General features: G+C 39.6%; 3 protein-coding genes across 15 annotated transcripts in view; 1 reads left to right on the top strand and 2 right to left on the bottom strand.

The window, feature by feature from the left end:
- Ccdc18 (coiled-coil domain containing 18) overlaps nt 1–11,003 on the bottom strand; it is a 94,819-nt gene extending 83,816 nt beyond the window's left edge. For 5 of the 11 annotated variants that reach the window (XM_027425934.2, XM_027425939.2, XM_027425940.2 and 2 more), the window contains exons 1-6: nt 10,862–11,003; nt 9,704–9,876; nt 8,268–8,401; nt 7,488–7,659; nt 5,764–5,922; nt 2,597–2,703 (exon numbers count right to left, since the gene is read on the bottom strand). In XM_027425934.2, coding sequence (XP_027281735.1) covers nt 2,597–2,703; nt 5,764–5,922; nt 7,488–7,659; nt 8,268–8,398 — 569 coding nt within the window. In that variant the 5' untranslated portion in view covers nt 8,399–8,401; nt 9,704–9,876; nt 10,862–11,003. The other 6 variants (XM_027425935.2, XM_027425937.2, XM_035447241.1 and 3 more) reach the window with 6 other exon arrangements.
- A 356-nt stretch (nt 11,004–11,359) lies between these two features.
- Tmed5 (transmembrane p24 trafficking protein 5) lies at nt 11,360–25,582 on the top strand. The gene is made up of 4 exons (XM_027425948.2): nt 11,360–11,636; nt 15,593–15,690; nt 21,258–21,441; nt 22,444–25,582. The coding sequence occupies exons 1-4, from the start codon at nt 11,445–11,447 to the stop codon at nt 22,660–22,662; spliced, it is 693 nt and encodes a 230-aa protein (XP_027281749.1). The 5' UTR covers nt 11,360–11,444; the 3' UTR covers nt 22,663–25,582.
- A 9,173-nt stretch (nt 25,583–34,755) lies between these two features.
- Nucleotides 34,756–69,769, bottom strand: Mtf2 (metal response element binding transcription factor 2). Of its 3 annotated transcripts, XM_027425946.2 has the most exons (16): nt 69,509–69,769; nt 57,158–57,174; nt 56,976–57,077; nt 56,780–56,861; nt 53,852–53,947; nt 53,523–53,623; nt 53,008–53,156; nt 51,098–51,193; nt 50,134–50,202; nt 49,054–49,177; nt 44,514–44,581; nt 42,579–42,749; nt 38,971–39,076; nt 38,763–38,815; nt 38,549–38,653; nt 35,555–37,120 (listed from the first exon to the last, which is right to left on the bottom strand). In XM_027425946.2, exons 5-16 carry the CDS (start codon nt 53,925–53,927, stop codon nt 36,763–36,765), a joined length of 1,476 nt encoding a protein of 491 aa, XP_027281747.1. In that variant the 5' UTR covers nt 53,928–53,947; nt 56,780–56,861; nt 56,976–57,077; nt 57,158–57,174; nt 69,509–69,769; the 3' UTR covers nt 35,555–36,762. The 3 variants fall into 3 exon arrangements, with proteins under 3 accessions (XP_027281746.1, XP_027281747.1, XP_027281748.1); XM_027425945.2 differs by having other exon boundaries at nt 34,756–37,120; nt 56,976–57,174; XM_027425947.2 differs by lacking the exons at nt 56,976–57,077; nt 57,158–57,174; nt 69,509–69,769 and having other exon boundaries at nt 56,776–56,861.
- Nucleotides 69,770–72,089: the final 2,320 nt, after the last annotated feature.

Below are 72,089 nucleotides of genomic sequence, written 5' to 3'. Positions count from 1 at the left end.
AGGATTAAATGGTATGGGAGATGGGAAGGCAGGGTAAAGAAAATAGGGGGAGGGAGGAATACCTAAAACTAGAGGTCTTTTGAAAAAGCCATATGGAGACCTACTACTGTAGAAGCTCCCTAAAATATACACATATACAAAAGTTTAAATGGAGTTATCCTATAATGGGGGGGAGAGGAGCTCCCTAAGCAGACGCCACACTTTACCCAAAAGAAAAATAAAAGGTACCAGTTCCCCCATACCAGTAACAGGTTACCCTTTTTTGAGTTATTGGCCAATTGGCCCATGGAACCCCAAAAATTACAGTCTATTGCCATGGCTCTTAGTTACCCTTCAGAATTGGATGGTAAGATCCTACTGCTGAAGATGCTACATACTTGGGTCATAGAACATGGAGAAATTTAGCTAGTACTCAACTGGAAGTTTATCCCTACTGGATAGCTTTCATAGTGCTCAAGTGTTCTTGCTGAAGAAGAAAAAGCTATTGTGAATCTCATCAAGCTGAACACTTCCAACTACAATCATGACCTGCTTCTAACGATATGTCCACTGTTGCAACAGCAGCACAAATGCTATGGAAGTAACCAAGCACTTTGTCCATGGACTTAAGACACGCTCCATGAGATAGAACCCACACCTGGCACTGTCAACAAGGCTAAGAACTTGTGGCTAAAAGTGATCATAAGGCCTAGAGAAGAATCTACAAATATTATTCCTCTAAAGGGGCATTGCATGAAAACAAGTCCTAATGGGTTGTTATACTCAACAGTGCATGGATCAACCCCTATCAGAGAAGCTTTTTACAGTAGTGGCAATAAACACAGAGATCCACAACTGGTTAATATGGAGAGAATAAAAGGCTGTGGAGTGTTTAGCCTTAAATGGGACATCTAGTCTCAGATATCTTCATGGAAGAGAAAACGGAAAGATTTTAAGATTTTAAGAGTGTGTGACTTTAGGCAAGGCAGTGTACTCTGGAAATAACAGGGAAGATACATTTTTACAACAACTATGAGAGCATACACAAGACCTCTATAAGCTCAAACCAGATGAAATTCCAGAATGGAAAAGAAGGTAGCTACAAAATCCCACCCATCCTGAGGAGCTATTAGCATCTGACAGTGATGTAAACTCTGGTATATCAACCACATTTCAAGACAGGCCCAATGCCTAAGAGACTTGGCCAACACAAAAAGAGGGTGAGCAAGTGACTTAGCAAGCTCCTGCACACACACAAAGTTGCATGCACAGGGTTTTAAGGGTGAATCAGAGAAGAGCTGGGAGGGGGTTGAATATGAACAAAATACATTGTATGAAATTCTCAAAGAATTAATAAAAAAGCTGATCAGAAAAAAATCACAAAACCAAAAATACATTAAATTTAATGTATGTATTACAAAGAAAGTTCTAAAACTGATAAGACATTTTTAACATACATCAGAATTACCTATGATTCTTACTAAAATTTAGCGGGGCATGGTGGTCCATGCCTTTAATCTCAGAACTCTGGAGAAAGAGGTAAGAGGATCTTTGAGTTCAAGGTCAGCCTGGTTTACAGAGAAAGAGTTCCAGGACAGGCTCAAAAAAATAAAAAAAGGTTGGGCAGTGGTGCATGCCTTTAATCCCAGCACTCAGAGGCAGGTGTATCTCAGTGAGGCCAGTTTGGTCTACAGAGCGAGTTCCAGGACAACCAGGGCTACAGTGAAACCCTGTCTCAAAAAAAATAAAATAAAATAAAATAAAAAAAATAACAGCAAAATATATCAAACACACACACACACACACACACACACACACACACACACACACACACAAACACACACACACACACACACGGAAGAGGATCTCTGTGAGTTCTATGCCAGCCTGGTCTGCAGAGTGACCAGGACAGGCTCCAAAGCTGCACAGAGAAACCCTGTCTTAAAAAAGAAAGAAGGAAGGAAGGAAGGAAGGAAGGAAGGAAGGAAGGAAGTGCAAATAAGGACCTCAGCTTAAAATAATCCATCTTTAATTACTGTACCTGAATGTAAACTACAGCTATGAGAAGCTATAACTGACTGAAATGAATTTAATAATGTCTTAAGACCTTACTAGTTCACTAAAGTGATGGGGGAGGTCCTTCTGTGTATATGATTGTCTTATTGTTGATAAAGTACTGTTGGCCAATAGGAAAACAAGAGAGGTGGGACTAGGAGTCAAGGAGGATTCTGGGAAATGTAGGAGAAAGGGCAGAGTCACCATGCGAGCCCGGGGAAGACAGGACGCTTGCCACTGGCATCCGATAAATCTTATAAAATATATAGATTTATGATAATTAAGACTGAGCTAGCAGATGAGAAATCCTAGTCATTGGCCAAGCAGCATTTGTACCTAATGTAAGTCTCTGTGTGTTACTTGGGACCTTAACGTGGCAGCGGGGGCAGAACTTGGGCGGCCTGGTGGAAAGCGCCCACATGGCAGCAGGACTCAGGCGGCTTGGCAGAAAGACCATTGCTACACTAAAGATCTACTGGTACAGGAGTAAGAAATAATACTTAATAAGATACAACAAATAGAAATACAAAATAAAAACTTTCAAGCTACACAGTGTATTTACCTTAACACTTTATCTTGAGCTGAAACTTCTGCTTCCAAATTTATAATCTGTTCTTCTAAGATTGGGATGTTGGCTACCTGCTCTTGTGCAGACTGAAGCATAGACATCTAAAACATAAAAACAACTTTTTTGGGACTATGTTTCAGGAAGCAAATCAATCTATTTGGATTTTAGTCTTTCCTTGTCAGATGAGACAGTTCAGGACTTTTCAGTCCCTAACTGAACATAAAGCCAGGCTTAACTGTTCCTTTCATCACCTTTTGTAGGTACATACCATCATTGCAAGACAGACTCAGCATATGACCTACCACTGACCTCAAATATCTCAGTATACTTGAGAGAAACAAACAATACCTCCTGACACCGTGTAGGAAGGTTAATTTCACATTAGAAGACTCTGCGTATGTGTGTGTGTGTGTGTGTGTGTGTGTGTGTGTGTGTGTGTGTGTGTGTGTGATCAAAGTGAAAAATTAGTTAAGAAATATATATTGAATTTTTATGACTTAAAACTAATTTTAGGATCTGGGCAGTGGTGGCAAATGCCCTTAATCCTAGCACTGGGAAGGTGGGGGTAAACAGACTCTGAGGCAGGTAAACCTCTGTAAGTTTGAGGCCAGCCTGGTCTACAGAGTAAGTTCCAGGACAGCCAGGAGGACAGCTAGGACTACAGAGAGAAACCCTGTCTCGAAAAAAAACAAAACAAACAAACAAACAAACAAAAAACTAAACTACAACAACAAAAAAATGATTTTAGGAAGCATGCTTAATAGAGAAAACTTAGATAACTCAGAAAAGCACAGAAACACTACAGCCAGAAAGATATAGTGAAACCACTAAAACAGGCAAGGAATACAAAATATACATGGTGGACTATTGATAATTCTTGAATTAGTCAATAATCAAAATAAAAGAACACTGAGACCTTTATATATGTATAGATCCATAATCATTTTTGGTGGCAGTTTTGGGTCTTTGAAACTGGCCACAGCTGATCTCGAACTACCTGGAAACTAATGGTGGACCCTCATGTCTCAGTGCTGTGATCACAGATGTGAGCTTTTGCAACCAGATTCTCAGTGCTTTTCTACCACTAAAACTAGTAGATAACATATAGCATAGGCTGGCTTTGAGACTGACAGAATGATTTCGAATATCTGATTTTTTCCCTTCAACTCCCACATACTGTAAACATAATGTATAACCCCAGTCTTTCATGTAAATCAAGCAACTCTGCATCTTAGTCCTGATGTATTTACCTTCTTGGGGGAGGGCAATTTTTTTTATTCTTTGTTTTTATGAGACAGAGTTTCTCTGTGTAGCCCTGGCTGTCCTGGAACTCACTCTGTAGACCAGGGTGGCCTCAAACTCAAGAGATCTGCCTGCCTCTGCCCCAAGTACTGGGATCAAAGGAGTGCAGCACCACCTGGCTTACTTTTCTTCTTAAAAAGAAAATCTCATGTGTGTTCGTGTTTTGCTAAATCCAATGTCTGTGCACATGTGCTGAGTGCCCATGAAGGCAAGGAGGCGGCACCAGATTCTCTGAGAGTGGAATTACAGACTGTGTTAGAGCCCATGAAGATGCTGGGAATTAAACATAGGTTCTCTGTAAGAGTAACAAGTGTCCTTAACCACTAAGCAACCTTTCAGCCCAATACTTTATTCTTTAAAAAAGGAAAGGTTTTGTTGCAATCTATTTTATGGGCATACCAGTTTACATTACCATCTCTCTGTGACTGGACATCTTGAATTCTTCCATTTTAGGGTGTTTTATTAAAAGGAGAGATGACACCACAATCAGCTAATTAGTTCATATTTCATACTAATAATACAGTAAAAAATGCAATAAAATAATTTCGATAAGAAACTGAGTTATGGCATCATATTAAATAAACTGCTAACAAGAAATAAGTAAGTGGAAAAGCCATGTAAAAGAACCAAAAAAATGGGCCGGGCGCCTTTAATCCCAGCACTCGGGAGGCAGAGACAGGCAGATCTCTGTGAGTTTGAGATCAACCTGGTCTACAAGAGCTAGTTCCAGGACAGCCTCCAAAGCCACAGGGAAACCCTGTCTCGAAAAACAAAAACAAAAACAAAAAAACAAAACAAAAACCAAAAAATGAGGCCGGGAGCTGGTGGCGCACACCTTTAATCCCAGCACTCGGGGAGGCAGAGGCAGATGGATCTTTGTGAGTTCAAGGCCAGCCTAGTCTCCAGAGCAAGTGCCAGGATAGGCTCCAAAGTACACAGAGAAACCCTGTCTCAAAAAACAAACAAACAAAAAAAGAACCAAAAAATGCCTAAGAATATATGAAGTAAAAGCTAGCAGTGGGAGGCTGGCTCAGCAGCTAAGAGCACTGGCTACTCTTTCAGAGGAGCCAGTTCAAGCCCCGGCACCACACAGTGCCTAATCACCCCCACTCCAGACCCAGAAATCCAGCACCCTTTTCTGGCCTCCACGGGCACCAGCTGCACATGATACAGAGACATACATACATGCAGGCAACATACCCACACACAAAAGAAATTAAATTTAATTTAAATTAAAAGAAATAAACTATCCAAAATAGTATGAATACATCTACACAATAACACAATAAGGGGGTTTCTAAATGATACAAATTCAGAATGATTTTTCTTCTTTTAAGATTTATTTTATTTGCCTGTCTGTGGGTGATTTGCCTGTCTGTATACCTGTCCACCATGTATATGCCTGGTGTCCTCAGAAAAGAGAATTAGAACAAATTATCTTTAACCACTAAGCCATCTCTCAAGTCCCTTATTTTTCTATTTTCTAAGTTCCTAACAATTTTAAGAAGTTGATTTGACTTGACAGATGGCTCAGTGGCTAAGAGCACAGGCTGTTCTCCCTGAGTTCAATTTCCAGCAACCACATGGTGGCTCACAACCATCTGTAATGGGATCTAATGCCTGCTTCTGGCATGTAGAAATACATGAAGACAGCACTCATACCTTAAAAAAGTTGACTTATCTAAATGAAAAAATGAAAAATGAAAAATTATCTTCAGATATAATAATAACTTTATTCCTTCTCAATATTCAAGTAGCATATAGAATTTTTCTACCTACTATATAGGCAATATAATTATTTTCCAACTATAAAACCATAAAATATTACAAATATTCTCTTAACATGCCAACAGACATACTTTTGCTTTTGACTGTGTCAATTCAAAGTGGATAGATTCTATTTTAGTCATTAAAGAATGATTCTGTGTGACCAAACAAGCATTCTGTTGCCTAAGTTTATTAAGTTTATCTCGAAGCCTTTTAATCTCTTGATCCATAGAAGCAGATGAAAAAGACATCTGAAAATAAAGAAAAGAACAATGTACATTAAATTATTTGATGTTTATATATAATTATTGCCATTAAAATTATTGAACAGCTCAGGAAAATGAGCATTAGTGAGTATTAGTAAGTATTGATAAAAGTGAGACAACATTCTTTTCAACTTGTAGTAATACAAATTAAGTATAAACGGCAAAAGAGTGTTACACTTTATTAAACTGGTGTATTATTTGGTTAGTCAACAGTATCACTCTTGAGTATAAATATGATAGAAATCTTTGTATTTCTGCACCTCAAGAAATTTACAGCTAACCTGTGTATAAGAGGATGTGAAAGGAATACATACAACAATGAAACAAAATATTCTTTAACTTATGTTATTAAATATATCTTATAATACACTTTGTTATTTTCAAATTTTTGAGAAACGTATTATCTACAGACTACAAGGTCAAGCTACATAAAAGAAAAGGCATACAAAAACTCACTGTGCCATCTTTAGTAGCTGTTTTAAACATTCACTTTTTTGAGAAAGGTTCTCTAATGAAGGCTGACCTCAAACTCCTTACATAAGCAAGGATGACTGTGAACTTCTAATCCTCCTGCCTCTACCTCCCCAGTGTTAGGGTTATTGGACAAAGTCATCATGCCCAATATATGAGATGCTCAAAATCAAACCCAAGGCCCATGGTTACTAAGCACCTCTCTACCAACTGAGTTATATCCTAAGCCTTTTTGTTTTTGATACAAGGTTTCAGGCCTCACTGACCTGGAACTCACAGAATTCTCCTACCTCAGTCTTCCAAGTGCTAGGATTATAGACATGAGTCACGGCCATGCCAAGCTTTTTACTGTAACTTTATAATTTAGTTTTCTAGTGATTCCAGATGTATATAAATAATTACTCACGGGCTGGAGAGATGGCTCAGAAGTTAAGAGCACTGACTGCTCTTCCAGAGGTCCTGAGTTCAGTTTCCAGCAACCACATGGTGGCTCACAACCATCCATTATGAGATCTGGTGCCCTCTTCTGGTGTGCAGATATACATGGAAGCAGAATGTTGTATACATAATAAATAAATAAATAAATAAATAAATAAATAAACAAATTACTCACTTGTCTTTTATTTTTATACAAAAACTAACATATTTTATATTTTCCTATTTAAATAATATAAACTGGTAATTTCTCCATAATACATTGAAAAAATTCATAGTTTTCCCCTTAACTATGGAGTTTTCATTGCATGAAAAGTTAGGATATAAAAGGAACAATTATGGAGCAGGGGAGATGGCTGAGCAATTAAAAACACTGGTTGCTCTTCTCAAGGACCTGGGTTCAATTCCTAGAATCCACACAGAAGTTCACAACTAGAAGTTATCATCTATAATCTGGTTTCAAGGGATACAACACCCACTTCTTACTCCATGACATAATTGTTGGCAAAACACTCATATACATATAATATTTAAAAAGAACAATTATATTCCAATCTCAAACACTGTAGCAAAAGACTACAGAAAACATGAATAAGGCATGTAAAGAAAAACTATTTTAAATAGTCAGGTATAAAAATAATAACCTTATCTCTTGGCTTCTTTTGAAAATCAGTACTACCAGATGTTTTACAAACTTTCTTATAAGGTGGGTAATTTAAATGTCCCAGGCGGCTAGGTTGAATAAGCTCTTCCAAAATAAGCCTTTCAGACCTTGAAGGATTGCAGACAGAATCGGAATTTTCACTTGGACTAACACTACAGAGAAAAGAAAAACTCCATTTCAGTCTGACATAGTTTGTTGTTTTTTTTTTTTACTACAAATTTCCACATAAAATAATCAGAAATGAGATCTATAGCTATGAACATAACACTGTGTTTCCAGTATACTTTCCATAGATCATGATTAGTTTATATCAGCAATCTTGTATTTCCTGAATCTCTTTACTTAGGAGTAAAAAAAAAAAAAAAAAAAAAAGGCAGCTACAATAATGAAAGATTAATAAAGATTCCTGATATATTAAAGAGTTTTTTGTGAGGAAGGGGTTAGTTTCTCAAAACAGGATTTCTCTGTGTATCTCTGGCTATCCTGGAACTCACTCTGAAGACCAGGCTGGCCTCGAACTCAGAACACCTTCTGCCTCCCAAGTTCTGGAAGTAAAGGTGTTCACCACCAGTGCCCAGCAAGATGTCTTCTTACTATGTAAATGTTTGTTAATATTTCCATTTCACAATCTGAATTGTATTAAAAAGTATACAAAGTTATATCTTAGTCCAGAGGCATATTAAACATAACTTATAAGATCTAGTCATTTTATATTTATAAATTAATATTTAATTTATACATGTGATGTTTTTTTTCTTGCCTGGATAACTCTTCCCCCAAATTCTGCAAACTCCATTCTGTTATTTTCAGTTCATGTCTTAATGAAGCAACATTTTCAAGCAAACTTTCTTCATCATTGTCGTCTTTATTATAGTAGTGTGTATACTCCATTTCCTTAACAAAGAAACAAAGAAATTTCATGTATTATGCCTGAAGATTTTGTGATATCAGTCAAAATTTTGTGTATAAGTCACAGCAGTAAAATTTAAGAAGAGAAGAAACTGTGAAAGTGCTTGGTATACTTTTCTAATTAACTTAAATATGAGGAGTTACAATTTAATATTCACCTTACAAGCCCTGGGTATCTGATAAAATGTTACCACTACAATCTTCCATATTGTCTTAAAAGGTGGTATTACAGGGTATTTATCTCTTTCCATTCACAGTGGCAGTAAAATTTAAATATACTCATACTCACAAGTCAAAATCACAGATCAAAATGACATTTTGAGGCTGGATATAATTACCATTCCTCTAAACCTTGCAAGGCAGAGGCAAGTGAGTTCAAGGCCAGCCTGATCTACATATTAAGACATTCTCTCAAAAAAATAAAAAAAAATAAAAAATAAAAAGACATTTACAATTCAACTCATGGAACTATGGGTTGGGGGGGTGAACCTTAGCTTGCATCAACTGTGAGCCAGTCGCTCTAGGGTTAACTAACTAAAATAGAAAAATCATGATGCAGCTGTTTCGATAGCTCAGAATTTAAGGGTATTGATTGCTCTTTCCAGGGCTTTTTACTGCTATTGTCAGCACCCACATGGCAGCTCACACCAGTCTGTAACTCCAGTTTCAGAGGATCCCAAACACCCCCACACACAGAGTAAAACTAGTATTTTTAAAATCACAGCAAAGGATATTTTACTATTTTAATTATTAAAATGAAACTAACAGTGTTAGAATTTCTAGTCCTGCTATAGATCTTTCTGCAGAGTCTCCCAATTCTGCCTCTCCTTCATATTTCATTTCATCTTTTTCATTGTAGTGTCTCTTTCATTGCCCTTCTTAATATCTGGGCTACAAATGTAATTCCCATGTATTATGTACAAGAGAGTAATGTAGGGCTGGAGAGATGGCTCAGGGGTTAACAGCACTGTTTGCTCTTCAAGAGGACCCAGGTTCAATTCCCAGCACCCACATGGCAGCTCACAACTGTCTGTGACCCCTCTTCCAGGGGATGTGACTCCCCACACAGACACACTTGCAGGCAAAACACCAGTGTATATAAAATAAGCTATTTTTGAAGAGAGAGAGTAATGTAAAAAATAATAATGTATTTTGGAAAACTCATTATTTTGAATGGATAAATGAATAAGGTGTCTTCTCTCTCACCCATTCAGGTAAAATAGTTTAGTACATTGATTGCCTACACGACAGTTCGCAGGAGTGGGGTGGATTAATAAACCCTCTCACCTTATTGGAAAAAGCTGGACTGAAATTAAAGGAGATGTTTTGTAGATAAAATGTTTTCTACCCTCTTTCTCGTTTTGTCTTCACAAATGTGCTTCTGCTTAAGTTCGAACACTTTCCCAGTCAGTCAGTGACTCGGGTCTCCATTCTGCTGCGCATCTATTCAACATCTCGAGCTTCATATAGGATAATGATGGAAAAAAAGAAGAAGAAGAAGAAAATTTAGACTAAAAAAAAAAAAAAAACTGCTCAAAACCATATTGTTGGGAGCCAAATCTCAGGGCTGGGCATGAGATCCTAGGCCATGATTGGCAGGCCACATAGTTAACCTTTACATAGCAGCTCCTTAGAACCTCAGCTCAAGAAAAGAAACAACCTGACCTAGTCCTCCACCCACAGGCTCAGTCACCTAGGCAACCCTTCCTGGGCCTCTTACTCATGAACTCTTTACCCAGCCAAACATCCTCTTTGTGGCTTCCTAATATCCTGCCTACACTAACACCTGGTGGACAACCCATTCTGCCCCTCCCCATTTCCTGACTATATAAGCTAGCCTGAGAAAAAAGTAAAGTTTGCCACTTGATCAGAATCCTGTCTTGTGGTCGTTCTTTCTGCGTCTCTTGTCCCCATTCCCTATCCCTGACTCTCTTGCTCCAGGTTGCTCCAGGTTGACGTCCTGCAGGTCGGGACACCATGTTCAACAATTTCTGCATTTTCATGCAGGAATTTTCTAACCTTTCTGAAAGCAGCAATGAATTATACATCTAGTATTAAAACATCCCCATTTTCCTGAGGGCCATTCACTAGTCGTATGTACGTCGAAAGGCTCACCTTACCTAGGACCCTGACAACCAGATCTTCAAGCCTACTGAAAAATAAATAAATAAATAAAAATGCGTTCCAGCTGAACACCCAACCTCACACTCATCAAGAGACGGCCCCGAGTGGGACAGGTGGGAAAGAGTACATGCTTTTTACACCGTGTTTTATCTCAAGAACGCTCAACCTGCTATAAGAGGCGCTCCATCTGCCCGGAGGGAGTGGAGCCTTTGGCATCCTCCGCTCCCATTTTGCCTCAGAGCAGCATCCCGGGCCCGGTGAGCGTCGACTCTCCCAAGAGAAGGAAAAAAGCCCGTTTCCAATCAGCAGGCGTCTGCTCACCACCCAGGTCGCAGCTGGAGTCGGCGACCACAGACGGCGGCGCACCGTGCGGCTCCACTGCGCTCGGAAGCCTGGGACACTCGAGCAGGCCGCGACATGGAAGCCTCTAACACAGGAGGAGGAGAACCAGCGAACCTCAGCGGCAAGGAGTTCGAACCGCCGCGGGAGCCGTTGGGACGCGCCTCCGGTGCCACAAGCCCCGCCCCCACGCAGGCTCCGCAAACGACGCCGGAGCGCAGTGCGTGCCGGGAAATGAGGCTGGAGGTACGGATGGGCCTCACGCCGGGCTCGTATTGGACTACATTTCCCGTGACGACCGCAGCCAGGGCTCATTGGTGTGTGTCTGTGTGAGGGAAGAAGTCAAAACCTAGAAGTCCGGGTTCATATTGGACTACATTTCCCATGATGACCGCCGCCAAAGCTCATTGGTGTGTGTGTGTGAGGGAAGAAGCCAAAATCTCCAAGTCTGGTGTGAAGCGAGGGAGGATCCGAAACCCAGGGCGGGTGCATAAAGGGAACGACAGAAAGGCCCGCCCTCGCCCAGCCCCGTGGAGGACAGCACTTCCCCTTCGAAGGAGCAGGGATGGGGGGCCGGAGTGTCTGGCTGCCGTTCCCGGTGCTCTTCCTGGCCGCTCTGCCCCCGGCGCTGTTGCGGGGGGCGGCCGGCTTCAGACCCTCTTTGGACAGCGACTTCACCTTCACGCTCCCGGCCGGCCAGAAGGAATGCTTCTACCAGCCCATGCCCCTGAAGGCCTCGTTGGAGATCGAGTACCAAGTAAGTCCCGGAGCGAGCGGGCCTTCCTTGGGCTTCTCACGGCCTGGGAAGACTTCCGGACCCGGGGAGGGTCTCCTGGGAAGCTGGCCGGCTCAGCTTGCGTAGGCGCACGAAGCCAGGCTCACAAGTTTGGCCAGTCCTAAAATTGACACTGAGCCCGTCTCTCTTCCCTTTTCTCCGGTCGGAAAGAGGCCAGCACTGGTGACGTTGGTCTTTGTTTCTTAAGTCGCCCACAGCTGTCCTAGCTAGTGTACACTGAGATTTTGAGACTTCACAGTACGGGGCTGACACACGTTTATTGTTGTTGTTGTTGGACGAAATGATGACACTTGTTTGAATCACCCTTACCACTTTAACTAAATTCCAATATTATAAAATCGTCAAGATGTTTGCTTCTGTTAAGGAACTTTGAATTGTGACCATGTGAATACCTCTAAGTCACATTCTTGAAATGTGTTGTAAGGAGATGTTGTGGGAGTTAGTGGTCCATTTCCGTCCCGGTTGTGTATCCATTACTTTCAAACCCAATAGGATAATAGTATATTAAAACTTTGAACTTTGTCAGCATTCTTCCCATGTAGTTGTTTTCTTTTTTTTAATTATAATACTGTTGGCCATTCGCTTGGGCTTCTTATTGGCTATCTCTGTCTTACTTAACCCATTTCTGTTAATCTATATATTTCCACGTGGTCTCTTCTTACCAGAGAAAGAGTCCAGGACCTGTTACTCCTCTCGTGAAGACTGAGACTGATTCGGCCTACGTTTCCCAGAATCCTCCTCTTCTCCTAGTCTTATCGATCTCGTTGCCCTATTTTATTCACCAACCAATAAGATAAACACATGTAGAAGGACAACCCCATCATCTCCTCTTTGCTGTCTAAATAAAAAGAAAGGTTTTAACATAGTAAAATTATATATAACAAAAACAGTTATCAAGTAAGAACTATAGTTACAATATTTAGTTCATTAACATTTAGCAAGATTTAAAGAAAATATATCTTTGTGAGTCTAAAGTCTTATATGTAATTTATCTTTTATCATAACTAAGGAAAACTTAGTGTTTTCTTAATGTTATCTGTGTTCAACTCCATCAAAGACCACAGAAGGATATTATACAAACCCTAGAATTGACAGAGACATCTCACTACCTGGACAGTCACCTGAAGCTCCTCTGTAATGTTGGGGCATCCATCTTTGGCCCATAGGCCACAGCATGTCTGACAAACTTCTCATCAAAGCAGGAAATTTCAAACTGTCCACCTGGCAGTTTGTCAGTCATTTTTCTGTGTCCTGCAGAATGTCTGGCAGACTCTTCCATGATGCAGGAACTCTGCAGCACTGTCCCATCTTGTTTCAGCAATCACTCTCCTGCAGGTCCTTCATATCCAGTTCATAACAGCATACAGTCAAGCAATCCAGACAAGAGCAGTTTCTTGCCCAAATGGCTAATCTTGTCATATTGAAAGCAAACTCCCATAGTGAGTTTCTTTGATGCCCAATCTTCCTCTCTGAAGTAATTGGTGTGCCAGAAGCAGTTGTGTCTCACGGTCATGAAAACCCTAAACCATTTTAAATGCCATATTATGTAGGTCTTTGAAAGGTATGAAGAATGCCTATCCATTTTAAATATATCTCTATATATCTAGAAAACCTAACTAACCTAACTATAGGAAACTATAATATAGGTAACTATCTATAATCTGTACTTAATTATATATTACATTTTTAATGAGCTATACAAACAATACCTAAACAAGAGGAGAAATATACATATAACAAAATTGGCCTTAAATTTGTATCAATAAATGAAAATCCATTCCAATACAAAGTATTCACTTCTATATCATAATCTTTTTTTTCCTGTAGAAAGAGATTGGTTGTGATCCTTAACCATTTATAACCAGCCCCATTTAAATGAAAACAAACATTTACAAACAATATTTGGGATATTGGTCATCGTCATTCTCTCCAAACTACTTCCTGCTGTTAGGGATCGTTGAAATACCATGGGGATCCTTAGAAAACACAGAAACCTGGCCAAGTCCTTGTTGTAGTAGTCTGCAAGGTTGAATCATTTCATTTTAGATGCTGGATCACCTGGGACACTGCTTGGGGGTGGGGTTGGGGGGGGTCTTGCTTCATCAAACCATATTAGTCTGGAAGGAATCCACAGCTTTTCACTTACTGTGGAAACAAAAGAGAAACTCTTTTCCCAGGTAACCCATCCTTATACTTAAATTTAGAAGTCAAAGCATTTTCAAAATATGTTGGATTAACCCAGCAACATTTATAATCAAATATATTTTAGTAGCTATAGCTCTTTCCTCAGCAATCAAAAAATTTAAAGACACCACTATAACATACAGTATCCAGACTCTCTGTGTATTTTCCATCTTTAGGTAGCTTTTTTAAAAACTATTTCTTTTACTTTTCTTTTTTCATTTTTCTGAGACAGGGTTTCTCTGTATACTTTTGCCTGTCCTGGAATTTACTCTGCACAATAGGCTGGCCTTGAAATCACAGAGATCTGCTTGCCTCTGCCTCTCTAGAGCTCGTGGTCAGCATCCCCTGTGCCAGCCCCCATGCGGGTATGGTCAGCATTTCCCCCTATAGTCCTCCCCAGGATTCCCCAGTACTGGCATTGCAGCATGAGCCACCACACCCTACTTCAACAGGTAATTTCAATAAAGTAAGATTACATAGTCATTTCTTGGTTTTCAGAGAATAGGGCTGTTGAAGAAAATAAAATTAAATCTGAAAATGAGATGATAATGCAAGTAATGAGGACAATTTCCGAAAAGGGAAAAACTGATTTTAGGATGTATAGTTTGAGTGTTCAGAGGGGTACTGTAAGTATTAAGTCTTTATTTTGAACACTGCAAAGTCTGAGGGTAGAAATAGCAAAATAGGAAATAGACACACAGCTAGGCAACAGAGAAGGAGCCATAACGTGCTTCATAATAGCTTTTCCCTTTGCAATGACACATAAGGTTTTTTATTTCTTTTTGGTTTTGAGAGACCAGGTTTCACTGTGTAACACCCTTGGCTGTCCTTAACCTAGATCTGTAAACTAGCCTGGCCTCAAACTCACAGTAATCCACCTGCCTCTGCATCCCAAGTGCTAGAATTAAAGGCGTGAGTCATGATAGCCAGCTCACAAATAACACAGATTTACTAACTGTAAAACCATGGCCTTAGCATAGGCTTGTCCCACTGCTTATACCTTAAATTAGCCCATTTATACTAATCTACATCTACATCTGCCACATGGTGTTATCTCATCTCCATCCACCCATCGGCCTTTCTTCTTCCCAGGGGTCTTTCTCTGCCTGGAAGTCCCTCCTACCTCTCTTGCCTAGCTACTGGGCATTCAGCTTTTTTATTACACCAATCCCAACAATCCCACAACACACCACCACTGCCTGGCAGACACCTAAGATTTAAGCAGATTGCTGGATGGAGTGTGAAAAGCAGATTTAAAGGAAGCAAAATGAGATGCAGGGAAACCAATTATGGAGTTAGTGAAAGAAATCAGATGGGAAAATATTTTTTATTAGTAAGAAATGCCCTTGAATGCCAGGAATGGTGCCATACACCGGTAATTCTAAATGCTCAGGAGGCTAGGGAGAAGGGTGTCGAGTTCAAAGCCAGCCTGGGCTATGTAATGAGACCCTGTCTCAGAAAAAGTTGGAGCACAACTTACACATCTTTTAAAGGTAGGACATGGTGGTATAAGCCTTTAGTCCCAGAACTCCAAGGGAGGCAGAGGCAGGCCAAGCCTGATTTACATAGTGTTCCAAGACAGCCAAGGCAACATAAAGAGACCTTGTGCCAGATGGATGGATGGATGGATGGATGGATGGATGGAATCTTTTAAAAGCCTTTATGTCACATGGTTTACTTTATAGAAGTTTCTATTTTCAGAGTTTGTAATATGTATTTTTTTTCTTCTATAGGTTTTAGATGGAGCAGAATTAGATATTGATTTCCATCTTGCCTCACCAGAGGGCAGAACCTTAGTTTTTGAGCAAAGAAAAACAGATGGTGTTCACACGTAAGTTGATTATTTGTTTGAGACACAATATATTTACATGTATCCCTAGCTGGCTTGGAACCTTTTACCTTAGCCTCCTGAGTGCTGGAATTATAGATGTATGCCACCATGCCCAAGTAATGTCTATTGAGTTCTTTTGGCTGAATCTCATAAAAGGTGGAGAAAGTCAGTACATTGGTACACTTACTACTATTTATCAATATTATATAACTATATCATTTTTTTTAAAAAAAAACATACAGTTTTTGATAGTGGGCCATTCCAGTGGAAATGTCTTCTACTTACCCTACTCTTTCATTTTTAGCTGTTTCTTTTGAAACTAGGTTCTCTGTTACCCAGGCTGACCTCAATTTCAGGGAATCGGGATCCTATACCTCAGTCTCCCCAGTGGCTGTGATCATAGGCATCCATCACTAAGGGCACCACTCCTAGCTGACGTTTTCCTTTGCTTTGGTTAATCTACTGTAACATTTTATGTCTGCCTTTTTGGCTGAAAAATGTTCTTTTGTTTTTGTTTTTGTTTTGAGACAGGAGTTCAAGCATGTAACTAACTGGACTAGAACTCAGATCTGCTTGCTTTGCCTCTTATTTATTTATTTATTTTAGATAGCGTTTGTGGTTTTTACCCTTTTTTTTAAAGATTTATTTATTATGTATACAACATTCTGCTTCCATGTATTTCTGCACACCAGATCTCATAATGGATGGTTGTGAGCCACCATGTGGTTGCTGGGAATTGAACTCAGGACCTCTGGAAGAGCAGTCAGTGCTCTTAACCTCTGAGCCATCTCTCCAGCCCCCTGAATGCTAGGATTAAAGGTATTTAATCCTAACATCATGTTTTTCTTTTTTTCTTTATCTCTCTCTCTCTCTTTTTTTTTCTTAGTTTTGAGACAGGATTTCTCTGTGTAGCCTGGACTATCCTGGAATTCACTCTGTAGACCAGGCTGGCCTCAAACTCACAGAGATCATCCTGCCTCTGCCTCCCAAGGGCTGGGATTAAAGGCATTAGCTACCACTGCCCAGATATTTTTTTTTTTTAATTTTGTGTGTATGATTGTTTTGCTTGCATGCATGTATGTGGTCCACATATGTAACAGGTACCTGAGGAAGCCAGAACTCTATCAGATCCCCAGAAGTGGCTCCCAGCACCCAAATGGTGCCTCACAGCTCTCACAACTCCATTCCCAAGGGATTTAGGCATCCTCTTCTGACCTCCATAGACACCAAACACACACATGGTATACATATGTACACAAAGGCAAAACACTCATACACATAAAATATTAGCTACTTAGTTGTTCAGATATTAATGAATTTTTCAGCATTTAATATGATTAATGAAGGGTTGAATAACTTCTCAAATAATAAAATATAATCTAGTTTTATTTAATTCTTCAGAAAAATACGAAGGATTAAACATAAATATGTATAAAGCTTGCATACGAAGGATTAAACATAAATATGTATAAAGCTTGCCTTGGTGGCTGTGCCTTTAATCCCAGCACTCAGGAGACAGAGGCAAGCAGAGCTCTTTGAGTTTGAGACTGGCCTAGTCTACAGAGTGAGTTTCAGGACATCTAGGGCTACACAAACAAACCCTGTCTCAGCTCCCCTCCCCCAAGAAAAAGATCAGGCAATCAGCCAGGTCTCTAAAAAAAGCTATCTATTGGCCACTAATTTTAGTGTCATTCTTGCATACTACTTCTGTATTGCCTGTGAATTCCTGCTGCTTTTGAGATACTAGGAAAGCCTATTGACAATAATAAAACACTCAGGAAAGGTTTAACTTTGAAGGATATATGTGTATATATATATATACACATATACACACATAGATACACACATAGATACATACAGCCCTTTTTGGAGCATTATCATACCCCTTTGGAATAGGTCTATCCAACCTTTTGACTCTACAATAATGTCTCCAGATTTTACACTCAAGAACTACATAACCAAGTTACAAAAAGAAATTATAAAAGGAACCAATCTTGTTAGCAAGTTTACTGTTTTGCATTGAGCTGCATTCATAGCCATCCTCTGACACATTAGGACACGCAGCCTGTGAGCCATAGGTTAGACATGTGATGAATTGGTTTCACAATTGTTGTACATATGATGATATACATTGAGTATGATGGAAAGTTTTTCTTGGGAAATAATCCTTTGTCTCTTTTTAAAATTGTTCCTCATTCTGTTCTCCAATATTTGCTCTGGCTGTGACAAAATATCTGAGAAAGTCAACTTAAAAAAAAAGTTTTGTGTTGGAGTTTCTATTGTTGTGAAGCAACACCATGACCACAGCAGCTCTTATGAAGGAAAACATTTAATTGGGTGGCTGGCTTACAGTTCAGAGGTTTAGTGCACTGTCATCATGGCAGAGAGCATTGCAGTGTGCAGGCACACATGGTGCTGGAGGGGTTGAGAGTTCTACATCTAGATAGAATTGACAGACAGCAGAAGAGACACTGGGCCTGGCTTGAACATTTGAAACCGCAAAGCCCACCCCCAGTCACATACTTCTTCCAACAAGGCTATACCTACTCTAACAAGGGCACATTTGAGGACAGCTGTAGGAATTTAGCAGAGTCACTGTTCCCAGGGTAGATATTAGAAAGAACAGAAAGAACAGCTTTTTTTTTTTTCCTTGTGGAAAACAGTAATTGTTTCCCATTATTTGTAGAATTGTTTTACTGAAGGGGCATTGCCATCATCCCATGACTTTGACAGTTTCAATCCATGGAGTGGACAGTAGTTTCACTGCACCCTCACTCACAGTAATGACTAGAAAAAGGCACGACAGTGAAACCTGAACATTATACACGAATAGTGCTGGTCAAAGGTTCAGTCACGGAGCTGCATCCCCTCAGCAGCTGTAGGCTTTGTTTATTTGTTTGTTGGAGACAGGGTCTCTATGTGTCCTTGGCTGTCCTGGAGCTGTGTGTAGGCCATGCTGGTCAAAATTGCCCATCTCTGCCTTCCAGGTTTAAAGGTGGGCACCACCATACCCAACTGTTTTAGGCACTTTTAAATTGCAGTAAATTCTTAGCATCCTTTGATAAATGACTCTTGCCCCAAAATTAACAGGTGCCAAGTAGATCTGAGTTTCACTGAAGATCATGCCTCTGCCAAGCATAATTATATAATATTGAATGTCAATCAAAAGAAATACAGTCAAGATATGCTGAGATATAAGGAAGTACAAGTTAATGTCCTCTAGTTCAATAAAGATTCATTAAAGATATCAGAGGGGGACTGGAGAGATGGCTCAAAGGTTAAGAGCAGTGACTGCTCTTCCTTCCAGAGGCCCTGCGTTCAATTCCCAGCAACCACATGGTGGCTTACAACCATCTATAATGAGATCTAGTGCCCTCTTCTGGCTAGCATGCAGGCAGAACACTGTATACATAATACCTTTTTTTTTTTCATTAATTTATCTTTACATCTCCCAGATATCTTTTTTTTTTTTAATCTAATGCTGTTTAACAAAAAGAGCAACTCTGACTCCCATCCCCACTTAGACCCTCCAATACCAACCGAAGCCTCTCTTGGGAAATTGAAAATTGAGTGGCAGGCAGTGTAAATGCATCCAGAAAGATTCATCTAAGTGAAAATCTTTCTTACACATCTAAGCCCTTATTAGAATTTTCACTAAAGAAAATTACCTTTTGTATGGAGCAGGATCCATTCAGGTAATACACATACTAGGTTCATTGCTATTTATAATTTCTCTCTGGCTCAATAAAAAGAACTATAAAGAAAAATTTTACCTGAATTTAGAATTCTCACAGAATATATTTATTTAACCCAGTAGATCTACCAGTGTCTCGTGTTGATTTTAGATGAGTGTTTGAAAGTGTTATTCCAGTCTCTTGTGGGATAATTAAACAAAGATTAGTTACTCTATGAATCGACTATAAAAATGTAGTTTTGCCATTCTTAAAAAGAAAATGGTGTTTGTTTTGTTAAGGGGCAACTGTAGAGATGGCTCAGCCCTTAAAGGCTAGGCTCACAACCAAAAATATAAGGAGCAACTGTAATAAATATCATTACCATGTAGAGTGGTTTTCTTTGTAGGGCTTCTTTCCACTAAACAGCAGGGGGCACAGAAATGGTTAGATAATGACTCCACAGCCCCAAGACTTTAATCCCTGCACAAGGGAGGTAGAGGCAGGCAGAGCTCTGTGAGTTTGAGCCTGGTATACAAAGAGAGTTCCAGGACAGGCTCCAAAGCTACACAGAGAAACTCTGTCTGGAATAACAAAACAAAAAGAAAGGCGGGAGGGAGGGAAGCAAACAAGCAAGCAAGCAAGCAACCACTCCACTAAATAAACTCTGGCCAAATCAAGAATTGTGAAGGTAGTAAGAATTTTTTTTGGGGGGGGGTAGGGCATACACTTTAATCTCAGTACTGAGGAGGCAGAAGCAGGAGGATCTCTGTAAGTTCAAGGCCAGCCTGGTCTACATAGCCAAGTTCTAAGCCTGCCAAGGCTACATAGTAATACTGTCTCAAAGCATTTAATTTTTTGAGACAGAGTCTCACATTGTATCATAGACTGGCCTCAAAGTCACAGCGACCCTCCTGCCTCAGTCTCCTGAATTCTGGGGTTATAGACAAGAACCACAGTGGCCAGCAAGACCAAGAACTTAAAAGTTCAGTTTAGATGTGAATGGCATTTATTCAATACAGGTCATCTCACAGAGAGTAGAGTTCCAGTTATTGGCTACAGACCTCATCTCTTATCCTTGTAAACTATATTTTAAGAATACATTTAATATGTCAGAAACCTGACAGAAAACCCTTTCTACAATTACTGATTAAAAAAAAAAAAATGTTGCTCCAGGAGTTGGTGGGGCACAACTTTAATCCCAGCACTCAAGAGGCAGAGGCAGGCGGATCTCTGTAAGTTTGAGACCAGCCTGGTCTACAAAGTGAGTTCCAGGACAGCCTCCAAAGCCATACAGGGAAATCCTGTCTCGAAAACACAAACAAAATATTGTGTATATGTGACCTGTCAAGATCAGAAAAAGATGTCAGATCCCTTGAAACTTAAGGGTTGGGTGTAAGCCACAGGTGTGGTTCTGAGCCACCTATCTCTCCAGCTCCAACGATCACTGCTTTTGAAAACTAATTTTGATTAATCTCTATTGAAGGGGAGCTTGTTTGTTATATTGACATATGAATAGAATTCAGTATAAAATTGCTTTAAATTGTAAATATTAAAGCTTATTATGATTTACCATGTATTTCAACTTTGAATCCCATTCTTTTCCTCCACGAAAAAGAACTTTAGATCAAGCAAGCAGGGAATTGGTGGCACACACCTTTATTCCCAGGACTAGGGAGGCAGAGGCACAGGGATCTCTGAGTTCAGGCTAGCCTGGTCTATAAAGGGTATGCCAGGACTGTCTCCAAAAAAAAAAAAAAAAAAAAAAAAAAAAGTAATTTAACATAATTGACCAAGTAAATTTCAAGTATGTATAATTTGCAAGTATTTGAATATATGGTTCATTGTCCAGGTTGGAAGTACAGAATACTAAAGTGTGCCCTTGTTTTAATGTAGTATAGAAACTGAAGTTGGAGACTACATGTTCTGCTTTGATAATACATTCAGCACAATTTCTGAGAAGGTAATTTTTTTTGAATTGATCCTGGATAACATGGGAGAAGAGGCTCAAGAACAAGAAGACTGGAAAAAATATATTACTGGCACAGATGTGCTAGAGATGAAACTGGAGGACATCTTGGTGAGTATGACCTTTTCATAAATATTGACAGTTCAGCAGCCAGAGATTTTTATTGTATGACAGGGAGTGAACTAAGCATTCATAACTGTATTTGCCAAGAACTGTTTCTGCCATATTTTTTACATCATTTCGATCTCAATTTTAGCATATGTTTATCGTTTTATTAGTTTTATAAATCACTTACCTCAAATGAATGCTTCTACAACAATACTTTTGTAGAAACTGTGCAATTTAAAAATGAAAAACAAACTTATTTTCTCATAGTTTCAGAGGTCACAAATCTGAAGTGAATTTCACATGTCTAAAGTCTTACAAGTGCTTTTGAAAGCTCTGGGACTCTTTTCAGTGCAAGGTTTGCTGGCATTTCATAGCTTATGCCTCTTATATCACTCCAGACATCTGTTAAAATGTGTGTTGGACCTCCCTAGAAGACATAACAAACATTCAACCAGTAAAATATTATAGACACACAATGCATTAGGTAAAAATTGACTAATAACTAAAAATATAATCAGTTGATCTCTTAAAAACTTCAATTTAAAATATGTCTTGGTGTGGCCCACGCCTTTAATCCCAGCACTCAGGAGGCAGAGGTGGGCGGATCTCTGAGTTCGAGGCCAGCCTGGTCTCCAGAGCGAGTGCCAGGATAGGCTCTAAAGCTACACAGAGAAACCCTGTTTCGAAAAAACCAAAAAAAAAAAAAAAAAAAAAAAAAAAAAAAAAAAAGCTTATGGTTGTCAGAACCATGTGAGAGATAATACATATAAAAGTAAGTCCTAGTGCATACTACTCAAATACTTTGATCTTGTCATGGTATCTTTATTCCTGTTAAATTTATCATTACTATTTTAAAGCCTCATGGAGGATCTCCAAGTGATGTCATACCTGCCCTTTAATTGAATTGTATTCTTATATATTTTGATTTTAAAAACTAGCATGAATCATATTACTAAAGGAACTTGTTCTTAGTATTTTTAATAGTAAAATTATATTTATCTCCAGGAATCCATCAACAGCATCAAGTCCAGACTAAGCAAAAGTGGCCACATACAAACGCTGCTTAGAGCATTTGAAGCTCGTGATCGAAACATACAAGAAAGCAACTTTGACAGAGTCAACTTCTGGTCCGTGGTTAATTTGATGGTCATGGTGGTTGTGTCAGCTATTCAGGTCTATATGCTGAAAAGTTTATTTGAAGATAAGAGGAAAAGTAGAACTTAAAACTCCAACAAGATTACTTAACATTGAAATAAACAAGAAGCAGCACATTCTAATACACTGTTACAATCAAGGTCATTAACAGTCTTTTCCATAACATTTTCAGAAAATAAGTGTAAGATATGTAAAATTTAATATAAAAGGAAAATCCTCATTTTATGTCCAGATAACTTTATTGACCCAGTTATAAACTTAAGTGTATAACTAAATATCATATAAAATTTAGACTTAGTTGAATGAAGCCATATTAGCTATTTTTCTATGCTCAAAAATATTTCCCAAATATCATATGAATTACATGAATGAACGTATTCATAAACACACCACCACTTTGCTTTCACCCAGAGCTTTCTCTGTAAATGTGGCAGGTACAAACTTAGGTTACAAGTCATTTGAGAATTATGTAATTGTGAACGAAATAGATCAGTTTTTTCTATTAGAACTAAATAGATCATCTCTCCAAAAAAGTAACTAGAGGTAAGTATACCACTGAAATTATATTTTTTAAGATCTTTTTTTTTAAAAAAACAAAAAAACAGGGTTTCTCTATGTAGCCCTGGCTATCCTCTGTAGACCAGGCCTGTTTCAAACTCACAGATCCTCTTCTGCCTCTGCCTCCCAAGTGCTGAGAATAAAGACATGTACCCCCACTGCCCAGCTATTTTTAAGATTTTTATAACCAAATCCAAAAGTACTAGTTTTTATATACTTAGTCTACATTTCCAAAAGCTGACATTTTTAATAATTAAAACTGGAAAGGCATTCTTTCCTCATAAAAATTAGGCAATGTCTTTTTCTTTGAAATACCATTACAAAGGTTTTCTTATGTGAAGATAGATAAAGGGTAGTTAATGTTTATGAATAGGATGCATTCTGTCTAGACATTAGCTAAGATTAACTTTGAGATAAGATGAATGTATTTTTATATTACCCATCAAAATCTATTGGGTTTTCTTTTTTGTTGTTTCCAACAGGGTTTTTCTGTGTAGCCTTGGCTGTCCTGGAAGTCACTTTATAGACCAGGCCGGCCTCAAACTCAGAGATCCACCTACCTCTGCCTCCCCCATGCTGGGATTAAAGGCCTGTGCTATCACCACCCGGCCAATAGCAATTGGTTTTGATATTTGTTACCATCAGAGCCATGAGAAAAAAACCAAAATAAACTTGAGAACACCAGATACCAAAAGTTCACCAAAATAAAACCATGATATCTGGAATCCAATTCTAATTGGAAAACAGAATAATCTGAAGTGCACTGGAAGAAATTGTATTTCTCATAGTTTTTATTTTTCTAGTTACTGTTTTGAATTATAAATGTTTGGGTAGATTTTTACAAAATGTACATCCTACCATAAGATTGAGCACTGGGTATACATATTTATTATAGTTTTTATTATAACTTTCACAAAATTACCTATGATCACTTACTGACTTTGAAGGATTAAAACAATCCCAGATTATAAACACCCAAGATGGATATAAAAGCCAATACACAAAAAAATGCTGTCTTTCTAATTTATTATTCAAGTATTAGTAATTTTAACCTCATGAAACAGAACTTAAGTTAGGCCCATCTATAGTTATGATAAATGTATTGTCAATTAGAAATAATCCAGTCAAATCTGGGTATTGAACCCATATATATATATATATATATATATATATATATATATATATGTATATGTATATGTATATGTATATGTATATGTATATGTATATAATTATATATAGCCCATATATGTATATTGCCATAATTCTTACTGAGCAATAATGATCTTGCACTACCATCCTGCAAATGCATGCACACACACAAAACAAATATGGCACCCAAAGAAATACTTCATTTACAATTTATACTTAGAATAGTAACAGAGATAGGGCCCTTGGGGGAAGACAGAAATTTATTTTTCCCTAATCAGAGGCTTTTCAAAACATAAGGTAAATGCCATATATGACCACTAACTGGCCAAGAAAATGCTCCAGTATTCTAAGCAAAGCTCATCCAGCACATAGAGAACAAAAGGTCAATGAGACCATTACTAGCAACGCCCCCTTTCCCACTTTACATACAAGAGAAGCCAGCTGTAGACTCCATAACTGATAAGCAGAGTACACTGAGTCTCCTGCATCTTTTCTGCAAGACTGTGATTAAGAATTCTACCTCTTAGAGACAGCCCGTACTGTACTCTTCTCTTAAATCCTTACCTAACACTGTATTTGTTACGTCATCTTGTATGTAATTTGTGCCACTGACTTTAAAATCAGTTACTTCCTGCCATTTAAAATGGTTAATAATATCTTTATTGGAAAAAGTAATTTAGGACTGTTAAAGATTTTATTTTTATAGACAGAAGTAAAAAAAAAAAGGTATTAAGAACCATGTTGCCTGTATTAATCGTAAAAAAGTAAAATTGTAAGCAAAAAAAACAAAATGTTTATTTTTAAATGTGTATTATCTGCTTCATGAGCCTTTTGATGTTATTTTCTCAATTACGCTAAAATCAAGTAAGCCATCACTTGATCTGACTTTTATCTTGTTGTTAATGGTGTAGACATCACCATTATGAATTGCATTTGGATTATGGGCTCTTTCACAAGGTCAATAAATAAAGTTACATAAGTGTTTGAAAACATTGTTGAAATAAACTATAAATCATGGTGTACTTAGGTATATTTACCATTAAACATTACATCTTAAAATTAACAAAAACCAAGTCCCTGTAATTTTGTACCTGCAGTGAAAATTCTGAAAAATCAGGAATTATAAAACATTAATTTAGCATGTAATATTTTTTCTTATGGAGTATAATAATGCAGCGTTCCTCAAATTGTGCTATATTTGTGAAATCATCTTAAATGAGCAAGAGACTATGTATACTGGGATCTTTACAGCTAATAAAAATTAACTGTGAGAGAAATTTTACCAACCTATCATAATTGTTTTCCTTTTTTGATGTTATGAGTGCTGTAGCTGCACATACATGTAACAGAAGAGGGCAGGAGATCCCACTATGGGTGGTCGTGAGCTACCACGTAGATGCTGGGAATTGAACTCAGGACCTCTGGAAGAGCTGCCAGTGCTCTTAACCTCTAAGCCATCTCTCCAGCTCAAATTCTTAAATGTAAAAGGACCATGATTTTTTAAAAAAATTTTGTGTTCAAACTCACCAGGCCTGTTTGAAAGCACCTCTCCCTACTACTACTGTCTTGCTGACCCAGGACAGTTTTATAAAATGTTTTGGCAAATATTCCTTGGCCAAACAACAAGGGAGGGAGAAAACAGTAGTTTACAGTGTTGGACATTCTACCTTAGACATTGTCATCTACAAATTTTACACATGAAAAGTGTTCAATAGAGTTTATACCCACCTCCACCCCAAAACTCATGTTTAGGTAACAATTATTTTGTGCTGGGTCACATTCATAGCTATCCTCAGCCACAGACTGGACGTAGCTGGTAGACAAGGAATCAGAAAAGCCTACAAAATATGCAGACAGCCCATTTATTATCAAATGCAATGATTTCCAAACAGAAGATGTGTGAAATGGGCACCCTTAACAGACCTTACATTGCCAGCATAACTGAAGCAGTGCTAATAACAAAAGTTTGCAAGGTGCTTAGTATTTTAGAAAACATAAAAGCAAAGAATTAGGGAGAAAAACATGAAGTATTTACTAATTTTTCAAGTACCAGCTTGCCAGCTCTGTTTGCTATGGAGCCTCAGGCAAACTTATCTTGTAGCACACTCATCATGCCATCTCAGACTGATGTATGCAAACCCTCTACTCAGTGAAAGGAGAGAACTTGTCTATTTAACACACAACACAATACCAAGGACGTTTGTTATATAGGATTCTCCTGTCTTCAGCAACCCGAGTAATGCTCACTCTTCTCCTGCCAACTTCAAATAATAAAAGATCCAAATCTGGAGCTTTCTCTTCTTAAATTTTTTAATTTATTGTGTGCATGTGTGAACATGCATTCTTGGGAGCAGGGGACCAGTATCAGGGAACAAGTTTAGGAATCAGTTTCTTCTTTATTTAGGTCCCAGGGATTGAACTCAGGTTGTCAGGCTTGGTGGTAAACATCTTTATATGCTGAGCCATCTTATTGGCCCAAGATTTGTATCTTTATAAAAAGGGTCTTAGTGTTTAGTATGCAAGGTTCTTTTTAACTAGACTGCAACAAATTCCTGTCATTTTCTAAAGTATTTCCAAATACCAAAGACAAAAGTAAATAGGCTGACCTGAAAGGCACTTCTGGGAGCTACTGTAAATTATTTTAGCCTTTGCTGACTTTTCCAGTGTTGCCCCTCCCCACATAAAATGAAATGTTTACTCAGCATTTGCCTTAAATAATTTATAGGTACATTATCCTTCATTTTTTCTAATATTCTTTTCTTCACTTATCTTTAAGTAAACTTGGTAACTAAGTTACTAATCTGTACAGAACACACTTGGCACACGTGAGGACCCAGAACAAACAAAAACAGTATTTGCAGGCTGGTGAAATGGCTCAGGAATAAAATGCTTGCAATGTAAACCTAACTGCCTAAACACAATCCCTGGAACCCACGTGACAGTGCAAAGTACAGAACTGACTCCTCAAAGTTGTCCTGATTTCCACAGGTGCACGGCAGCAGGCATACACATACATACACACATACATGCCATGTAAACTCAGAAATCCACCCATCTCTCTCTTACCAGTTCGGGGAATAAAGGCACGTGCAGCCACGCCCAGCAAAATAAAATCTTTGGGGGGGGGGAACTACTTGTGAATTTTCCTCAGTATTTCACTGTGTAGTCCTGGAATTGAAATACACCCACCTCTGCTTGCCTGATCTCCACAAGTCAGAAAAATCAGAACCCCTGAACTGGAGTTAAGGTGCTTGCAAGCCACCATGTAGGGGTGTTGGGAAACCAACCTGGTCCTGTGCTAGAGTAACAAGTATTCTACTGAGCCATCCCTCCAGCACCAAAGCTGTTGACTTCTAAGATGGGATCTCACATAGCCCAGGTTGTTCTTGAGTTGTACAGCTGATGGCCCTAAACTATTCCTCTTCCTGCTTCCATCTCCCCAGGGTTAGAATCAGAAGCACCAACCACCACTTTCCCTTTTATTCAGTACTGAGGATCAAATCCTGGGCCCAATACAAGAAAAACAAGGACTCCCTTATCCCAGAATAGGCCTTTAAATTAAACATGAAAATGAAATCCTTTACAATTACATTGGTATTACTTTTTTAAAATTTTCTACAAAATTTTTATTGTACCCTGAATGATTGGTCTGTTTTTATATGCTGTGATAACTAAGAAACACATCTAGGGCTGGAAAGAGGGCTTGGTGGTTGCGCTTTTGCAAGGACCCAGGTTCAATTCCCAGCACCCACACCATGGCTCCTGTTCCAGGAAACCTGAAACATTCTTGACTTCCACAGGCACCAAGTACATATGTGGTACTCACTTTTTAAAAAAATTTTCTACATACCTGCCATGTATCCATCACAAAGAAACCAGTGTGCTGCTTCTGTTTTCTTAAGCAGTTAAGAGCATGCCTTTAAAATAAGGGGTATTCGGGGCTGGAGAGATGGGTCAGGGGTTAAGAGCACTGACTGTTCTTCCAGAGGTCCTGAGTTCAATTCCCAGCAACCACATGGTGGCTCACAACCATCCGTTGTAGGATCTGGTGCCCTCTTCTGGTGTGCAGATAAACATGGAGGCAGAATGTTGTATACATAATAAATAAAATCTTCAAAAAAAAAAGGGGGGGGTATGCAGCTTAGTCTGTTGCATTGTTCTCTAACAAACTTGAAGCCCTGAGTTTGAACTCAACGGGCATGGCAGTTGCATGCCCGTGATCCTAGCACTCAGAAGACAAGGCCAGAGCACAGGACCCTCCCTAATAGCAGGCTCCAGAGTAACCTGGGATACATGGAGCTGTCTCAAAAATAGTAATAAAATAAAAAAGCTCAGTCTTTAAGAGCTTGCTACTCTTTGGAGGACCTGAGCTCAGTCCCCAGCACCCATACCAGGGGCTGTTCACAGCTGCCTGCTAAGCTCCAGGGGACCGATGCCCTCTTCTGGCCTCCACAACACACAAAAATATATACATATCATTAAAACTAAAAATAAAATATTTGAAGTTTAAAAAATTATTTCAACTGAACATGACGGCACACAACACCTCTAATCCCAGTACTAGGCAGGCAATTCTGAGTTCTACAGAGCAAGTTTTCCAGGATAGCCAGGGCTACAAAGAGAAACCCTGTTTTTAAAATAAAAAAAAAAAACAAACCTCAAAACTAACTACTAAGAAAGTCAAGAGTTTGGCCCAAGCAAGTCAAATTAAGTAATTTAAATCTTACTGATTTAGTCAAACTCATGAAACAGAAATTACTTGATAAACATTACAAGACTTTTGTAAAACTACTATCTTAAATTACAATCCTCTAAAATGTAATGTTTGATGTTGAAATTCAAATAGCATTTAAATTTAAAAATTGTAAATTATGTTCATGTACATGATGGTACATTAATCTCAGCATTAGGGAGTTTTAACTGTAAAGTAGTAAAAATTAATACTAAATTACTTCAACATTATTATTGCCGCTGGGCTAGAAAGTCAACTGCCTTTAACTCCAGATTAGGCAGAAGCAACTCTAGCAACGGTCTTCTACCTGCCAGTTAACAGAAAATCATGCTGCCGTAATCTGTTCACCAGGCAATTTTTCCTAGGTAAAAGTCAAGAAAGATTAGAGTTACAAAGCAAATCAAGTTGCTCTCCCCTACATTAGTCATGCAGCAATTATCTGTCAGACTTCCAAAAACCTCTACTTCATGAAGAATCAAGAAAAACAAAATGAAATGAAAAACAGAATCTTTAGTGAACAAGCAAGAGAAAGCCATTTCTTAAGTCTTGGGAGTCTAACTCAGAACTGTTGTTAAAATAAGGCTCAAAGTGTTATTTACATAAATTTCCCAGAAAACCTTGCTTAAAACCTTTTATTATATAATAGAGTTTATAACTTAGGTAGAGAAAAGGAGAAAACCACTTAATGCACTATAAGTAAGCATCGATTAACATGACTTCCACTGACAACATGAAAAGACCGGCACAGGTAACAGCAATTGTGCTAGCCCACACCTTTGATCCCAGCCTGGTCTAGAGCAAATTCTAGGACAGCCAGGACTACACAGAGAAACCTTGTCTGGAACAAAAACAAAAATAAGTAATTTTTTAAAAGCAGCAACCAGGCTGGAGAGATGGCTAGAAGTTAAGAGCACTAGCTGCTCTTCCAGAGGTCTTGAGTTCAGTTCCCAGCAACCACACGTTATGAGATCTGGTGCCCTCTTCTGGTGTGCAGATATACATGGAAGCAGAATGTTGTATACATAATAAATAAAAATCTTAAAGAGCAGCAACCACCTAGACTGGGTTGTAAGTACACGAGTCCCTCCCCACACCCAGATCTCCATAAGGATTATTACACACAGCACTACAGAAAGGTGCAGAATTTCACAACAGATGGGGAAAGCTTCAAATGCCAAAAATGGGGTGTGGCATGGTGCTCACCCATAGGTGAACATGTGGAGGTCAGAGGTCAACACAGGTGCCTTCCTTTATTGATCTTCACTCACTGACCCTGCAGCTCATTATCTTCGAGAGACTGGTAGCAAGCCCCCAGAATACACCTGTCTCCACCCCTCAGAACTGGGGTTATTGGTGTGTACTGCCCTTCCAAGCCCTGTGCAGGTAGCAGAGATCCAAACTTGGCTCCAAAAGCTTATACACTTGTACACAAAGCATTGTGCCCACTGAGTCATCTCTATAGCTTTCAAATAGTCTTTTTATTTTTAATTTTATTATTACTTATTTATCAAGACAAGTGTCTCACTGTGTAGGCCTGAATAGTCTGGAACTCACCAGACTGACCTCAAACTCAAGAGAGACCTTGCCTGCTTCTGCCTCGTAAACTGGGATTAAAGACATGTGGCACGTAGGGGAGGACGGGAGGGAGAGGGAACTGGGACTGTCATGTAAAACAATCTTGTTTCTAATTCAAATTAAAAAAATCTGCAAAAATAAAGACACGTGCCATTGGTGTTGGTGGCGCATGCCTTTAATCCCAGCACTCGGAAGGCAGAGGCAGGCAGATCCAGCCTGGTCTACAAGAGTGAGTTCCAGGACAGCCTCCAAAAGCCACAGAGAAACCCAGTCTCAAAAAACCAAAAAGACATGTGCCACCAAGCACAGTAAAAATGTTTTCATAAGAAGCATGAAATGCCTAATACATTCTAGAAAACCCTCAAATAAGAAGGCATTCTTAATTTATTTTTAGCTGGTTCAGAAGTTGCTTAAGAACCAACCATGAGCTAGGCATGGTAGTGCATGCATAGAATACCAGCACTTAAAAAAGCAGAAGAAGGAGGGTCAGGATTTCAGACCGGCATGACAAGAAATCCTGACTCAAACATCAAAAATTATGATTTACAAGAGGTTTTAAAAGAAAAAAAATGACTACAGTGGGATGAAAGAATGGCTCAGAGGTTAAGAGCATGGGCTGCTCTGTTTCCCAACACCCATGTCAGGCCTCGACCTTCCACAGCACACGGGCTTAAGGGCACCTGAGCTCATAGGTATACACCCCATACCGCTACCCACACACTTACATAATTGAAAGTAAAAACTAATATTTAAGAAAATGAGACTAGTGTGATCCTAGCCATCAGGAGGTAGATGCAAGAGGATCAGGAGTTCTCAACCATCTTCAACTACAAACTGACAACTACAACATCAGAGCTGACACAGTTTACATTAAGACACTAATGAAAGAAGGCGGGGAAGGGCCGGGACAGGAAGTTACAAATCAGACATGTTTCCACTGTAGAGTTAGTGCATGATCTTGAAATCTGGAAGTAACCAAGGAGAAGGAAATCTAGGAATCAAAACTGGGTCTTAATGACCCAAACGGCTCCTCAAAGAACTAATCTTCAGTGATATCTTTAGGTTTGGGGCTGGAGGGATGGCTCAGCAGTAAAGAGCACTTGCTACTCTCCTGGAGGATCTAGGTTCAATTCTCACCACCACAGACATCTCATGGCTGCATGTAACCAATTTCAGGGAATCAGAACACCTCTTCAGACCCAAGTGGTGCACACACATGCATGCAGGCACTCATACATACACATAAATTTGAAGAAAAAACATAGTAGTTTCAAATTTTCAAACTAGAACTTAAAAAACTTTCAGTTAGCTGTGTTATTTCAAATTGTGTTTAGGAAAAATTTCTTTGCATTCTACTAACAGTATAAAAATAACATCTTTTTTTTTTTTTAGTTTTTCAAGACAGGGTTTCTCTGTAGCTTTGGCACTTGCTCTGGAGACCAGGCTGGCCTTGAACTCACAGAGATCTGGGATTAAAGGTGTGTGCCACCAACACCTGGCTAAATAACATCTTTTAAAAGCTTGTTATTTTTTTAAACCCAGTTGGGAGGCACCAGCACTCGAGAGGCAGACAAGAGGATCTCTGTGAGTTTGAGGCCAGCCTGGTCTACTGAGTGAGTTCCAAGACAGCAAGGGCTGTTACACAGATAAATCCTGTCTCACAAAACAAAAGTATATTCAGCTGGGTATCAACTCAGACCCCAGACAAGGGTTCTCTGAGTAGCCCTAGTGTGCCGTCACCACCACCTAGATGGTCACCAACTTTTAACTTTAAATTGTTAATTAATTTGGACAAATTCTCACTATGTATGTAGCCCAGGATGGCCTCCAAGTTTTTGTTTTGGTTTTTGTTTTTAAGAGACAAGGTTTCTCTGTGTAGCACTGGCTGTCCTGGAACTCACTCTGTAGACTAGGTTGACTTTGAACTCAGAGATCCACCTGCCTCTATCTCCTAAATGCTGGGATTAAAGATGTACCAAATCTTAATTCAACTTTCTCACCCTCCCAAATAGTGATAGATACTAGCATTCACCAGCACATTGAGTTTATTCTAACTTTAAATATAAAGAAAATTAACATTTCATGGAGCTATTACTCTGAGTCACTGGTATTATAATAACGTACAAACATTTTTATGTACTCCCATAGATTTTTTGTTTTATTTTTCACACACAGAGATTCAACTCGTTTGCTTACAAAGTTCCCCTCATGTCAGAATTTATCAGAGACATCTAGACTCCCTAATTAACACCAACTAGAAAAACACCCATGAGGGCTGGAATGTTAGCTCAGCGGTTAACAGCACTGATTATTCTCCCAGAGGACACGGGTTCAATTCCCAACACCACATGGCAGCTCACAACTGTCTGTAACTACAAGTCTAACACGCTCACACAGACACACATGCAAAAAAATAAAAATAAAATTATATAAAAAAAGAAAAATACCCATGAGTAGATAAAGTTCTTAATATAATTAACTGTCAAGTTTTCATTTTCCTGAGCAAAGACTATGATACATCAAGTGCCTTAAGGGAGAATGAACGGGACTTATGGAGTTCTCTATTCAAATATAATTAAGAAAGAAAATCCCTCCATAGAGAAGGGCTATGTGTGTGTGGGGGGGGAGGGGTACCTGACACTAGTGCATGGGTATCTCCCTTAGTCATAAAGCAACTTCTTTCAAACTCTAGTAACTTTTTAAGCCCAAACATACCAAAATTTAATATTACCTACCAGAAAAACAATAAAAGTAACCCAAAAGACAATTTTATCCCCAACACTGACATACAGGAATTTAAATATATCCATGACAGAAACCAAATACAAACACTTGTACATTAACCTGTCAACAAAAAATGAAGATGGGACAACTTCAACTCACACACACACTTCCAGGAACGTTCCTCCTGGCAAGGTCTGACTTCCACTAGATATGAGAATTTACAGACTGACTTGGCATTACACAAACTTGTAACCTTAGCTCTTCAGAGGACAGGAAGACTGCCTGAGCTCAGGAGTTTGAGACAAGCATTGAGAATTTATAGTTCTTCTTGTAAGAACTGGTTTGTCATGTGTAACAGGGTCATTAAAAAATGTTTTAAATTACAGGCGGGCATTGGTGGCACACGCCTTTAATCCCAGCACTCAGGAGGCAGAGGCAGGCAGATCTCTGTGAGTTTAAGGCCAGCCTGGTCTCCAGAGCAAGTGCCAGGACAGGCTCCAAAGCTACATAGAGAAGCCCCGTATCGAAAAAACCAAAAAAAAAAAAAAAAAAAAAAAAAAAAGTTTTAAAATACAAAGGAGAGAGGTTAAAATAAGGGCTACTACTGTCTCTTCTGGACCTTTACCAAGTTTCTTGAGTTAGCCTCTTCGTTTTCTACCTTGTTCCAAAACTTGGCACACCTCCATGATGCTTTTTCTAAAAACTCCACTTCTGCCTTGTGACTGCTTGCTGAACGCGCTGGAGCCTAACTCAAAAGGTGTGGCTTGTCCTCTTCCATGGCTGCCTATTCCAGCAGACACCAAGATTTACAGCTTGCTTGCTCTTTTGTTATTCTCTTAAATGCTTAAAAAAGAAAGGAAGGTATATTATTTTTACAACTTTTCATCCTATAGTTTAAGGACAAAACATTTTAGCAACACTGGGAAATTTTTTACGTGTGCCCCAATACCTATGTAGAAGAAACAGTTTCAAAATCTGAAATTCTAGCTGGGTGTTGGTGGCGCACGCCTTTAATCCCAGCACTCAGGAGGCAGAGGCAGACAGATCTCTGTAAGTTCAAGACCAGCCTGGTCAACAAGAGCTAGTTCCAGGACAGCCTCCAAAGCCACAGAGAAACCCTGTCTCAAACCCCCCCCCCCAAAAAAAATCTGAAATTCTATGATATTTGGAACAGGTAGGACAGAGACATACTGTCTTTCAGATACAAAGCTTAATGCAAGCTGCCTAAATAACTTTTTTAAAAATATCATTTAAGATGAATACACAGTATGTATTAATGTTATTCTGTGGGAAAAAGGTAATGAGATAAGCTCAAGCCAATAAAAGTAGACTCAGAAAGTCTTTCCCTTCCAACATAAATAAAGGCAGTTTACTTCTGCACCAGTGTGTATTTTCAAGCAGATACAGAAGAAAAACTCATTAGCTCTTTAAAAAATACACACATTTAATGTTGGTCTGTTTTAATTCTAAGTAAAGCAATTTCAAAAATACAAACTGAACATCAGAGCCATGTGAGCCACCATGATAAAAGAAAACAGACATTCACAATGATCACGCCTAAAGACGGTTCAGCTTGATAATTGTCTTCTGGGCATCTTAGAGGGTTACTAGAAACACTGCTGGTGTTCAGTTAGAAGTAAAAGGTTTGGGGTAAATGAAATATGATACAGCTAGAGTAAGGGAGGTCACACGGGAATTACATTTTCCATTACCCCTAGATATAAACAAACATTCAAAAATCAATACAATCTCTGTGTGTTATTCAAAATATTGCAGCTGCAGGAAAGGCAACTTTAAATTAATAGCTAGGGGAAATCAAGTTTTGGTGGAGGTGAACAGAAGCGACAGTTTGTAATTTGCACTTTGTAAAGCTCATTTATACCTGGTCAACCAGGAACCAAATGCAGGACAATGAAGTTCTCTGCTTCTTTTGGCTATTACGTGACATCTTTTGAAGATGCTAAAGAAATAAAACATGTTTCTTTAAAAACAGTCAAATAATCAATTAATGGAATAAATAAGTACTAACCCACAGTTTTACCGTTCTGTCATCAATACACTTCACAGACTTTTCATTTTGGCAGAAATTTCCCCAATTTTTAGTCTAAAATCTACCAATCGTTTAAAAAATAAAAGAGCTACCTAAACAATATTTTTCCATTTACTCTTTGGCTAAGAAAGAAAACAAAACAAAACAAAACAAAAAGAAACAGAAGACAACTCTAACGTGATAAAAGGAACTTTTTTAACATGTAAAATAAAAATATCAATTTAAATCTTGGTACATTTTATAAAAACAAGAGGTAATGTTGTAATAAAACAGCAGTTAGCTTCAGCTAGCAACATACTGTTTGTTAACCCTGTGCAATAAAATACTTTGTTCATACTACGCTTATTCAAACATAACTAACAATTACTACAGACATTTCAGGAGTCTTCACCGGGCTCCTACAGACTTACTGTTAAAACTGAGACATTTACAATCATAATGTGCCACGAGAAATTGAAAATGTCACTTCTAATAGGAAATGTAGGTATCACTTGAATTTGTTTTAGGTACTGAACAGCTGAGTTACAAGGACTGAAAAGCATTCTAAAAGCCCATGAACACTGTTGTTCACACCCTTCTCCAGTACACACTAAACCTGTTTGACACATTTCTCTTCATACATAGCAAGCAACAGCACCCAATAAAAGCCTGAGAAGAAATGCTGCTGTGTAAATACTGCAACTATTCCTGAAATAAGAATTATGGGATATATACTCCAAAGCTGCCCATTCCCATAATTTGTATTGCATAGGTCACATAATCACACACACATATATACACATATGTGTATATACATGTACATGCAAAGAATATATTAAGACGACAATGAAGTCTAGTCACAGAGCAATTTACAGGCTCAATATATTTTTTACATTTTGCTTGAAAGGAATTTCAATATTTTACAGTCTTTCAGTAGACATTATATACACTGCACTTTATGAAATCTAAAGGGTATCGAAATAAATTTTTCCAACATTTTGGTAACAAAACACACAATATTTCTCCAAATACTTGTGCTATCTACATGATCTGTTTGCTCTGGTAACCACTAATCACAAAAATGGACTCAATGGAATAATTAGAAAAAGTATCTAACACCATGCATGGGTTTGAATCATGTTTAATATCCTATCCTAGAAACATTCTACAAATCTTAAGATTTAAAAAATTAAGTCTCTCCTCTGATTTTTAAAAGATATCTTTTTATGACAACATCCATAACATTGACAAGTACATGTTAAGGCTAGTATCATCTCCTTCTGTGAATTTTTTTGAGTTTTCTGCTTGTTTGTTTTTTTAAGAAAGATAGTAAAGCCCACACTCTTTTAGGGCTTTGAACCACAGAATGTGAGTGCAGTGAACATTATGTTCAGTCCTGCGGTCAGGATGCAGTGGCTCCTTCCCATTCCACGAGGTACTGCACCTTTCCATCAAGGGTCACCCGACGAGCCAAAACTCGGTACTTCTCACCACATGCTATTCTACCTGCAGCACCAAAGTAACTAGTGATAGAGTTTTTCAGGTGATTGAGTTGCAGCTCCTGATCGGCTAAGTTATTCAGGATTTCTGTGTTAATTTCTTCAAACTGATAATCTTCTTTGCCTTCATCATCTTTTACAACTTCTGAGTTCTGAGTCTGGAGTGTTCTTCTTGGAAGGCGACCTCTTCTTCTCCGCAAATGTGGTATTGCAGCAGGCCAAGATCTTCCTGTGCGAGTTCTTTTCCTAGAGTCAGATAATCTAGGGTGGGGAAAAAAAAAACATGTCTCTAAGATGTTTTCTTAATCAGAGTTTAGAATCTTTGTACCTGAAAAGGGCTGTGTGTGTTGATTCAAATGTTTAAAATATAAAACCATCCTAAAGCAAGGTACACTTGTATAATGCAAACACCAAAGTTCTTAACAGGAGCCAGGTGTGGCAATACACTTTCAGTCCCAGAACTGTGGAGACAGAGGCAGGCAAATCTCTGGGAGGCCAGCCTGCTTTACATAGTGAGTTCCAAAACAGCCAGAGCTACATGGAAATCTGCCCCCGTCCTCGTTCCCCATCCCCCCCCACACACACAAAAGGTGGTTGGGGGCAACAGAAAGGTGTACAGCTTACTATATACAATGGCCAGAGCACATATCTCTATACACAAATCTGGTTGGACTGGGTTGCAAATCAAAGCATGGCTCAGTGAATAAAGACACCTGAGAACCTGAATTCAACCCCGAGAACCAATAAGATGAAAGGAGAGCATCGACTACTTCATGACCTCTATGCACACATGCTTGTGCATACCCACATCCAAAATAAATCAATGGGGGGGGTTTTTTGCGAGATCTCGAGAACGTGCGTGCGCACACACACTCGCACGTCTGTATTTGGATGGGGAGGGGGACATCAACACAGGTTTCTCTGTGTAGCCTTGTCTGTACTAGAACTCACCCTGTAGACCAGGTCGGCCTCAAACTCACAGATCTGCCTGCCTCTGCCTCTTGAGTGCTGGGATTAAAGGCGCTCAAGTATTAAAGGTGCGCCTCTACCATCTGGGGCATCTCTATTTTTATTTTGAAATAACAAGCAAACTTTTTTAAAGGGTTAGTAAGCTAAGGAAACCAAATTAGGAAACTCATAAGACTCAGAAAGCATAGAAAGTTCCAAGACTCCCCCTTCAGTTATAAGAACAGGGGGAATGCACTGGGGAGGAACTCTTTTTGGAACTATCTACAAGTTATGCAGGGACTTCCAGGGACAGAGCTTTTATGAGTTGTCAACTCACGGCTTCTCAGTGACACAGCTGCCTTTTTTTATTTTTTATTTTTTTAAGGCTCACATAGAAGGTTTAGAAGAGGAGAGAGAAGGGGCAGAGGGAGGTGTCGGGGTGTCAGGCGGAGGAAGAGAGTGACACAGCTGCAAGTCACCCCCAAATAATACATCACTGTCTCACAAAGCTTTTAGAAAAAAAATTAATTTAATTAAAAAACAAAACACAAAACCTACCCCAGGCAATGGTGGTACAAAATTTTAATTCCAGCACTCAAGGCAGAGGCAAGGAGTTCCAATGTTTGAGTTTCAAGGCCAGCCTGGTCTACAGAAAGAATCACAAACCCTGTCTCTAAATAAACGGATAGATGGATGGGTGGGTGGATTTTAAGGGCCAGAATAAGAACATAAAACACCTACCCATAATGCCTGGAAATGCTAGATGAGGTAGTTTCTTTTGCACTGGAAGCACCCGTGAGGTCCACATCTGAGGTATTGGATGAATGTGCAATTCCCTCAGTTCTCCTGAGACAAAAGAATTTAAATGGTATAACAACTATATTACATAACAATATAAAAATACTAATTCCCTCATAAAGAAAATTCCTAAGAGAGAAAAAAATTAACTATTTACCCTATAGAACAAGGTAAATCCAACGCAGGATTCTCTGACACTGATTCCTTACCCTGGAAAATTACAAAAAAAAAATAAAAAAAAAAAATAAAAATTAAAAAAAGAATGGAAAAGAACATACTTAAAGAAAAACCCTGCTGTAACTGGAATCAAACACTCACTTAAAAATGACATGGATGTTTACTAAAACATTTACAAATATACTTACCAAAGGTGGCTCAGCAGTTTTTTGAATCATTTTTCTTGTATATGGGCCAGGAGGACGACCTACAGATTTTTTCTTTCCTTTTTTTTCTATCCCATTGCTTACTTCCCTGAAACAGAAAGCCAGTTTGTATTTAATCGTTGCATAAAGCAAGAATGACAGTGGCTTTACATAGCTAATTAAATAACTTTAATTACATTTTTGAAAGTTTTAAGGAAAAAAGTGTTCTCTAACTCTAATATATGCTTACCACTTCAAGATTTTAAAAATAAGGAAATCACCTAAATTTAAAACTTTAGCTTTTTCTTACAACTTGGAGGGGAAGGTTTCAAGAGTTTACTATAACTGACTACAAATGTAGTTAATCCTGAAGATACCTAAATTACAATTTCAGTATCTATCAATAGTTTCTGTTTAAATACATGTACATAATAGCTCACATTTGTATATGTATAGGAACTCTTGAGTGACACCATGAGAAAGAGGATTAAGCGCAAGGTAGGAGAACATAAAGAAGAAATAGGAATCTTCCATACTGGGACAGAGCCACTGGTAACTCAAAAGGCAAAGCTAAGTACCAAGCAAGACCAAGGGTATCCCTAACACAAGAGAAGAACAAACAGAACAAACAGCAACATGCAGAATACAGACTCCATGAACAACAGCTGCTACAGAAAGGGTATAAAACAGATATAAAGATGCTTCCCATGTCCTGAAGGGCTCATGACAGACATTCACAAATAACGAAAGCTAATGCAGTGTCATGACGATGTTATCAGGAAAATACAATGAAAGAAATAGAAAAGCAACACTACTCTAGTAGACTAGAAAGAAGATAAAACCAGGAAAAACTCAAAGAGGAAAGAAGTAGAAAAATGACATAGGACTTAGAAAAGTAAGCCTAGAAGTCAAAAATCTTAAGGATGAATGGAATATACATTTTTATAAGGTAATCTAACATGTAAAGAGGACCACTGAACTAAAGTAATACACTCATCCTTGGAAGGAAGCTGAGCCCTTCTTAGAAGCATGAAATAATCTGAGAGCTGCCACAGACAAAGCATCCTACTATCATCATCATAGCAATGTGGGAGTCTTTTTTTCTAATTTATAATGGCAACTGATAGTAAAGGATTAGATCAAATTGGATAATGGTAAGTATAAGCATTTCCTCTTAAATCAAAACCTTACAGTACTATGTATGCTATTAAAACCTTCAAATGGCTGTAAAGTATGGGCAATGTTTTGTAAATACATTTTCTTACTCTTCAGTGTAGCTATTCCACACATCTTCTCTTTAAATTTCCCTCTGCATATAGCCCTTTCAAGCAACCTTATACCTCACACTTCCTTGAGAAAATACTCTCAGCCAATAACTTTAGCCTCTAATTTCTAAAATCATATCTATACCCATATTTTGAGGTTTTTTACTTTTTTTTAAGCCATTTTATCAGAAAAGTATTTCCTCTGCTATATTCTCAGACTGAAGCAACAGAACCCTTCCCTTTCATTTCTCAAAGATGTTAGTTAGGGTTCGGGATGGAGTTAGTTAAGAGTACTGGTTGTTCTTCCAGAGGTCCTGAGTTCAATTCGCATCAACTACATGGTGGCTCACTACCACCATAATGAGATCTGGTGCTGTTTTCTGCTGTGCAGACATTCATGCAGGCAGAACAATGTGTTCATAATAAATTGAGACAGGCTTTCTCTATGTAGCCCTGGCTGTCCTGAACTCACTCTGTAGAGTAGGCCTGGAACTCACAGAGATCCACCTGCCTCTGCCTCCCAAGTGCTGGGATTAAAGGCGTGCACCACCAACGCCCAAATAAATCTTAGAAGAGAGGGAGGAGGGGTTAAGTTCACTCTCTCCTACACTCATCTTTTCTTATCCACTGGGTCGTTCTTGGTACACAAAAAATCGCATCCAATTATTTCCTAACTACTAAAATGGCCATCATGTTCTATTATCACTCCCATCTTCAGCTGCTAGTCCATTTGTCTACTTCGCTTTACAGTAAAACTTCTCAGCTTTGATAATATGTTTTCTGTCTAATTCAGGATTCTGAAAGATAGTTCCCTTTCATTCCCTTTTACGCCCTCTTCATTATTATCTTCATCATTATTCTGAATGTTAGTATCCCTGACATACAGGAGAAACCTATTTTTATACATGAGTCAGGAAATGCAGATACAGTTACTTCATTCAACTCATTCCAATCTTTACTACTCTAACTACTTTTGTCAAGGTCAGTAATAACAAAATATTAAAGTATTAGGTAAACGGTAAGCATTTTCCTCTCTCCCATTTTACTAGCTCTCAATATCATTTAATTTGTCCAATGTTAATGAAACAATTAGCTTCTTTTGATTTTCCTAACATCAAATACTTCTGGGTTTCTTTCTACTATGCTGGTCATGATATTCTTGTTCTTTACTTCCACTTGAAGTCCCATTCTCTTCTCTACTTGTTCCCTGGATCATTTTATTCATTCTCCTAACTTTAAAAATCAGTTTGTACCATCTGTCCTGACCTATCTATGTGCTCCTAAACTATAGTCACTTACACTATTTAGATATGTGACATAAGAATCTCAACTCAGCCGGGTGGTGGTGGCGCACGCCTTTGATCCCACCACACGGGAGGCGAAACTCTGAGTTCAAGACCAGCCTGGTCTACAAGAGCTAGTTCCAGGACAGGCTCCAAAGTCACAGAGAAACCCTGTCTCGAAAAATCAAAAATCTCAATCAACAGAAACAGGAAAGTTCCAGCTAGCTCACCTCATGTTCATCCATGAGTTGCCCAAGCTGGAAATTTGGAATTTGTTAACTTATGCTTCCTCCTTTTCTCTCATAAATTCAGTAGCAAATCTAATCAATTCTTCTCCCAAAAGAGATCTCAAACCTACCCCACGCCACTTGACTGTCCCTACCCACAAAGAAAGCATCTCATCCAGACAAAACCAAGTTTTAACTTTTCCTACTTCTATTCTAACCTCTGAACTATCTTCCAAATGATTTTTATAAATATAATTAAATCTTCTTGCATCATTTAAATGGTTACTATTGTTTGGAGGGGACAGGAGATCCCTATTGAAAAGTTGCTGTGTATGTGATCAAGACCCACCCAATCAGTTGGTGGCGCAGCCTTTAATCCCAGCACTCAGGAGACAGAGGCAGGTGGATCTCTGTGAGTTTGAGGCCAGCCTGGTCTCCAGAGCGAGTGCCATGATAGGCTCCAAAGCAATACAGAGAAACCCTGGAGAGAGAGAGAGAGAGAGAGAGAGAGAGAGAGAGAGAGAGAGAGAGAGAGAGAGAGGCATCTAATGAAAGTGCTGAATGAATAAAAAGAAAATCAATGAACAGAAAAATGAAAATATAAATATTTTAAGTTATTTCTTTAAATCCACTGTCTATTCCATGAAGGCCAAAGGCCTAAAATAAACATCTAGCATCACATTTTCTTACCTTGTGTAAGAAGGAAATTATAGACGGGTTTGGAGTTGGGAAATTAGTTCAGTTCACTGTGCCACTTTCATATATTCTAATGGGACCATACAACACACATACTCAATTACAAATAAAGAAAAATTACACCACAGATCAACTTTTACCTTGAGTCAGATAGAGGTTTGGATGCCTTTCTGCCTTTAATTTTAAATTCATGGGATGTTCCTTCAGGTTCTTTCTCTGCTTTGAAAGCCACATTTGGTGGCACAGGAGGAACACGAATTCGCAACCCAAACAAATGCTTCTTCTTCTTTATTTCTTTCCCAGACATAAACCTAAATTTTTAAAAGACTTAACTAAAATTTTAAAAATTGCACAAATACATGGAAGACCCTGACTTACAACTTTCAGATATAGGTCCTTATACATGAAAATCTACCCATACTACAAAAATTATTTTCCCCTTAATTCCCTTGATTCTTATCTACCCAGCAGGCTACAGATTCTTATCGACAGGCCACAGGCCACAGGCTATCGTGGGTGGAAGGGTTAGGACAAGAATAGATAAAACTTCCATGTTCACTTTCTTCCAAACATGGCTTCTGGATTAGGTGTGACGACAGACACCTACAGTCCCAGTACAAGGGCAGCCAAGCTGGGAGGATTACTTGAACTTAGGTTTTTGTGATTACTACTGTTATGAGACAGGGTCCCATTATGAAGGTGAACTGGCCTTAAATTCATGATTTTCCTGCCTCAACCTCCCCAGTGCTTGACATTATACTTCATAAAGCAAGGAGTATTTAGTTCCAATAAATTCTATTTCAGAGTGTGTTTATAGTACACAAAATCTGACCAGGCCATCTCTAAAGACCCAAAAAACAAAATGAGGATATAGGGAGCCAGGCATGGAGTTGAAATCAATTTAGACCCATAAAATATTAGTTTAGACCTAGGCCTCTGAAAAACACATTCCTCCCTGGCCTACCTTTAGTCTTTAAGATTTTGAAAGCAAGCATTTCCATACACTGTAACTCTACCAGAGTGTCAGCTGTTGGAAATGCTCTTCCGTTTTCATGTACCTCTAACAGTGTGCAGTGCTCATTTCAACCGACAACATAACACGTTATTTCTCATACTTGGAGGTAGAATTAAGAATTTATTCAAACAGTATTTTGTCAGTACAATTAACTACTTAATTACCTTATACATTTTTCAAGCTCATTTAAAGATCTAGTTACAAGTAACTGAAACATTATCTAAAAAGAAAATACTGTCAAGTTGAAAACAGCAACTTGGCAAACCAAAAACTTTATAATACAATATAATAGTCTGTCTGGAGAGTTGCATACAACCATTTACAAGAATTCCTTTGGGGGGCTGGAGAGATGGCTCAGAGGTTAAGAGCACCGACTGCTCTTCCAGAGGTCCTGAGTTCAATTCCCAGCAACCACATGGTGGCTCACAACCATCCATTATGAGATCTGGTGCCCTCTTCTGGTGTGCAGATATACATGGAAGCAGAATGTTGTGTACATAATAAATAAAATCTTAAAAAAAAAAAAAAAAAAAGAATTCCTTTGGCAATCTGGAAATATTTTCAAGAAATGCAGACATGCTGGTTTTAAAGGAAGAGGGAGGGTAGTCTACACAAAAACATAAAATCTTATCAGTGAACCATCACTCATATCAACACTGTAGTGTTCTCCTCATTGACTGACTTGTAGTAATAACTGATCCTAAAGAGACCCTCCATTTTTTTTTTTGCATACTCCCACCAGCTAACAGGATTTCACTTTATCTTCACTATTTGCATTAGTAAGTTATTACGGAAAATGCTTCTTCAGGAGAACACACTAAGCCCTCCTGATGCAGAATATTGCTATTGCTATGCCTTCCACCCACCCCTTCTCAGTTTGTTTTTCTTTCCTTCCCAGCCTCCTAGAATCTCTGCTTTACTTTGACCAAAAGAGACTAGGACTTTAAAACAGTTAAAATGGTATGTGCTTTATCCATACACCAACCCCAAAATTCTTAATGCCCTTACTCTTCACACTCACTATCTCCCTCATAGGGATATGTAAGATAAACCCACTTACATGGTCTTGTAATCATTTAATGCCTCCAAAACATGCTCATATCTTTCAGATTTGGGTGTGTCTGCCAGCTGTGAAGTATCAAGAAACAATTTAACGTATTATAATTTTTATTAATTAATAATACACAGGTACTAGACAGAGCTCTAGAATGCAAAGAAAAGTGTACTAACTTATATTTAGAAGACCTAAAGTCCATTCTGGGTCCTCACTGACACGATGTGACCTACCAAGCGCCATTTAACCTCTTAAGACTTACTTTCTAAGTTACAAGAGAAAAGTGAAATAAAATGTATTTGTAAAGCAACTGCACATTTTAAACACTACAAAACTGATAAATTAGTAATTACATTCAATTTCTTATAACTCTATGACCTAGGGAAATAATACCACTAATGTTACACATAATCTCTAAATAAACTCTACAACAATAACAAAATTATTGTGAAACTGGGTTATTTTCACAACTGTATATTTTAGTTGGTCCCAAATAGTTCAGCACTTTTCCAACTTCACAAATCACTTTTAAAAACCTACATATTTTTGTTTTAGTACACCTCCCCCATCTTTGCACCTCTCTTCAAAATTTAAAGGTTGTCCCTACTAATAAAGTGTGTGTAAGAGAGAGAGAGCGAGAGAGAGAGAGAGAGAGAGAGAGAGAGAGGGAGAGAGAGAGAGAGAGAGAGAGAGCGCCAATTTAAATTAAAGCCACAAACATTTAAAATACCATAGTTGGCTTTCAAGTTTACAGTAATATGTTCTTTACCAGTTGAAGTTCCCAAGCCCAAGGACACATGGAGTAAAAGAGAACTCAATCTGCCAAAAAGAATGTTGGAGCTGGAAGAGACTCACAAGCCATTATTCCAACTGTTTTATAGATGAGTTAACATAAAAGTTGTTAGGAACACAAGGAAAACCATTTTGTGTGACTCTCAATAATGCAATGCCTGCCATTAGGCAGCTCAGATTGGAGCTAGCCACCCCACCCCTAATTTATTATGATTTATTATGAACCAACCACAAGACAATTCAAAAGGGAGTCGAGCCCAAGACATGCCTTGATATACTAACAAGCTAACCTTAAGGTGGCATTGATATGTTAGTGAACCAAGCCAAGTTATGAGCACTGAAAGCACAAAGCTAAAGTCCAATGAACAATAAAAACATCCCAGCACATGGTAGGCAGAGGCAGGTGATCTGATTTCAAGGCCAGCCTGGTCCAGCCAGAACTGTTTCACGGAGAAAAGCTTCGGGGAGCGGGGAGACAGAAGACAGGACACTTTTGAAAATTGGCCACTAGGATTACGTAACTACAGTGCTCTTGAGGTGAAACTTCTCAAGCCTCTGCACTGATACCCTTTGGCAAGAGGACTCACTCAACTACCTGCACTGTTGTTGTGCTCACCCATGCCCACCTGTCAGCAATAGATGCTGGGTGATGCTCTCAAGGACCATCTGGACCTCCACAGCACCATCCTCCCAATCTGCCACACCTGAAAGACTTCACAGTGAACGTGGTTCAAGCCGGCAAAGCTTCCTCACTGGAGAAGGCTCCCCAGTGGAAATCTGCACAACATTTTCTGCCTGCCTGACTATTCCCCACTGGGTGAGATGTCTGTTTAACTTTTTTTTTTTTTTTTTTTTTTTGGTTTTCCGAGACAGGGTTTATCTGTTGCTTTGGAGGCTGTCCTGGAACTAGCTCTTGTAGACCAGGCTGGTCTCGAACTCACAGAGATCTGCCTGCCTCTGCCTCCCTCATGGTGGGATCAAAGGCGTGCGCCACCACCGCCCGGCTCTGTTCAACTTTTATATTAATGTGGTACTATAAGGAATGTTTGGGTGAATATACCAGCCAAATTCACAAGACAAATCCTGTGTGAACATCCTAAGTGCTGAGCACCTCACAAGCCACAGGTCAAACCAAGGTGAAAGGAGCTGCTGAAATTCTCCTGGCTAAAAAAAGCACCAGATCTTGAACTCAAATGTTTATTCTTTCTACACTTTTGGTGTCAATGCTGATTGTCCTAGGTAAATTACATGGTACCCACTGTCAGGCTGTCCTCCCAATCTGATATACCCACAACAGTTTGGGGGAAAGTTTTGAGGGTTGAACATAGGGCCTCACATATCAAAAACACATGATCACAGGGTTTGGTGGTACATACATTCAATCCCAACAATCAGCAGGTAAAGGCTGTCAGATGTCAGTGAATTGGAGACCAGCTTGGTCTACATAGAGACCTTGTTTCAAAATAACAAAAAAACCCCAAAAAAACAAAAAACACATGCTCGACCCTCTGAAGTACACCCTCACACACAGAATTTTCTATTTAAGGAAGAATGGAAATAAGCAGACTTTGAAGTCTGCAAAAAAGTAAGTAAGCCCCAGATATAATTCAACCTTTCATCAAGACCACGATATCTTCACACGAGACCCAGCTATCTACTTTGTATTACTATGGTAAAAGCTAAATCACTTACTAAACCCCATTTCATAAGCATTATAGTCAGGCCAAAGCTCTCTGAGAGTCTTCTGTCCCATTTTACAAGACAGTTCTGGAAATATCTGAAAGCAGCTTTCATTTATAACTGAGATCAGGTTCAAGTTTCTAATAGTCTCATCATGTAAGTATGTCAAATAAACCACCTGGCTAATTCCATCTACTCCCTGTTTCCTGTTACTATCCAAATCTGAAATGGTATCAGATGAGCTTTTTTGGTGGGTGGGGGTCGAGACAGGGTTTCTCTGTAGCTTTGGGCTGTCCTGGAACTCTGTAGACCAGGCTGGTCTCAAATTCAGAGATCCTCGTGCCTCTGCCTCCAAGTGCTGGGACAGCCTGTGCCACCACTACCCAGCAGGTTTATATTATTTCTATACAAATGTAAATGCTATTTAAAATATAACCCTTCAATAAAAGACACTTTCTAACAAGTTTATGTTGTTGTCACCAATACAATATTAATATATAACACATCTACTACACCCCATTCTCTCCAGCCATGTTTGTTCCACAGTCTCTACTGAGTTCCCTCCACCTCCTCTCTACTCAAAAGTAAAGCAGCACTAAGTATTGCCTGCTGTCAATCTTGGTGGTTTAAGGTTTTAAGACTACAATGAACAGAAATTGAGCTATTTAAACATCAAAAATTTAGCCAGGTGGTGGTGACGAACACCTTTAATCTCAGCTCTCATGAGACCAGCCTGGCCGACCTAATTGAGTTCCAGAACAGCTATAAGACTACACAGAGAGAGCCAGTCTTGCAATAGGTTTGATTTTATATGCCTGATATACCAACTAAAATGTGCTCTATGCTGTCCTTGGTGCTCTATAAGACTGTAAGGCCCCACCATATCTTTGGTTCCGTATTTAATACCTCTATCAAAGTTATACACACACAAATTCTTCCTAAATTTCCAATCAGCTGACAGGATTTCACAAAACTACATGTATAACTACAATGCATACAATCCCGGGTATAACAGAAAAAAATTTCACCTGAATTGTTAATAATACATTTTAAATGTTTTATTTCTTATGTCTGCGTGTGTGTACATGGTGTGCATGTAGACGTCATAAATAATTTTGTGGAATCGGTTCTCTCCCTCCACATTTATGTGGTATACAGGGATCAGATCAGGTCATTGGAATTTCATGGAAAGTTCCTTATCCACTAAGTAATCTCACTGGCCCAATAATCTGTGTTTCAGTAATTCTAAAGGGTAAAATAAGGAAACCAATAAATTTAATTTCTACTTTATATTATTTTTATTTTGTTTGTTTTTCAAGACAGGGTTTCTCTGTATAGCCCTAGCTGTCCCAGAACTCCCTCTGTAGATCAGGCTGGCCTCGAGCTTAGAGAGATCCACCTGCCTCTGCCTCCGAGGTGCTGGAATTTAATGTGTGCACCACAACTGCACAACCCCTTGTTTTTTCTTTTTGAGACAGATCTCACTTTGTAGCAGACCAGCCTTCAGTTTGTAGTGATCCTCTAGCTTCAGTCTCCCTCAGCTAGGATTACAGGTGTGTTACACCACATCCAGTTCATAGGTAACCCTCTGCAAAGGACATTCTGTAACTGATGATGCTACTACTGACTGGGTCCAGCATTCTCAGACATCAGAGATATGTAACAGAGAAAAAAGAATACTTGTTACATCTCTAAAATATTCTATAAGAAAACTGGAAGAGAAATCATACATAAGACACCTAATACAAAGAATTTTTCTAACAGTCCTATCTTTAACTACAATGATTCTGACTTCAAAATATGGAAGAATTAAATAATTTATTTCCACCATGTGAATGTTTCCCAAAGGCAAGGAAGATCAGTAAGAGGGATAGCTGTGGTATCATTACCAAACTTATTTCAAAAAACTCAAAAAAAAAAAAAAAAGTTTAAACTTTTGTCTGACTTGTTCATGTGTCTTCATTTTTAACAAAAAAAAAAAAGAAGAAAAAAAAAAAGAAAGAAAGAAAAGAAGAAAAAAAAAAAACAAAAAACAAAAAAAAACCAGACATCAAGAAGCTCTAAGACCACCTACCTCTCCAGGGTGCAATCTATCCCAGTTTTCATTAATGTATGTCATAAGCTCAAGTTCAGAGTCAAAGTATTTCTTCTTGTGAATAACACTTAGGTTGTAAAGGCATAGGTGAGCTATATCTACCCTGAAATCCAAAAATAATCAAAATATACGAAAACAGTGCTTTTGATTATTGTTAAGAAATCAGTTTCTAATAAAATCAGTATATACAACTAGTGTAATACAACCAAAGTGACATACTTAGGTGGAAAGGCAGTCAATAACCTAAATCATAGTCACAACACAATAAACTGTTACATTTGCAGAAACTAGATAACACTTGCTTAACTAATATGGAATAATTATAAACTAAAACGCACCCAAATTACTTCCTAAATGCATTAAAAAAAAAAAAAAAAAAAAAAAAAACTGGCACCAGGCAATGGTGGTGCACAGCTTTAATCCCAGCACTCCGTAGGCAGAGGCAGGCAGATCTCTGAATTAAGGCTAGTGTGGTCTACAGAGCAAGTTCCAGGACAGTTAGGACTACCCAGAGAAACCTGGTCTCAAAACACCTCCCCCCAAAAAAAGTAATATAAAAGATATCGGAGAAAATGACTGATAATTAAGATCATTGTATTTCACTACAAAGCAGACTATACATTACTGGGCCTTGTGTCATCTGCATGAGTTAAGGCATTATCTGTTCTTAAATATGTAAAGCACAATAAAAATCTGTAAAATCTTAGTATATACATTTATTAGATCTCCAAAATTCCCCATACACACTGTAAAAAATTACTACATCAGAGCAGAAATTGTTATTTTATCTGCTTCTTTTATGATACTCTGAAGGCATAAAAAGCTTAACAACCAAAGAACTTGAAGTATAAAAGGCAACTGAAAGCAACTACACCGTTTCATAATGAACAACCTTATTAACACAACAATAATACGGATTATCCTGGTGAAGACAGCATACACCTTGAGGATTACTAAAAGAAATAAAAGCCGGTCATGGAAAACAAAATTTTATTTACTTTTCATATAAAATGTTATATATGATATGGCACTTCTTAAAAAATAGAAGTTCATGCTTACCATTGTAATGGTAGACGTTTGAGGTATTCTGGTCCAGAACTGCAGACAGAGCAAATAAATGTGTAAAACCTAAAAAAAGAAAAAAAAAAAAAGTTTTATACTAAATATTCAAAGGTAAGTATAAACTAGTTAACAATTCAGCAAATGATATAAGGCTTCAGATGTAAGGACCGACACACAAATCAAAAAGCAACTTCAATTATGACACTAACAACAATAATGGTTAAAACTCTTATCTGGGGATAAGGGACAGTTTCTTTAACCATTAGAGAACTACGAAGGTGAAACAGATTCACCAGTATTCACACTAATAGATTTTTCGTGACAAAAATCTGTGATGGCTACTTCTGTGACATTATCTCTCTCAATGTTCAAAACTACCTGCAAAATAAACCCAAAAGCAGACCCAGGTCAAAGACAGTAATTCTTACATACACCAAAATTTAAACCAAGATGCAAGTCAGAGATCAGCACACCAGCTTTACTTGTCTGTCTTAATTTTTCTTCCTAGAGCTGATTGCCCTACTCTAACACCCTGATGTATAAAGTACACTGATAGCTGCTTTCACGAGTTTTTAAACTCAATATACAAATTGTTTTTAACAAGGTCCTATAGTGTTTCCCAATTCTCAATCACAGGATAACTCTTGAAGGAAGATATCGATAATAGCTTAGAGAACTGTAGAATGATGGAAACAAATGTAATCAACAAGAAATACGTAAAAGCTTTCTGGAATATTCAAAAGCATAGAAAGTAATATAAAGTATATATAGTATATACAAAGTACATACAGTATATATAAGGTATATATAAGGCATATTTATTATTCAGAATTTTCCCTCTGACTTGATCCTTTTACATACCACTGTCAAAATTATTTTTGGAAATCTGAAACTGCAAAATAACCACAATTACAAAGCAACTATGACAAACCAATCATTAAAATTCAAATGTTGTTCTTACCTGTCTCCAAACAGCATTGGCTTTTGAAGGCATTGCACACAAGCCTCATGAAACCACTGTTTACATTTGCAACACTGCAGCATCTTTAAATACCAGCTACCAAAAAAAAAAAAAAAAAAAAAAAAGTTTAATACTTTAAACAAAATTCCACTATTAGTTCAAGACTAGCCTCCAACTCACAATGTCACAAGGTCCCCTTGACCTCTCCAGTGCTGAGATTACAAGAGTACAACACCATTGTTAGGCTAAATTACTACTTATTGATGAGACAATAGTTCTTTTGAAAAGAACTAATACTGTATTCTATCAATACAGCTCTGATAAAAAGCATTACATTTTGGTTATAGTTAGTATTTTTTCCCCAAAAAGATTTGTAGTATCAATTATTTCATCCTCTTCTACAAGAGAATTTATATGCTCTCTAAGCATAAGTAATATTCAAGTCAATAATACCTTTGATGTCTCTCAAATCACAAGACTCAGGAATTTTTGCATTTTGCAATGAGGTCTAATCCGGTTGTTATTCACTCTACCAATGAGCTAGAATACCAAGATAGCATTTCTTATTTTGACAGTTGTTTTTCTTTGGGTTTTATTTTTTTGAAAAAGAGCCTCACATATCCCAGGCTAGTCTCAAAATTGAAGATGACTTCAACCTGGCTTCCTCCCACTTTCCTAGTACTGGGAGGTATCCCCACTCCACTGGGAATCAAACGCAGGACTTCAAAGCCTTACACTCTCACAACTGAGCTACACCCTCAGCCCTCTTTTCTTTTCTTTTTTTTTTGAGTATCATTTTGAGGTTGGCCTTGAACTCATGATCACAACCACACCCAGCTGTTTAAAACTTTTTTTTTTTTTTAATTGGGTTCTTACTGCTGCACAGGTGAGTTTCAAATGTCTAGGCCAAGGGCTCTCCAACTGTGGGCTGCAGCCCCTTAGGGTTATTAAGCAGCCCTTTCACAGGGGCTGCCAAAGACCATCGGAAAAAATAGATACTTAACATTATAATCCGTAACAGTACCAAAATTAGTTATGAAATGGCAATAACAATAATTTTATTGCTGGGGGTCACCATGAGAACCTGTATTAAAGGGTCACAGCATTGAGAACTACTGTCCTATGCTGAAACAATCACCCTTCTTCAGCCTCCTAAATAATTAAAACTACAGACATGAGCCACCAGGCCCGGCTCTTAGACAGCTGCTTTTTTTTTTTTTTTTTTTATTTATTTATGTGTATTTGGGGTACCTGCTTCTCTGTATACACATCAGGTGCATGCAGTGCTTTTCAGAGGCCAGAAAAGAAAACCAGATTTCCCCCAGAACTAGGGTTACAAAGCAGTTATGGGCTGCCCATAGGTACTAGGAATGAGCCCAGGTCATATGCAAGAGCAGCAAATTCCCTTAATCACCAAGCCATCTCTGTAGTCCTTATATGTTTGTTAGTTTTTCAGGACAGGGTTTCTCTGTGTAGCCTTGGGTGTTCTAGAACTAGCTCGGTAGACAAAGCTGGCCTTGAACTCACAGAGATGTAGTTTTTATTTTAACTGATTCTTTCATACATTTGCAAATCACTGTCATTCTCCACCTCACCCCCAACCGCCTCCCACCCCAAGCTAAGCAGTGAACCCAGGGCCTTATTACCACTGAGCTAAATCCCCAAGCCTCACTATCATTCTCAAACCACAATCTGTAATAAGACAAACCAAATATGGTAGTGAACACCTGGAACCCTTCCTAGTGCTCTTGAAAAGGCCTAAAGAATTTGAGGCCAATGGGAAGTATATACAGTGAGACCGAATCTCAAAAAAGAAAAAGAATATTCCTAAAAGGCTTTTTTGATAGATAAAGATAATGTATGCTACCAAGAATCATCTCAAAGAACATGAGATAACTGTGTTTACTTACTCTCCAGGGCCTCCACAATAGCAGTAACACTGCTGGACGTTGGTTTTATGACCTGCATCCCACTCAAGGTCCGCCACACTATAGGGTAATGTCTGCTTCATGACTTGCAATGCTTTGGCATTCGGTCCTTTCTTAAGCGCACCACCCCTCTACACATTATAGGGAAAACATTTAAAAAGTTTTTTAACCAATTTTTCTAATTTATAATACTATAATCTAAAAATGTCTGACACTTCTGAAATGATTTCCATTCTCAATTTCTATGATATCATATTGTCTGATCTGTTATTAATAATACATTTTTCTTCTTTCAATGTATTGTCCCAATCCCCACACCACTATCAGTACAAAAATAACTGCAAGCCACTTAAGGATCATTAGTAGAACAATTCTTTCTAACTAGCATCAGCTGCTAATTTCATTCAGAATAAATTTTCACTACGCACAGTCAGTTTAATGATAATGCCTTACAAATTCCATTTAGGGCTTTAGCCCAAAACACTTTTAAAAGATACCTTTGTTGTTGTTGCAAAAACACACTGTCGACAGAGCCATTTTTCATCTGAATCAATCACACTCGAATCAATATGAGGTGTGTGACACAATTGATGATAGCCTTGATATCAAAAAGAGCATAAAGCAGATTTTATTTTATTAACAAATACTGCAGAACATAATCTCAAGAAGGCATTTTTAGTTTTGTTGTTCCCTACATTATAAATAATAAATAGATATTACGATAAAGTCTCAAATTAGCAAGACAAGTATTCAGTTATTAGCCTTCAATGGACTAATTTGATATGTAATAAAACTTACATAAAAACTAAGAAGAATGAATGTTTACCTTGACCACACTTATCGCATATAACCATTTCATTGGGAGCTTCTGAATACTCTTCTTGACATATTGTACAGACCATTTCCCCACTCCCAGTGGCTCCTGAAATAGGTAAAGCAAGGTTAAACAGAACTTTTATGACTCAGTGTAGCCATACGGGCTTCCCACCATGACAATAAGCCTCAGAACTGTAGCCAGTCCCAATGAAATGCTTTCTTTTATAAGAGTTGCCGTGGTCATGGTGTCTCTTCACAGCCATGAAACCCAAAGTAAGACATTGGGAGAGATTTATTAACACTACAATTCCTCTGCAGAATACACATCTACTCAGGTCCACCTATTCACTCATCTTATACATTAGTATCATGAGACCATAGGGAATAGGCACAGAAGTTATGTGCTCCCTTTCTGGACTTAAGAACAGTTCTTTGTATTCACTAATTATGAAAGAGGCTGGACAGCAAGTATTTTATGGCTGAAATCTAAATATACTGTTTAACTTTTTTTTGGAAACATGGTTTCTCTATCTCGGAACTTGCTCTATAGACCAGGCTGACCTCAAAGTCAAGAGATCTGCTTGCCTCTATCTCCTCAGTGCTGGGATTAAAAGGCATACACTACCACCATCCAGCTTAATATTTTTTTGTTCTTAAAAAAGCAAAAACAGAGCCAGGCGTTGGTGGCACACGCCTTTAATCCCAGCACTCGGGAGGCAGGCCAATCTCTGTGAGTTCGAGGCCAGCCTGGTCTCCAAAACAAGTGCCAGGATAGGCTCCAAAGCTACACAGAGAAACCCTGTCTCGAAAAACCAAAAAATAAACAAAAATTCTCAGCTGGGGAGTGGTGGTGCACACTTTTAATCCCAGTACTCAGGGAGGCAAAGGTGGGTGGATCTCTGTGAGCTCCAGGCCAATCTAGTCTGCAGAGTTCTAGGACAGCCAAGGATATAGAGAAACCCTGTCTCAAAAAAAAAAAAAAAACAAAACTAAACTCTGGGCAGTGGGGAAACATGCCTTAAATCTTACAGTTCCAAGACAGCCAGAGCTATACAGAAAAACTGACTGGAGGTTGAGCAGGACACTTCAAGGCCAGTTGTTGTGGCGCACGGGACAGACAGACAGACAGACAGACAGACAGACAGACAGACACACACACACACACACACACAACACACACACACACACACACACACACACACACACCCCTCCCTCCACCTTTAATCCCAGCATTCAAAAGACCAAGGCAGATAGATCTCTGTTGAGTTCAAGGTCAGCCTGGTCCATAGAGCTAGTTCCTGGACAGCCAAAGCTACACAGAGAAACTATGTCTCAAAAACCAGGAGGAAAAAAAAAATTTACAACTTTGGTGGTTTTCTTGAAACCAGGTACTACTGTGTACCCCAGTCTGGCCTGAACTGACTGTGTAACCCGGTTTGTCTTGAACTCTTGTCACACTATTTCAGCCTCAGCCTCCCTCCCAGTGGCTAGGATTGCAGATCTGAGTCACAGCAGCTATTACTGCTATGTTAATAAACTATTCATAGACGAGTCCTCAAGCAAATAGAGGAACTGACCCAAGTGCCCTCAGTTACAAAGTATTAATGCTAGACTTCAAATTTGGATGTTCCAGAAGCCATGTTCTCTCTACCATGCAATATTTCTTCTCACCAGTACACAGTGATATTTCTTCTATGAAAGCATTTCACACAGCCAGTTTTCAAAATTATAACTTCTAGTAGCTGCATAACATTCCATCTAGTGGATAAAAACAAGTTTGCTTGTTACCTCTTTATCTATATAACAGATAGGCAACATAGGAGGTACTAATTATTATTTTACCTTTTTGTATTATTGACTGTCTATTTAGGTCTTCTGTCCCTTGCCAATTTTTGTTTCCTGGTACAACTAGAGAGTAGTTGTTAGAGAGTAGTCAATCTGAGCCTTCTCATGCTCTATGTGCTGTGTCACAACAAAGGGCTGCATAACACTAGCCAGGAGGAGGTGCCTAAGATGACTCCCACTACATCCACGTGGAATGCTGAGGAAGAAGGCAATTCTGCAGAAAATAAACTTCATATACTCATCTCAAGAAACAAACCTAAGAAACATGGGAATTATCTTTACTTGTAAAATCCAAGTATACCTTTTTTACTATCAAATTTACAAGATTCCTGGTCTAGCTTAATTGCCCATGGTCTTCCTTACTACAAATTAAAAGTTTTAGCTTTTTCATCTTAGTAATACCAAAATGTTAGGCAGGAGAGACAGCTCAGTGGTTAAGAACACTTGCTCTCAACCACAAGTATGAGTTCAGATCCCAGGAATCACAGGCATTCCCACAAATACTTGTAAGCCCAGCTGAGGGTGGTGTATGCAGAGACAGGAGAATCACTGGGGCTTGCTGACATCCAAACAACCTCTTCTGGACTCTGTGGGCACATGCACCCATGTTATACACACACACACACACACACTCTCTCAAATAAATAATAAATCTTAAAAATACCCATCAAATATTTGCTTCAGCTGGGCAGTGGTGGCGCACGCCTTTAATCCCAACACTCGGGAGGCAGAGGCAGGCGGATCTCTGAGAGTTCAAGGCCAGCCTGGTCTACAAAGCTACACAGAGAAACCCTGTCTCTCTGAAAAACAAAAACAACAACAACAAAAGGATTCAATTAAAGCTATAGAGCTTTGTTTATAAAACATGGAAAGCGGAATAATTCTGCATATTGACATGTTTAGACCTCTCCTCATACATGCTACTGAGTCACAGAAAGAGTGTATTCAATTTCTTTAGCACCAGAAAATGCCATGTTGAATAAAGTTAAATTTATTTACACGCACGCACGCACGCACGCACGCACGCACGCACGCACGCACGCACGCACGCACGCACGCGCACGCAATGTTCAAGAGAAACAGTAGCACCTGCCTGTTTGGATGTCCTTCCAGAGAACCCAGGATTTAGAACTGTCCTCAAATATGATGAAGCAGCTCTGTTTCAGTATGTTTATCTGCAATACAGAGAAAGAACTCAGTAATCTCTTAAAACTATAAGCACAAGATTAAATTTTAAATTACTAAAAAGTATATTGCAAATACAGCAGAGATCTATTACAGTAACTTGCCTTTTTGATAGTTCCAAGATAAAACAAGCCATCTGACCATCTAGCTAGGACATCCTGACCCTCTTCGAATTTACATGCTGGCTTTTTGGCTTTATGTCCATCCTGTAAAGACAGCTTGTTCAAGGATGCTGGGGTCTTTTGGTTTCGACGTAAAGGAGACCGCTTGTGGACCAGTGAGTTACCTGCTCCTGTAGAGTCTCTATTCAGAAAATAAAGGACCAAATATAAGACTTATAAGAGTTTATAACAATGACATATTTCATACACTAACCAAAACTTTTAGTATAAAACCTTTGAGAAAAACAAATAACTCAAATGACAAATGCATTCTAAACCAAAGAGCATTAATTCATAATATTTGCTCATTGCCAACCCTAAGTGAAGCCAGGATTCAGCAGTCATTTCACCTAAACATATTAGGGTGACTATCTCAAAAACAACAGCAGAAAACAGCTGGGTACGGTGGTATAAGCCTGTAATATCAACATTTGGGAGGCAGAGCACAAAAGTTCCAGGCTGGCATAGGTTACTTAGAAGTTCCAGGACAACTTGAGGTACATAGCTGGAACCCTGCCGGGCCTTGGTGACACACTCCTTTAATCCCAGCACTCGGGAGGCAGAGGCAGTTCTGGGGTAGATGACAATGCTCTCATTCATGGCAGGAGTGATCCCTCTGTGAGAATCACTACAGAACTGTTCTTGTTGGAAGAGGGGAGGATATACCAATCTAAATATACAGACTTAAAACAGTTTTGCTTTGTTTTGTTTTAGTCAGGCAATGGTGACACAGGCCTTTAATCCCAGCACTTAGGAGGCAGAGACAAGCAGATCTCTGAGTTTGGTGCCAGCCTGATCTACAGAGAGTTCCAGGAGAGCAAAGGCTACACAGGGAAACTCTGTCTCAAAAACTAATAGTAGTAGTAGTAGCAGCAGCAGCAGCAGCAGCAGCAGCAGCAGCAGCAGCAGCAGCAAAGAGTTCTTTTTAAAAAGCCGGGCAGTGGTGGTACATGCCTTTAATCCCAGCATTCTGGAGGCAGAGGCAGGCGGAGCTCTGAGTTCGAGGCCAGCCTGGTCTACAAGAACTAGTTCCAGGACAGCCTCCAAAGCTACACAGAGAAACCCTGCCTCGAAGAACAAAAACAAAAACAAAAAACAAAACAAATGTTCTTTTTAAAAAGTGACAACTGAATCAGTAACAAGCTCAGCAGATAGAGGCACTGGCCACCAAGCCAGATCACCCGAATGTGATGCCCAGGGTTCACATGGAAGGAAAAGAACAGACTCCTGCAAGTTGTTCTGACTTACACATGCATGCAATGGCACAAGCATACACAAAATGAGTATTATAATTCAAATAGGAAACTTGGGATGTCACAGAGTCATCATCAAGTGAAATGTATGAGATTTTACTTTTTAAGCAGTGATCCCAAATAATAACTACAAAATCATTGTAGCTTATGTATTAGTAATTCTGTGAACTGTATGACATACCATCAATTTTTATATATTTTGTGTGTATTTTGCCTGAATTTATGTCTGTGCACCACATGAGTGGCTGGTGACGGGAGACCAGGAGAGGATGTTGGAGCTCCTAGGACTAGCTGTAAGCCACTTTGTAGGTGCTAGGACTCAAACTGAAGTCCTCTGGAAGAGCAGCCAGAGCTCTTAATTGCTGAGTCTTGTCTCCAGCCCCAACATAAATTTTCTTAAAGGACAAAGTAGTGTTTGGCTTCAGTGTTCCAATTTAAATATTTTACTGGTTAACATACAAGGGTGTGTAAAACTATACAGACAATATGAGAGCATAAAACTTCAAGGAGGGAGGGAAGGAGGAAGCAAAAGTGGGGAAAGTCTCAGTAGCTAAGCACAAAGGAAAGTTATATTCAATGCCTAAAAATGACACAACTTCTGAGAATCATGCCCATGCTACAGCATGGGATTTTGAAGACATTACACTAAGTAAAACAATCCTGATAAACCAGACAAGCACTGTTTAATTCTGGTTGTATGAGTACATAAAACAGTGACTCTCATAACAAGTAGAATGGTGGTGGCTGTGGGTAGGAGGAAGGACCAAATGTTTATGGGTACAGAGTTTTGGTATGAAAGAAATACATTTTAAAGTTGATGAGAAAGACACACCTTTAATCCCATCAGAGACAGGAGGATCTCTGTGAATGTGAGGCCAGCCTGTTCTACAAAGTGAGTTCCAGGACAGTTAGGGTTATTACACAGAGTAACCCTGTCTTGAAAAACAAAAACAAGAAAACCAAAAGTTGTCCAAAAAGAATTAACAATGGATTATCTTCCTCCTAAATTGCTAGAAAGTGTTAATGTATACAAGAAACTCAAAACATACAAGTATAGTCATTGTAAAGAGTCACTAAAAAACGGAAAAGATAATCTTCAAACCAACAAAGAGAGCTGGAGATGTAGCTCAGTTGGTAGAGTGCTTGCCTAGCACAAACAAGGCCCTCAGTTCTATCCCCAACTCCATAAGACAAAAATAAAAGAAAGCTACGTGTAGGTATACACCTATAATCCCAGTACTGAGAGGGTGGAAGTTGGAAGATCAGAAGTTCAAGGTCACCTTCAACTACACAGGAAGTTTGAGGCCAGCCCAGGATATGTCTAAAGTTCTGGGATCTTGCATCCCTTATGTAACAGACCCAAACTTGAATAGCATAACTAAGTATGAAAAGTAAGTCAGCAGAATGTTCCCTAATTCTGGAATGGAAACCATACAATCCAAGTGGCAAACATTCCCAGACATCTTCATATGCTTTTCTACGATTTCAACACAACCTCTCCCTTTTTTGTGACTCTCCACTGTATTACTTCTCTTACAAAGCACACATTCTTAGATCAAAACATCAAACTTTATAATTTCTCATTTCCTAGTGTTTCTTCCCTTCTTCTGAAATTGCTGATGTACTTTATTTGGTAACAAGAACCCAACCCTAGTAATAGTTACACTTATCCTTTGACCTTATTTTTTCCTTCCTGTCCACAGTCAAATCTCTAGAAAAGCTATTAAGCCCAGCACATAGGAGGCAAAGCCAGGTTCATCTTTCTTTGAAAGCTCAAGGCCCTCTCTACATAGTGAGTTCCAGATCAGCTAGTGAGACCCTGTCTCAAAAGTGGGGCTGCAGAAAGAATGACACAAGATGGCTCATCTGGGAAGTGTTTCACCCCACCAAACCCACATGGTGAAGGAAAAGAACGACTCATAATCTGACAAATTGTGCTCTAACCTCCACATTCACGAATGCATTCACATTCATACTCAATAAATACAAAAGTGTGAGCACACAAGATGGCTCAGCAGGGTAGCGCGCCCATTGCCAAATGAGATGAGCTGTGCTCAACCCTCAGGATCCACAGGGTGGAGGAGAGAACTCCCACAAAATTCCTCTTACCTCCACATTATACACATACACACAGTAAAGATTTTGTTAAAAAAAAGGAGGAAACCAGTAAGTTTGCAAAAACATGTTTAATAATAAAGATTTATATGTAAATCGGACCAGAGTGGTGGTGCATTCCTTTAATCCCAGCACTCGAGAGGCAGGCAGATTTCTGTGAGTATGAGGCCAGCCTGGTCTACATAATGAGTTCCAGGACAGCTAGCACTACACATAGAAACCCTGTGTGTGTGTGAGGAGGGTGTGTACATTTAAAGTACTTTCTGAGGCTACAATATCAAGACACAAATTAAGTTCTAGAATATGGCCCTCACACCCAGGGGCAGCACAACTGGGACCCAGTGGGCTAGTTTAAAAGTAGGGGGAAGGAGGGAGGTAGTTAGGGATAAGGAAGTCTGAGAGGAGCTGGGGATAAAGATGATCAAAATACAATTTATCAGCTGGACAGTGGTGGCGCAAACCTTTAATCCCAACACGCAGGAGGCAGAGGCAGGTGGAGCTCTGAGTTTGAGGTTCCAAGATAGCCAGGGTTACACAGAAAAACCCTGTCTTGAAAAAACAAAAGCAAAATATATTTTATCAAGTTCTCAAAGAATTAACACAAAATGAAAAATACAATTTAAGGACCTAGCACAGTATTAATCTCAATCTCTCTCAATCTATCTTTCTCTCTCTCCCCCCCCTCTCTCCCTCTTTCACACACACACAAAACAAAAACAAACAAAAAAATAAACAGAAATTTCAATTATTTTTCTTCAATCAAAAAATGGGTCTTGGCAGCCAGGCATTGGTGGCGCACACCTTTAATCTGAGCACTTGGGAGGCAGAGGCAGGTGGATCTCTGAGTTCAAGACCAGCCTGGTCCACAGAGTGAGTTCCAGGACAGGCTCCAAAGCTACAGAGAAACCCTGTCTCAAAAAAAAAAAAAAAAAAAAAATGGGTGTTTACTCTCCAACTTTTATGCAACCTATGTTTTAAGAATAGAAGAAAATGTCCAAGTTTGCTTACCATACATATTCTCCCACATACTTAGCTCAACACACAGATGAACAATAAGCAGTCAATAAACTAACAGCAATAACTGGCTGTTTAATTTATGCTAGATTTAAAAAGTAGTTGAACCTAAGGGCTGAATGCTACCACCCCAACACAGGACTCACCTCCCTAGTGGGAACTGTCATCCCTCTATTGTGCGGCTCCACTTCCCTCCTCTTCTCTGGTGACAGCAATCAGCCATGACACCTCCACCACAATCACGTTTCCAGTACCCTTGCCACTACTCTACTCCATGAGAGCCACTCGCTCGGCAGCTAAGGAAAAAAAGGAAGGAAATCTAATCCTACTTCACACTGCCGCCTTGCAATAAAACACTGCTTGATTCACCAACCTATAAAGCAAAATCATCTTACCATAAAGGGGGAAGAGAGGGAGGGACAGAACTAAGGGACAAAACAACAACAAAGCAAACAAATCAAAATCCACCTATTCTATCCTTACCTCAACCCCAAGAGCAAGAGGTCTCATCTTTTTGGGGTTTTGGGTTGATTTGGTTTTTAATTTTAATGTTTTGAAACACACTGTAGCTCAAGCTTTCTCAGTGTTGGGATTTCAGCTACCACAGAGACTTTAAGTCCCTTCTAAACAGCACAAAACTGCTATGGCAGCTACATACTTTCCAAGAATTTCTTCTACCCCCTGTAATGTGAAAGATATAATGTAACAAATGAGGGAGCCACTTTTGGTGCACTTTTTCACTCAGATAACTGTCAAATTTACAACAGTAAAGACAAAACAGGACCCAGATGCAAAGGAAGCAACAATCTACTTAAGATTGATCCTGCACCAAATCTATGTGCAAGTAATTTTCTTACCTCTTGAGACAGATGAAGTAAAATAAAATCTGAGCCTGTATGCTTTCTTTCTCTTTCTTTTTTTAAAGATTTATTTATTATGTACACCGTGTTCTGATTGCATGTATGTCTGCAAGCCAGAAGAGGGCACCAGATCTCATTACAGATGGTTGTGAGCCACCATGTGGTTGATGGGAATTGAACCCAGGACATCTGGAACAGCAGCTAGTGCTCTTAACCACCAAGCCATCTCTCCAGCCCCTAAAAGAAGTATTTTAAAATATTTTATTGTATGTGTTTCAGTGTTTTGCCTGCATGACTTGCATACATTGTCCAAGAAGACCAGAAGAGGGTGTTAGGTTTCCCTCTAATTGGAGCTACCATGTGGGAACTGGAAATAGAACCAGGGTCCTCTGGAAAAGCAGCCAGGGAATCTAAACTGCTGAGTTATCTCTCCAGCCCGGTACCTATTTTTTTTTTTTTTTTTTTAAGAAAGGAATGAACTGAAAAGCAATAGTTCCCCTCCCTATTCCAATCTTGTTTTCAGAAGGTGATCCCCCCACCCCCCCACCCCCCACCCCATTTAACTCAGAAATTTCATTAAAACTCTATAGAGGAGGCAGTGCAGTAGGCCTTTAATCCCAGCACTTGGGAGGCCAAGACAGGCCAATCTCTAAGAGTTCAAGGTCAGCCTGGTCTACACACAGAGTTCCAATGCAAACTACAAAGCTACAGAGAAACCCTGTCTCAGGAAAGAAAACTAGAGGAACTAGAGATGGCTTAGCAGTTCAGAGTTCTTACTGCTCTTGCAGTTGGTTCCCAAAACAGTGAACAACTGTCTGTAACTCCAGATCCAGGGGACCCAGTATCTCATGACCTACACTGCAAACAACATATATGTAGGGATAACATCCAGACACATAAAATAAAAATAAGTAAACAGATGAAATTTTAAGAGCCAGGTAAAGATGCTTGCCACCAAACCTGATGACCTGAGTCCCATTCCCAGACCCACACAGTAGAACCCCCAATATTGTCCTCTGATTTCCACATGTGTGCTATAGCAACCACACATACACCATAAATAAAAAGTCTTAGAATCTATAAATATACATAAGTCATGTATATACTGAGTTTAAATGAAATTTTTTCATTTGTGATGACAATGCTCCCTCCAAGAGCAAAAACAACATCTAACAAATTCCCCAATACCACACATGAGAAGCCCAATGGAGTTATTGGTCTGGCTTATCCAAGAGAATCCTAAAACACTACAGAGTAGTGCTATTGCCCTTGGTTACTTGAACTCAAGTGGTAGAAAGTAAGTAAGTCCCTATTACTGAAGATACCATGAACGTCAGACACTGGTCCCAGAGACTTCTGAACTAGAACTGACCTGAAAGCCTCACTAAGCACTTACTTTCACGGCACCAGGAGGTGCCATGCAAGCTGCCACAGGAAACAAGCACAAATCCTACCCAACTATGATGTCTATGAAACAGAACAAACAACCAACATGGCAAAATAACTCTGAAGATGCAATAGCGGCATGCATACCTACATAGTAACCAACAACTCTCTAATTGGACTTAAAACCCATACAACAGAGAGGGGACTCTTGCCTGGTACTGGAAACCTAGCCAACTACCCGGGGCTAGTAAAGTCATGGATCTTGAAGAAAAACCTTCAACTGCCAGTTTACTAAGCCAGCATAGTCCCTAACTACATGCTGGGTTTCCTTATGCCCACAGTTTCAAGTCTAGTCCTCGCCCTTCATCAAGGAAACTTCCCTTTGCAACTGACAGAGATCATTACATAAGACCACCATCACTCGAGAATTGTGGAGTCCAGTACCAACAGATACATCACACAACTCCTGGACGTAAGGCTCAAAGAACATTGTGGAAGAAGGGGACAAAAAGACTCTTAAGAGCCAGAGGACTAGGGAGTTTGCTGTGAAACTGACTGCAAAGAACGTCAAAAGCTACACCCATAAAGTCTCACCAATATGACTGCCTACACATGAGCTGATAAGGTGATGCACATCTTTAGTCATAGCACTCAGGAGGGAGAGGCAGGCAGATCTCTGAGGTCAAAGATCTGCGCAGTGACTTCAATACAAAGTGAGACCCTGTTTCAAAAAAAAAAAAGAAAGAAAGAAAGAAAAACCAAAAATCAAGAGAGATGACAACAAGAACAGGAGAAAACCAGGAGATGCCAACACTATACACAAAGTACATGTAATTAAGGAAAGCTAAGAAAAATAGTCTTACCCAGGGAAGAGCACACCAGGTGGTTATCCAATACCCAATGATAATCCCTTAAAACATAAACAAATCATATTATATAGAGTAAGAATATCTATGTACTTAGGAATAAATATGTATATATACATGTGAATATACATGTATGTAACAATTAATGAAAAAAGAGGCCACAAATTTGAGAGCAGGGAGAGGTATATGGAAGGGTTTAGAGGAAGGGGGAAGAGGAAATGATGTAATTATAATCTAAATAAATAAAGGTAAAATATATTTTTAACTCCATAAACATTAGTCACTGAAAATTAAGTAGTATTAACTGGCACACAACCTGAAATGCCAGCACTCAGGAGGTAAAGACAGAAGAGTTAGATGCTCATGGCCAGCCTGGGCTACATCAGACTGTTTTAAAAACAACACCAAAAAAGTATACTTAGTATTCATACTTTGCACCAGGCAGTGGTGGTGCATGTCTTTAATCCTAACACTTAGGAAACAGAGGTAAGTGAATCTCTGTAAGTTCAATGCCAGCCTGGTCTACAGAGGTGAGTCCCAGGACAGGCTACAAAGCTACAGAGAAACCCATCTCAAAAAACCAAACCAAACTAAACCAAAAACAAAACAACAAAAAATCATACTTTGCTTTTTGTTTGTTTAAAGATTATATATATATATATATATATATATATATATATATATATATATATATATAGTGTTCTGTATGCTTGTATGCCTGAAGGTCAGAAGAGGGCACCAGATCTCATTACAGATGGTTGTGAGACACCATGTGGTTGCTGGGAATTGAACTCAGGACCTCTGGAAGAGCAGTCAGTACTCTTAACCTCTGAGCCATCTCTCCAGCCCCTACCATCTCATTTTAAATCACCAAAGATAATTTCAAACTTTGCCATTCCACAAGTAACCCTTGCTTCTAGAGTTCAGTATTTCAACACCAGTCTTGGATACGTAAACTTTATTCTCATCATACACATTCACATCATGACAAAGTTTTCCAGATCACATATTCTTTAGCTACAGAAGGGGCACACAATAAAAGGATACGTGCATAAAATTTCTCTAAGGTTTTCTTCAATGCCCAAAAATATCTCTGTCCTCATCACAACTCACTGGTAGGGTGGTAAGGAGGCACCTGTCCTCGCTAGGAAAGACAGGAAGAGAGCTTCAACACAGGAGTGCTGGGTCAGGCTGGGCAATAAATAACAGGTGGCTCATTAAATTCCTACACTTAGAATTTTATGTTGTAAATAACTTCCCATGTACTACACTCAATACTATGATGGGGAAAATGTGACTCTATTAACTCCCAGTCCTTTTTTCTTTACCTTCACTTCATGGCTTGAAATTTTATTAATATATGCATTCACTATATTCCTCGGTGCTATGTAAAAAAAATGACAAAAACAACATAAGAAAGTATATATTTCAGCTCACAGTTTCAGAGCACAGTCAGTCCATCATGGGGGGGGGGGGCATGTCGAAAAGAGAGGGAGGCATCTACCACCCTGCATCTGCAGTCAGTAAGATCAATGTTCATGCTCGGCTTGCTTCCTCCTTTGATTCGATCCGGAACCCCAGCCCATGATGGTGCCTCACACAGTCAGAGTCTTCCCTCCTCTGTTAACCTTTTGTGAAAGCAATCACAGGCACATCCAGAGATGTGATCCATGGTGATTCTGAATCCTATCAAACCGGCAATGAAGATCAACCAAGATCAATCAAGGTTTTTTTTTTTTTTTTTTGCAACAGGGTCGCAGGTTAGCTTTGTACTCCTCTATAGCTAAGCGTAGCCGTGATCTTTTGATCCTCTTGCCCCCACCTGCTAACTGTGAAGAAATACATTCATGGGCTGGAGAGATGGCTCAGTAGTTAAGAGCAGTGGTAGTTCTTCCCAGAGGACATAGGTTCAATTCCCAGCGCCTTTGATTCCCAGCATCAACAGGGCAACTTACAACCATCTGTAACTCCAGTTCCAAAGGGATCTACCACCCTCTCCTGGCCTCCATGGGCACTGTACCTATGTGGTGCACATACATACATGCAGGCAAAACACCCATACACATAAAAGAGGCAGAGGTGGTGGCACACGCCTTTACTCCCAGCACACTTGGGAGGCACAAGCAGGTGGGTTTCTGTGAGTTTGAGGCCAGCCTGGTACAGAGAGGAAGAGGCAGAGGGGGGACTGCAGAGATGGCTCAGCAGTTAAGAGCACTGACTGTTCTTCCAGAGGACCCAGGTTCAATTCCCAGCACCCACATGGCAGCTCACAACTGTAATTCCAGTTCCAAGGGACCCGATATCCTGGCACAAACACCAATGCACATAAAATAAAAAATAATAATAAAAATAAAAGAGAGAGAGAGCTGGATGGTGGTGGCACACGCCTTTTATCCCAGCTCTCAGGAGGCAGAGGCAGGAGAATCTCTGAGTTTGAGGCCAGCCTGGTCTACAGAGTGAGTTCCAGGACAGCCTCCAAAGCCACAGAAAAACCCTGTCTCAAAAAACCAAAGGAGGGAGAGGGACACGAAGAGGGAAAAAGGTGTTCATTACCACAGAAGGCTAAATTTTAGAACCACTAGAACAGGTAAAAACTATCCTTAATGGGGGCTAGAGAACAGAGTGCTCCTAGAAAAGAGCTGAGTTTGATTCACAGCACCTGTCAGGCAGCTCACAACCACCTGTAACTCCAGCTCTAAGGGATGGCATGGTCCTAGCCTCTATGCACACTGGTGCGGGCACGCACGCACGCACGCACGCACGCACGCGCCTGCACATATATGCACAAAAATATTTTTAAATGTCCTCTACACTTTTTCCCTAAAATTTAGGATGCAATCAAACTTGTACCTTTCATTTTGACCAGCATGCTTTTGTCTCCTCTAATCTCAGCTGTGTCCTTATTTGTTTCTTTTTCTGATAAGTTTTGCACTCAGCTATCTTGATATCATGCTCCATTATGAATCTAGCAGTACTTTCATCATAACTAAGGTCAAGGTTCATCGGTTTTAGCAACTATATATAGTTTAGAGGTGCTGTGCTGTACTGTGTGTGTGTCTGTGTGTGCGGACACTCTGTCTCCTCTCTGCTCAAAATCAAATTTCATGCTTTACATGCACTAAACATGTCTACTGTTCAACAACATATCTTTAATACATAAGACTACATTCAATCCAGTAAGTCCCCAATATACACTTTTTGAACAAATAAGGAAAATAATTCTCCATAATATACATGTAAGTATAATACTTCAAGTTGCAACCAAGAAGTAGTATCACTTTGTGGTAATTCATACCTTTAATCTCAGCACTCAGTGGGCAGAGGCAGATCTCTGTTCAAGGTCAGCCTGGTCTACACAGTGAGTTCAGGACAGCCAGAGCCACTGGAATGAGACCCTGCTTCAAAACTTTAAAAAAAAAAGGGGGGGGGGCCTCCATTTAAAACATTATCCAGCATCCTAAAAGGTCACTTAAGAATTTAAGTTTGCAGGGCTGGAGAGATGGTTCAGTAGTTAAGAGCACTGACTGCCACCTGGGTTCAATTCCCAGCACCCACATGGCAGCTCACAACTGTCTTGTTCCAGAGGATCCAACACCCTGAACACATGCATACATGCAGGCAAAACACCAATGTACATAAAAATAAATTATCTTTAAAAAATAATTTAACTTCACCTTATTTTACCCACAATTACTTTTACTTTTACTCCCAAAAGAAATTCCCAAGAGAAAAATAAAACCATGGAAGATGAAAACAGTCTTCAGACAAGGTAATATTAAATGACTCTATTTAAAGGAGAAAGTTACTACTACAGCAAAAGGAGTCAAACCAACCACTATTTATATATTTCTAGCTCCGCTTTGATCTCATGGGGTACTTTTCTAGGTTATTCACAGGCTCCTCTGGATTTCCGAATTCTAGTTACTAATGCATGGTAATATCTTCAACCAAATACAATAGCATCCCATACACCTTTTGCTATTGTTCGAATCACTCAATAAACCCATCTGTTCTTCTAATTTCTTCCAAAGGAAAATTCTAACAATCAAGGACATCAGATTGTAAAAATCACAGTTAAAAAGAGTTCTGGCACGATGGAAATACGTTAAGAAAGCCCGGTTTAGCTAAATCCCTTAAAGCCGTAATTACCTAGGTTGTGACAGTGAATAAAAATATCTTGAGCAGGGAACTTAAATTGAACAGAAGAAAATGCCTCCTAATTTAAAAAAAAAGTATCTCCTCCCCCATATCAATTCACCTCCCCACTTCCCTTTAAGCTTCCCAGGTTTGCTTCCCAGGCTTCGTCCCTCACCCTCACACTTCATTGAGTCCCGACCGCTAGATTCCCATACCCCAATGCCACACAATTCCAGGGTTCCAAACTGCTACTCCCCTCAGCGCCCCTAAAAGGCCAAGCAGCCCCTCCACCAGACTCCCCAGCTTCTGACGGTCCCACCCCTCGGCTCCCCCACCCCCTCATCACCAGGTTCACCCTGCCCCTCCAACCGTCTCCCGCCCCCAGGTTCCTTCCTGCCCTCCAAACACAGCTGCTTCCCCGTCTCAACGTCTCCAGTTCCACCAACCGACTCCCCGGACGCCCTGCTCGTTCCTCGGCCCCATGCTCACCCACATCCCACCGACGGCTCCCCGGACGCCCTGCTCGCTCCTCCGCCCCATGCTCACCCACATCCCACCGACGGCTCCCGGGACGCCCTACTGACTCCTCGGCCCCATGCTCACCCACAGCCCACCGACCGCTCCCCGGACGCCCTGCTCGCTCCTCCGCCCCATGCTCACCCACATCCCACCGACGGCTCCTTCCACCCATCCTTTCAGCCCGTGCATCCGTGCAAAGACACCCACACACAGGAGCCCCGGGCGGGCGCGGGCCCTCCATCTTCCCCCTTCCTTTCTTCTGTCTCTCCCCCATCCCTGCCTCCTCCCAAAGGGAGTCGGCTCCCAGGCCCAGGTCTCTTCCTCACCTCATTCGGTCACTTAAGTGGTGCCAACCGCTTCATACAGGAAAACAGAAGCAATCACGTTCCCGAGGGCGCTGCCCCGCGAGTCCGGGCACTCCCTGGGCACCCGCCCCAGCGGGAACCCTGCGCACACGCGCGCACACACAGGATTCCTCGGGGACGAGGGTCCGGGAACGGAGCGCGCGTCCTCACACCGGCCTCAGACACAGACCTCTTCGCCGCAGCCCTTCGCCATTTTGGTTTCCCGCGGACTACCGGTGCATTCTGGGAGCGCGGAGCGACTCCAAGGCCGAATGGCAGCTCTCCAGGGCCGCAGAGGGGCGGGGACTGCGCGGCGAGCGCGGAGGAACACCGCGTCCTGCGGCTCGGACCCGTGCGGAACAAAGAGGGACTCTTTAACGTCGCGGCGGGACTCAGTGCTGCTGCTGCTGGCTCAGACACAATAGTGAGCGAGCGCAGCGCTGGCTTGCAGACGCCGCTGCTCGCCGCCCGATAGTTTTTAAAGGAAAGGACAGAGAGAGAGATCGTGTCCAACCTTTCGTGTGCATATTTTTTTTACGTCCTCAGAAGTGGAATATTGCTCAGTACATCCTGCTAGGCTGATTTCCTTTCTCTGAAGAAATTAACCGAAAGAAGGACTTCTGCCTTCACCCGCGAGGCCTGCTATTAGATTCCCATAAGTGGGGAGGAGACCCGGGATGTCAAATTTCATTCAATGATTACTCATCTGTATGGAAGATTTTCACGCTTTTTCCCTCTGACAACAAAAGGGACTTTTTTTTTTTTTTCTGTTACCTGAGCATACTCTCCCGCAAAGCAGTTGACTGCAGGAACGCAGAAGTTTCATACTATTGTTAACTGTACACCGAGTTCCAACTGATAACGGAGGACACTCTTATCTCTGTGATTTACATATAAATGCAAGACAACGCCTGTAGAAACCACCTGTAACACCTTTATATTTTGTGAAAAATATTTTCAGTCCTATTTTTATCATAGATTACATCATAGAGATAGCATACTGTATTTTCTCTTTCTGAAAAAGGACCTCTTGTGGTCTGCGTTCTTTCACTCATGTTTCAAGAGTTCCCTCGAAGGGAGATGGTGGTGCATGCCTTTAATCCATAGCACTCAAGAGGCAAGAGGCAGGAGGATCTCACTCAGTTGGATGCCAACCTGGTTCTCAGACCTAGTTCCAGGACAGCCAGGGCTACACAGAAAACCCTGTCCTGAAAAACTGAAAGAAACAAGAGTCCCCTTAACCTATACTCTGAAAAATCTGGCAAATAAGCATATTCATATTGCACTATAAATATTTTCTTTTTGTTGTTGTTGTTGTTGTTGTTGTTGTTGTTAGAGAAAAGGTATCTATTATGTAGCTCTGGCTGTCCCTCACTATGTAGATCAGGATGGCCTCAAACTCACAGAGATCAGCCTGCCTCTACCTCCTCAGTGCTAAAGTCAAAAACACCAACAACAGTTTATGCTGGAGAGGATGTGGAGAAAGAGGAACACTCCTGCATTGCTGGTGGGAGTGCAAACTTGTATAGCCACTTTGGAAGTCAGTATGGCAGTTTCTCAGGAAAGTGGGAATCAGTCTACCTCAAGTTCCAGCAATTAGGCATATACCCAAAGGTTGCACATTCATACAACAAGGAAATCTGTTCATAGCAGCATTATTTGTAGTAGCCAAAACCCGGAAGCAACCTAGATGCCCCTCAACTGAAGAATGGATAGAGAAAATGTGGTACATTTACACAATGGAGTGCTACTCAGTGGGGGGGAAAAACCAAAATTTTGAAATTCTCAAGCAAATGGATGGAACTAGAAGAAACCATCCTGAGGTATTGCAGACACAGAAAGACAAACATGGTATTTACTCACTCATATATGGATATTAGACATAGAGCAAAGGATTACCAGCCTACAATCCACACTGCCAGAGAAGCTAGGAAACAAGGAGGACCCTAAGAGAGACATGCATGGTCCCCCCTGGAGAAGAGGAAAGGGACAAGATCTGCTGAGGAAATTGGGAGTGGGGAGGGGAGGACATGAGAGATCAGGAAGGTGCAGTTGGGGAAGAACAGAGAAGGAGAGCAAGAAAAGAGATACCTTAATAGAGGGAACCATTATGGACTGAACAAGAAATCTGGCACTAGGGAAATGTCCAGGAACCCACAAGGATGACCCCAACTAAGAATCTAAGCAATAGTGGAGAGGCTACCTTAAATGTCCTTCCCCTATAATGAGATTAATGACTACCTTAAATGCCATCATAGAGTCTTCACCCAGTAGATGATGGAAGCAGAAATAGAGATTCACAGCTAAGCACTGAGCTGAACTCTTGGATTCCAGTTGTAGAGTGAGAGGAGTGATGAGCAAAGGGGTCAAGACCATGCTGGGGAAACCCACAGAAACAGATGACCTGAGCAACTGGGAAAGCACAGACCACAGTCTGACAGCCAGGGAACCAGCATAGGACTGCCCCAGGGCCCCTAAACGTGGGTGTCAATTGGGGGACTTGGGCAGTCTATGGGGCCTCTGGCCCTGGAACCAGTATTTGTCCCTAGTGCAGGAATGGGCT

The sequence above is a fragment of the Cricetulus griseus genome, chromosome 7 (genome assembly GCF_003668045.3).
Source record: "Cricetulus griseus strain 17A/GY chromosome 7, alternate assembly CriGri-PICRH-1.0, whole genome shotgun sequence".
Taxonomy (NCBI): Eukaryota; Metazoa; Chordata; class Mammalia; order Rodentia; family Cricetidae; genus Cricetulus; species Cricetulus griseus.
The sequence above is the reverse complement of the archived record's forward strand: the minus strand, read 5'-3'. Positions and strand labels throughout refer to the sequence as shown.

Bases quoted from the DNA above. Each gene is read 5' to 3' on its own strand.
- Tmed5 (XM_027425948.2), top strand. From the start codon at position 11,445: ATGGGGGGCCGGAGTGTCTGGCTGCCGTTCCCGGTGCTCTTCCTGGCC. The intron at 11,637-15,592 runs GTAAGTCCCGGA...TTTCTTCTATAG, and splicing joins CGTTGGAGATCGAGTACCAA to GTTTTAGATGGAGCAGAATT. The intron at 15,691-21,257 runs GTAAGTTGATTA...GTTTTAATGTAG, and splicing joins AAAACAGATGGTGTTCACAC to TATAGAAACTGAAGTTGGAG.
- Mtf2 (XM_027425945.2), bottom strand. The intron at 42,750-44,513 runs GTAAGTGGGTTT...TTAAAAATTTAG, and splicing joins TTAAATGATTACAAGACCAT to GTTTATGTCTGGGAAAGAAA. The intron at 38,654-38,762 runs GTAAATAGTTAA...CTTTTGTCTCAG, and splicing joins GATTTACCTTGTTCTATAGG to GAGAACTGAGGGAATTGCAC.